General features: G+C 39.5%; 1 protein-coding gene across 1 annotated transcript; it reads left to right on the forward strand.

Annotated features, from left to right (window-relative positions):
* The first annotated feature begins 29,541 nt into the window (after positions 1-29,541).
* Positions 29,542-46,829, forward strand: LOC103737257 (solute carrier family 7 member 13-like). Its single transcript, XM_008837041.1, is given in 5 exon segments — positions 29,542-30,196; positions 42,125-42,181; positions 42,184-42,252; positions 43,888-44,249; positions 46,584-46,829. Coding segments are annotated over 5 exon segments (1,389 nt in total).
* Positions 46,830-55,000: the final 8,171 nt, after the last annotated feature.

A 55,000-nucleotide genomic window follows, 5' to 3' on the forward strand; every position in this document is an offset into this window, starting at 1 on the left:
GGGTATGAAACAGGACTCATAAACCCCTCCTTCAGTCCCCTGGTGGGTGTTTTTGAAGATTCAATGAGATAAAACATGAGTCTAGGCTGAAGAGACGACTCAGAGGTTACAAGCACTGGCTGTTCTTGCAGAGGAACCTGGGTTCAGTTCCCAGCACCCACATGGTGGCTAACAACCAACTGTAACTCCAGTTCCACGGGATCTGACGCCCTCTTCTGTCCTCTTCAAGCACTGCGCTACATAGGTGTACCTACCCAAGTGCAGGTATAACGCTTGAGCACATAAAATAAAAATAAAAAATAATTTAAAAAATTTTTTAATCATATTTGTGTTTTCATAAGTGAATGGGAAATGCTTATTGAAAATACCAATGTCAAAGCCAGGCATGGTGGCTCATGCTTTTAATCCCAGCACTTGGGAGGCAGAGGCAGGCGGATCTCTGTGAGTTCAAGGCCAGCCTGGCCTACATATTGAGTTCCAGGACAGCTGGGGCTACAGGGAGACCCTAGAAAAAAAGAAAGAAAGAAAGAAAGAAAGAAAGAAAAGAAAAAAGAAAATAGAGTCCACAGGCTCTTCAGAACTTGCTCATATGAACTTATATCAATAGTGTCAACATGTACAAGACCCATGCAGACTCAATCAGACAAAAACCCAGAGAACTTGGGAAATGGGCATCAGGCCACAACCTTAGCAGAGGAAACATTGACAGCTTATTACTGCTGAATCTTCTTTAAGAGAGAGAATCTAAATAGGCTGACTAGACTCCAGTGGATGAACTAGTGCTGAGGGGCATCTGGGTACACAAACTTGACTGGATATAGACTTTAACATAAATGACTTAATGCATGAGATCAGGTGAGGGGCATTGATGGGTACGGATGGGACGGGGTGTACAGATGATTTAGTATGAAGCGCATAAAAATTCAATGTAAAAAAAAAACTATGTTTAAAAAAGGATTTTTAGCAGTGACTCCTTTAGGTTTTGCTTTTATTTAAGAATTTTTAAATTACATTAATTTATGCATTGTGTGTGTGTGTGTGTGTGTGTGTGTGTGTGTGTGTGTATACACATGCACATCAACTACTGGGTGGAGGCCAGTGGACACCTTTTGGCTGTCAGCCATTTATCCTTCCAAGCAAAATGCACCATGTACACTGCCCAAAGTTCTGCCCACTGTGAAGACTTTCCTTCACCAATGTCCTCAGGGTTGTCCTAGAAATTGACTGTAATGCTGCAGCTCAGCTATCCACTTCTGGGTGGTGCCCGAATACTGTGCATATCCATCCATAAACCAAGTCCTAGTCTTCTCTTCATTAGTCAACCAATCATAGGGCATACCCCAGGAAGCCATAGGTGCATGCTTGAGAACAAAAGACATTTTAATAGGAGTAGAAACCGTAGGCATTTGGGGAACTTCTTCATGTAACTTCCTTGTATCATCAGGGCCCATGGGAGCCCTGTTCATGTATATACTATTTCCATTTGATAATGGGTTGTTTCTGTGCATGTCCTAATTTATAGTTTAGTGTGTCAGATCACAGTCAGCTCAAGATGGGCAGCTTAGGTCACATGATAACTAGTGGCCCATTTACAAACACTCAGTTTCCACTAAGACCCAATAGCAGACTAAGAACTATCACTCAAAGGGAGACTAGCTGTCTTCAGATGAAGGTAGAGCCTTGCTCCAAAATCCCAACAGCCTCCATTGTGATTCCCTATGTGAGCCCACTAAAGACACCAAATTACATGTCTATCTGCCACTGATACCTCAAGCAACATGGGGTCTTATGGATCATATGACCCAAGTGGCAGAGCAACCTGCACAGTAGCCTTGACGTGTTGAAGGGCCTTTTCCAGTTCCAAGACCCACTCAAAGCCAGCTCCCTTCTGAGTCACTTGATTTATGGTCATAGTAACTCATCTAGGTAAGAAATGTGCTGCCTCCAGAATCCAAAGAGTCCCCCTAAGCACAGTGCTTCTTTCTTGGTGGTGGGAGGGGTCAAGTGCAACAATTTATGCTTCACCTTAGAAGGAATGTCTTTGTATGCTCCACTGCACTGAACTCCTAGAAATTTCACTGAGGCAGAAGATCCTTGATTTTTGGTTGGGCTTATTTCCCATTCTCTTAAGCACATTATGCTTTACCAACAAGTCCAGAGTAGTTGCTACCTCATACCCACTAGATCCAATCAGCTAATGTAATCATTATAGTGAACCAGTGTTAGGTGTTGGGGTGTAGAATACAGGAACAATAGGAGAGGAAGAAGGGTACCATACCTGAGTTCAGACAAGACTGAATTTTTCAAACACAGTGTGTCACAGCAGCCTTTCTGCATGTGGGAAGTGACTGCTGACCCCTGGGGAGGGGTCCTTGGGGCTTATGTAGGCTATAGCTGTGACTGACTGACTGACTACGTACAGACCAGGGACACTCTTGAAAACTTTATGACCCCTTCTTCCTGACACCATTTGCTTAATTTATCCTGAGAGACATAGGGTTTATGATCACTTCTCGGGATCAGGTTGTCTTGGGAAACAGGCTGTCTCAACAAACAGTTTTCCCAGGAGGGAGGGAAGTAACTGATTGATAATGCACACTTTCTGCAACCAGGGCATCCTATCAGATCAGTGTGATATTTTGTAGAACAGACAGATGGTCAAGATACCTTTGACCTAAAGTTATGGCACAAGACTGGAGAATTAACATACCTTTGAGATAGAACAGTAAAAGTATACAGATGGCCTTGCCAATTGAAAGAAAATTACTTTTGGTAGTCCTTATGGAATGATACTGACACTAAAAAGGGAGGTAAACACCTTAACAGGAAAAGTGATGAAGAACAAGCCAGTGGGCAAAAGCTTCACACATTTTATTTTTAATTCCAATAGGACCTCAAGAACCAATCTGTTTAGAATCATATAGCCGTGGACATATATTAGTTTGGAACTGTGTCCTCTCAGCATCTACTTCTTTGTTTACATTGACCAATACAAAATTAGGGGAGGCTAATCTACCTCATAACACCAAATATACATAAGCGGCCCAAGTCCTCCGGGGAGCTTTGAAATTTTTCAACTTCTAAATTGCCTCTCCACTTCTGAAGAGTCTTTCTCTCTGTATGATTGTATATGTGTGTTTGTGTGTGTGTGTGTGTGTGTGTCTGTCTGTCTGTATGTATGTATGTATGTATGTATGTATGTATGTATGTATGTGTTCCTTTACTTTTAATCAATTTTGTTACCTATTGCTTTCAGCTGTATCTGAATTTTTCATGTCTTTTATTTCTTTTATTTGCAGAAAAACAAAAAAATCCTATCAAGAGCCCTAGATGGCAACTTTTGGGGGGCTCTCCAGTAATTTCTTCTGAAGACCACTGACTCTTAAAGGTAAGCACTTGCCAAGACAAACCAGGAAGGAACTTGAGTTCCAAATTAGCCAAATTAGCATGGTTGAACTTCCATGCTAATAATCTAAATTTATTCTGCTCTCTAAGAAAGAAGTTCCCTTTAGACATCAATGCCTCTAACGTCTCTGCTCCTATCTTACCTCATTCCCTGGCTGCCCTGGCCATGAATCCCAGAGAAAAAAATGGGTTTCTCTTACAGCTGCCACAGCAAGATGTAATCTTTTGATACTTAGTGCACTGACAGCTGCTACAGTCAGGGCAGAAAATAAGGGTCAGTCCCAGTGATTACAGGGACACTTCTGTGCAGGGGGATCAGAGCCTGAAAGCCCTCAGTAGGCAACGAAGCCTCCAACTTTTGACCCTTTGTTGCAATCTTTTAAAGGACACAGTTCACATTCAAATGTATCATCGGATGAATATGCAAGAGTTCCTAAAGCAAGTTAAACTATTGGTGACCAAAGAGACTAGAAATGCTACATTGATATAAGGCCTGACTGACATTGCTATGGAAAAAAATTTAAAAGCCTCTCTAAGGCCTTTATGGTTCATGGCCACATGATGGGAAGTAAATAACATAAAAGTAAATGGATGGAACAGGAAAGCATTTTACTGTGGGAACCCAGAACCAGGAAGACAAATGCCACATGCTCTCTCTTATTTGTGGACCTATCCCAAAGCAATAGCCAAAGGTTGGAGGTAGAAAAGGACCATGGAGGAAGCAGGGAGAAACAGCTAAAAAGAGGGAGATATTATAACATAGGCACAATCAAGAGGTCTGGATGAAAGTTCCCAGAAAAACTACATCCTGAAACTGAACCTCCTGCACAGGCTGAAAAACTGATTAGAACGTCAGTGATTGTGTACAGTGTGGAACACTGCAGGTCAGAGCAAGAGCCTAATTATCATTTATATTGTGCCATTTTAGCTCTCTATATAACCACTTCTTGCCCAGCTTTGTTTCTGACTTAACATCCTGTGACAAACAGGTTAAAAAACTTTTGAGAAGGATTAACTTAGTAGACAACCAGCTTCTAGCACCCAAAAGGCTGAGTGTCATGAGGTAGTATCTGATATATCTCTTTTGCTGTAAATTGCTGACACAAGAACCTATGGAAAAGTCTTAAAAACAGGGTATAAGGGAGAATAGCAGGATAATTACAATCAGCAGGGTAAGAGCAGGGAGGAGCCAAGGGAGAAGGTGAGTGCCCCTCCCAATGAAGATGCCTATTCTTCACAGATCTGAGTTGTTGTTTGCTCCAGAACCACACCTAGCCTTAGTGAATAAAACAGCAATCCTTCCCTAAAAAGAGGCATATGCCTCTTTTATCCATGGTCAGAAGGTCTAAAACCCATCTGTTTGAAGTACAATGGTAGCCAGAATGTCTATTTGGTCTTGAAGAAAGTGGTCTAGAAGACCACTGTTAGAGGCTGAAGGAAGACTGAGGAATCAGACAGAAGGGGGTAGTCTGATCATTTGGCAGGCTCATAGAAGAAACGTTGTATGCTGGGCATTTCAGGGGTATTGAAGAAGGACTCAGCAGTTGTTGCTGAAAGCCAACATAGGCATTTTCCCAGAGTGAAAGTGAAACAAGAGGGAACCAGCCCCACCTGAAAGCTGAGGTCATGCTAGTAGAGTTGGAAGGGATGAAACAAAGAACTAGGGTTGCCTGACCGGGTTAGTGGACAGTCAGCAGCCCCACTCTGTGTCTGTGAGCGCTTTCAATAATGGGGGTGGAGATTTGAATAGTGAGTGAACCTGGGGCTATGTTCCCAGGAGATAATTGCCATAGGAAGACAGGGTGAGAGATGCAGAGGGGTGAGGTTCCCTGGGCTATGGGGTCTGTGATGGAGGTTCCAGGGTGGGAATGTGGAGAAAGGTGCCATAGCCTGGCCTGTTAACTCCTGCAATGTCCTTAGAGCTAGGTCTGGAGCATTCAATTGGGGGTGACTGTGGTGCCTCCAACCACCATAATGAATATAGAGTCTGGAGTAGAAGTCTGGCAAATTTGTTTAAGAAAGATAGATTAGCCTCAGGGTCAACTATAAAAGAAACAGGATGACCAGACTGTCCCAGTCATCTGGGGTTGCAGAGACTTGTCCTTCTGAGTTCTTCAACCTGTGTCTCCTCACTTAAGTACATATAAGGGAAAAGCCTTCTGTTGGGGTGAAGAGGACTGAATTGAGGGGCGGGGCATCTCCCCTGAGGGCAGTCCATTTTTCACTGTTCCTATTGACCATAAGAGGGGCCAGGCTCGGTGGGAAGCTGAGGGTTAGGGCCCAGTGCCCATCCCTCCTGCAAGGAGGAATCAGGTAGGAATCAGGTAGGGTTTATACTCTTTTCAGGTGGTTTTTACCCTGGATTGCCTACAGTTGAATGGTGGAGGCTAGCACATAGTATTTAACTTGAAGGTGTCTCTCTCTTTCCTTCTTTGCTTTCTCCTCAGGTTTTAAAGACTTTGAAGATCAGATACAGGAGCTCTTTTGGAATTTGGTGGTTTTCAAAGAGGTGGGGCCTATGGAAACAACAGTAAATGGGCTCAGATGTTAGTTTTAGGTTAAAGTTGTGGACCCAGGTAGGGTACTCCTGAAACTTGGCTGTAGTAGGGCTAGGGGTAGGGGAATACTGTAGATTAGTGAAGTTTAAATCAGGTATGTAATTAACAAGGGCTGAAATTTTCAGATCACTGAATTTACAGAGAATAACAAGGAACTTATGAGTTACTAATAAAAGTCAGGAAAACAAAGTTAATGGGACATGTCAAATGAGGAAGGTTTTCAGTAACCTGCTCTTCTGTGTTCAGGGCTCAGACTACTAAATTGACAGAGAAGAACAAGGAACTAATGAGTTACTAGTTTGGGGACTAATTGTTCCTGCCTAGTTATATGTCTCCATCCCACTTGACAGACTGTGCAAAAAGCAAAGGATAACACAATATAATTGCAGAAGCTAGGAGAAAGGAAACATTAGTTTTAAAGTATTTGAAATTGCCTAATGAAGCTATTCCTGAAGTCATAGTTTCCCCATTTTGTTCACCATGAGCAAATTGGTGCTTGAGGAGTTACTACCACAAATACTTGGCTTTATAATTTTAGATGATTCAATGAAGCATTATGAAAAGCCTTAAGGCCCAATAAATGATTTTGAACTATTTGCCAATCATGTTCAGATAACTTGCATAACAGACTTGTGTAGCATTATAATGACATTATAATCCATGTGACCATCTATATCCTGTACTTGTTTCCCTATCTACAACATGGAATCTCTTAACTGCCAAATCTCCTAAAATTCTATGATCACTGTGAATCTGGGCAGTCCTACTTTCCATAAAGTTCTTTTGGACATGTTGGACAAAGCAAGCTGTTTGAACAGTTTGATGTAACACAGCACAGGTGGCTGCTGTAGCTATGATTCTAGCTACCAAAAAATTACTGCAATAATTCACCATATAAACTTATTGCTGTGATATTTAAGATGCTGAAGAACTTCTTGCATAAGTGCAAAAGTAGGTGTTTCTTGCCAAGGCTCATCCAGATATACAAGTATCCATATAGCTACTGGTCCTTTTATGATTAAGAATTTTGTATCGTCCCCTTCACAATGGAGCAATTAATACATTGTTGTAATTTACAACAATGTTGTAAGTGCTGTGACATAATAATTCTGTTTACTTGGTAATGATAATATTACTGAATAAAGTAACTTAAGGGTTTAATACATATGCTTTTAACCAAAATTTCTGCATAAGAGTAATGTTTAAGAAGCATTATTATTTTTTTCCTTTAAACTGAAAATCTTCATTCCAGATGGAAATATAGCTTTTGAATACTCTTAATTTCCTGAAAGAATCCTGTACTGGATCAAAATCCATGAGTGATTCAAAAAGTTTGAGCACTCCTTCAGCCATATCATGGTATTATTGCTCTGAATGACAGTACAATTTGTATAATTATATTGTGTAGTGGAGATTTCTCATACTAAAATTCTACTTTATCCAATTCTCCATGGGTGCTCCAACCAATAACTTCTTAGTGAGTGTGCTGGATAGCATTAATGTCAACTTGACACACCTGGGTTGAGGGAGCCTCAATTGGAGAATTGCTTCCATTGAACTGGCCTGCGGCCATGTCTGTGGGGTATGTTCTTGATTGTTGTGTGATGTGGGAGGACCCAGCCCACTGTGGGTAGTGTCACCTGTGGGCAGGTGGGCTGGTATTGCATAATAAAGCAGGCTGAGCAGGGCCCAGGGGACCAAGTCAGTAAACAGTGATCCTCTATGGCCTGTGCTCCAACTCTTGCCTCCAAGTTCCTGCTCTGAGTTCTGACCTTGGGCTCCCTGATGAACTGTGACTCAGGAGATGTAAGACAAATAAACCCTTTCCTCCCCACATTTGTAGTGATCAGAGTGTCTTGTCACAGCAAAGGAGAAACAAACTAGGATACAAATTGGTACCAGAGAGTGGGATTTTGCTGTGACTGGCCTAACCTTGGTGTTTTTAGGAAGATTGTGGAAGTATTTAGAATTTTGGGCTGGAAAAACCATTGAGTGCTTAGGGTGTGTTGCTGTGGAACTTGGAACAGTTATGTTGAAAGAGTTGCGGACAATAGAGGCCTGGCTTGTGAAGCTTCAAAGGGAAGCAGAGATTATCAGGCTATTCATGTGAAATTTTGGATTGAGAACATGTGGATTTTGGTCAGCTGGCACTGAAGAATCAGCTGTGATTAAGAAAAGACCAGAACCTGAAGCAAAAACCTTTGCTTTACTGGGAAAATTGGTGCTGGTTAGCTGGGGCTGAAAAATCAGCTGTAAATAATAAGAGACCAGCATCACGGTGGTGAAGTCTTCTGGGAGGTATTTCCTCAGCACACAGAAGCTAGGGTACAGAGGGGATCTGAGCCTACATCTCAAGCTGGAGGCAGAACTTGGTAATGTGTAAGAGTTTCCTGCATGGTTCTGGTATTGAAAATATGAAGGGGTCACAGAGAGCAGCTGAGGCTTGGCACTCTGAGAAGCCAAGAAAGGCCATAAGTGAAAGTGCAACTTCATTTGCAATGAAGACCCCAGAATTGAAGGGGTCATGGAGAGAATCTGACACTTTGCACCCCAAGAGGCAAAAAGAGGCCATTGGTGAAGGTGTAGCATCAGTTTCAGTGGAGATCCCAGGTTTTGGAGATGCCAGGACCATAGGACAACCACCAAGGACAGTAGTAGGTGTGGAATGGAGCTGGCCTGGGTCTGCGTGACAAGCTGTGCATGCTGTGGACAGCAAAGTCAGAGAGGTGGAACCACCAGAACCCTTCGGAGCCCAAAAGATCATGAGTGAAACCCAGATGTCTAGCCTTCAGCTACTTTGCTGGACTTTGGTTTTTTTTTAGGTGTGCCTGATTCTTCCTTTTGAAATAAAACCATACTTGTTTTGTATTTTACAGAATCCCACCCATAGTTAAGAAACTTTTAAAGAGATATGGACTTTTAAGTGTGTGGATTTTTCAAGAACTATGGGCCTTTTAATGTTGTACTGTCTTATGTTGTGATATTAACATCATATCTTGGGGACAAGAATTGGAAAGGTTATGCTTTAATAGTGATGTGTTTGTGTGTCCAGTTGACAGTGGGTCAATTGTGCTGAATAGCTTTAGTGTGAACTTGACACACCTGGGTTGAGAGAGCCTCAATTAGGGAATTGCCTCCATTGAACTGGCCTGTGGCCATGTCTGTGGGGTATTTTTTTGGTTGTTGTGTGATGTTGGAGGGTCCCCAGCCCACTGTGGGTAGTGTCACCTGTGGGCAGGTGGGCCTGTGTCGCATAAGAAAGCAGGCTGAGCAGGGAGCGGGCAGGGGAGCATGTCAGTAAACAGAAATCCTCTACAGCCTGTGCTCCAGTTCCTGCCTCCAAGATCCTGCCCTAAGTTCTAACCTTGGGCTCCCTGATAAACTGTGACCCAGAATATGTAAAACAAATAAACCCTTTCCTCCCCAAGTTGGTAGTGGTCAGAGTGTTTTGTCACAGCAATGGAGAAACAAGCTAGGACAGTGAGCTATATTTTTATTTCTGGCTTGTGAAGTGACACAGTCTGATTATTTTAACAACCCATCAGAGAGGTCCCATTGCCTACAATATCCATAGTGGTTTTATAAGGAATAAGTGGAATTTGTATCAGTTTTAGACTCAGAGTCCCATCTTGTTAAAAAAACTTAGTGTGAGTGTACTATTACTTTTTAGGTCCATAAGCTATCCATGTTTATAAACCAGGCACACATTAAAAAAGGACATGATAATAATACAGTGAAGTAATAAACAAACTGCACATCCAGACCTTTAAATAGCAGAGAACCTGGAAAGTATGATTTAAACACACTGTTGGGGGTGGGATAGATCAAACTAGATGACAGTGTGTGCAAGGGCTGATTGAGGTATGTGGGCCCGAAACTTCATTGTATGTGTCATCCCCATTGAATTACTATTTCCATCATCATAAGAAGGATAGGAACCCCAGAGCTAGACACTAAGCTGAATGTAGATGGAGGCAGAAAGGCTTAAAAGGGGTCAGAAGATGTAGAGTGATAGCTTGGGTTAAAGCCACTTTTTAAGGCAGAGTACAAGGGGAGGCAACCTTTTATAGGGTAGGTGAAGTAGCTTACTGCAAGAGCAGGTGTGTGATTGGGAGGAGAGTGGAGAAGGGAGTGGGGACAAGGGGTGTGCAACCAATGTGGGAGATTTAGAGTTGGGCTATAGAGGGAGGATAGGGTGATGAGCAAGAAAGGAGCAGAAGAGAGAAGAGAGTCAGGAGAGGCTGGGACCAGATAGTGAGAAGTGGGTTCAAAATCAGTTAGCTGTTACAAGTTAAGGGGGGTGGTGGTAAAGTTTCAGGGAGTATACACCAAGAAAAACTGAAGAGGGGAGCAGCCCTTCCAAAGTGAGGGGTGTGACTGAAAAAGAAGGAAAGTGTGGACAAAAGGAAACTCAGATCATTTGCCATTCCTTTGTAAGAAATTATTAAGATCATATGTAACATTGGAACAAATATGCTTAATTGATGCTACCACTTACCATTATCTAACTTGTGTTTTGACCAAATGAATGTGAATAGGAAATAAATTTTATTTTATTTTAAAAGGGAAAGCCAAGGAGGTGTCACCAGGGGCCTTTAAAAAATGGAAACCAGTACTGCAGGGCAAGAAGGCAAGAATGAATGCCAGGGGCCCAGATTTGTGTCAGAGTATCTCTTGAGACAAATCCCATTCCAGGGAGATCTCGGTCATCCACTGTGAGATCCCCCAAAGTGGGATTCTGAGGGATCTAGCCAAGATCCTGGATACTGAATGTTCATTCTAGGGGTGTCACCAAGGGAGACAGTGAGGGCACTTACACTGCAGTTGGGTCAAGGATAGAATGACACCATTGAATGTAATTAACTCATTTGTGGTGATGGTCTTTGTTCTAAAGGTCAGAAAGACAGAAAGTCAGTGAGGCAGGAAGGAAGAAAGTCAGAGAAGCAGGATCAGCAAGAGGAAAAAGAGGGACAGGACTGAATACAGGTTTTCAGGGCCAGTCAATAAGAACCTCCATGAAGTCCAACCTTACCTATGGAGCAACGAGATTGAAAGAACTGTTCTCTTATTGGGCAGATAACCTCCAGGTCACTTCCTGGCTGCTGTTTAGTCAGAGAATGAATGAAACATGATCCAAATCAAGGGAGAGAGAGACAGAGACAGAGACAGAGACAGAGATCAGCCAGAAGCTACCCTTGCTGAGAACTCCCTCCCAGGTTCTGGGTACTTAAATGTTAGAAAATGGGAAATGAGAAAAGAGACAGGAACAGAGAAGGCTGTTCATTTCCCTCCTCTTATTCAATACAATGCTCAAACTCCTAGCAACAGCAGTAAAAGAATGAATAAAAAGGATATAAATATGAAAAGAGGTCAAATTTTGTTTTCAGACAAACAGTGGAATGGAATAGAACGGAATACAGAGGCTTAAATCCATGCAATTACAATCACCTACTTTTTACAAAGATGCCAAAACACCCCTGAGGAAAGACAACATCTTCAATTAATGATGACGGGAACATTTGATGTTCACATGTAAAGGAAAGAAATTAGAAAATGAATTCCAACTGGATCAAAGAACTCAATGTTAAATCTTATACACTGAAATGCCTAGGAGAAAATGTAGAGGACACAAGTAAGGATTTTCTAAATATAACTCCATTCACACAGAAATTAAACCAACAATTGACAAGTGAGACCTCATGAAATTAAATAGCTTTTGCACAGCAAAGGAAGCAGTCAACTGAGGGAAGAGGAACCCACAGAGTAATCTTTACCACTTAGACAGTTAAGTGATAGAGGATTATCATCTAGACTATACAAAGGACTTCACAAAATCAACAAGAATCAAAGAACCCAATCAAAGTTAAGCTGTAGATATGAAAAAGAGTCATCAAAAGAAGAAATGCAAAAGTCTAAGAAATATCTTTTAAGTATTCAATTTCCTGAACAATCAGATGAATGAAAATTAAGACTATTTTGAGATTTTATCCTACCTGTCAGAATAGTTAAAATTAAGTAAACAAATGACAGCTGTTGGTGGAGCCTCTAGGAAACCCCTGTGGGGGCACCTCAAAAAGCTAAAAATAGATCGACCACATGACCACCCTTGGGCTTATAGCCAAAGGACTCTCTATCCTACTAGAGAAATCCCTTCTCATCCATGTTCATTGCTGCTGTATGCAAAGCATTCATCAACTGATTCATGGATGATGAAAATGAGACATATATGCACAGTGGGATTTTATTCAGCTGTAAAGAAAAGTGAACTTTACAGGCAAATTACTGCAGTTAGAAATAATCATTCTGATGTAGCTCAGACCAACAAAGACAAAAGCTGCATGTTCTTTATAATATGTGACATAGTTTTAAATTTGTAGTTTGGTGTGTTTAACTTGGAGTACCTGTAGAAACAAGGAAACTAGATAAGGGCCATAGGGGAATCTTAAGAATACAGTAAAACATAATTGGTATGAAAGGAGAAAGATGAATAGTGAGGGGAATGTTAAGTGGGGACAACATTGTAGAGTAGAGCAGAGGAAGGAGATGGAAGAGGGATAAGTAACATTAAAGATATTGAAAAAGTTATGTTGAAACATACTATATTCTATGTAAAGTTTTATATATATAAAGTTTAATAGGAGTTACAAAGCGTAAAAGGATCATGTTCCTTCCAGAAACCATAGGTTTCCAAAAAATAGTCCAATACCAGGTTTGTAGAATCTCCTTCAAGTGTTAGCAAGGGAAGACCCTGATGCCCTCAACCCTGACAATACAGGGTATTGTTATTGCTTCTTGTTGCCCACCATAATTTGGTGGTAAGACCCTAAATGTGAAGACACCACACACTTCAGTCATAGAACATGAAGAAATCAAGCTGGGACTGTCCTGGAAACTTCTTCCACTGAAGTAATCAACAGTCCTACATAGTTGTGAACCCTGTAACTAGAAATAATTGCCATCCTGGAAAGAAATGCCCATACTGCAATACTGGCATGAATATTATGGGAATAGGTAATAAATGTCTTCATATACTTTTATATAAATTCTTCACAGTAATATATACTAAGATAGTATACTTAGCTTTCAAACACGTTTATCCTTCACAAACTGCCATTGGTGTTAGATAAAAAAAATTTGGCAGTGTCCTCTTGTAGTTTGGGAAAGGAGCTAATGCATAATTACCCTTCAGGAATTTTTTTTTTATTGGAGAAAGAGCCATGATTGGTCCTTGAGGTAGGAGAGCATCAGAAAACACACTAGCCACCTGAGGGAAGCAGGGATTTTGATCCCTTGTCACTCACTTTGGAACACTCTTCTACTCCCTGTCATTAAACCAGGCACAAAGGACTACCGCCCTGTTCAGGACTTGAGGGAGGTGATCAAGAGAGGGGAAACTACTCACCCAACAGTGCCAAACCCTTACACTCTGCATAGCTTGCTAGATCCAGGAAAGACTGTGTACACCGTCTTGGATCTAAAAGATGCATTTTCTTCTCTGCTTTTGGCACCTGTAAGTCAGCTCATATTCCCTTTTGAATGGACAGACCCTGAGGCCAGGTTCAGCAGCCAGCTCACCTGGATAGTTGCCTCAAGGGTTCAAGAAGTCTCCTACTTTATATGATGAGGCCCTTAGCACAGACCTGCTTGAGTAATGCCAAGAGCACTCGAACATCACCCTCTTACACTATATGGACAACCTCCTCATCACTGCCCACACACTCAAAGATACCATCAAGCCACTGAAGACCTTCTTGAGATACTTCAGTGACTGGGCTATTGCATTTCTGCTAAGAAAGCCAAATTTTCTCCAGTCAGGCAACCCATCTAGGCTATTGTCTGGAGGGTGGCAATAGGGCCCTGCCCCTGAGCAGGATTCAAGCTGTTGTTAGCATCCCTGAACCTCAGGATACAAAAAAGAGAAAGAATTGTTGGGAACAGTTGGATATTCCAGACTGTGGATACCCAGTTTTACAGAAATAGCTAAACCCTTATACCAGAGCCTGGGTGGAAATGGCCCCTTAAGTTGCAGAGATAAAGAAAAGGAGGCTTTCCAAAGACTCAAGGAGACACCAATGTCAGCCCCAGAGTTGGGCCTGCCTGATGTCACCAAACCATTCCACCTGTTCGGGGATGGTGGCCATGGAATGGCTAAGGGAGTTCTGACTCAAATTTTGGAACCTTGGAAAAGGCCAGTAGCATACGTGTCTAAATGTTTAGATCCTGTAGTGGCAGGTTGGCCTGTCTGAATCTGGGCCATTGCTGCCACAGCACTTCTGCTGAAGGAGAATGATAAACTGTCTGCTTGTGCTACTGCACACATCCATGGCACTTTGTACCAGGAGCAAGATCTGCTTACCTCAGCAGGGAAGGAAATCAAGAACAAAGAATCAATTTCTGTTCTCCTTACAGCCATTTTGCTCCCAAAGAAACTCACTATTATTCACTGTCCTGGAAACCAAAAAGGAGAATCGAAGGAGGCACAAGATAACGGACTCAGATGCCATGGCAAAGAGGCTAGCAAAAGAGCCAGTGAGGCCACTCCAAGTTCTAGGCCTGCCCTCAATTCTCGCTCTCATGCCTGAACCGGACCTACTGTAACACCCCGAATGCACCAGTGAAGCAGAAAATAGGGCTTGGCAACAAGAAGCCACCAAGACAGAAAACTGGTGGGTCCTCCCAGACGGAAGCCCCAACTTACTCAAAGCTCTGGGGCCATCCCTCCTCTCTCAGCTTCATCAGAGAACTCATCTGGGATCAGCTAAGCTGAAAGAGCTAATTAGAGAGAGATATTTTCTGTCCATTTGGATGAGAAAGTTGAAGACATTACCCTCCAATGTGCCATTTGTGCTCAGGTGAACCCTAAGGAGGGAAGATCTGCAGCTATGGGTATCTGACAGAGATGGCTCAGTCCCAGTGAACACTGGGAGCTAGATTTCACCAAAGTGACTCCAGCAAGGTTTGGCTTGTTGGTTTTCTTTCTTTTTTTTCTTTCCTAAAAATGAATTTTACTTAATTTTGTTAACTGTACATATTAATGAGGTAGAGTGAAAGTCAAACACATGCATACAGCTTGTATTTGTATTACATGGAGACTTCAGTACATTCTGTCTCCTTCTACTCCAAGTTTATGAAGAAAGTAAACAGTTCATATTGACTGCAAATAGGTTGATGGACCTTCTGAGATGCAGCCACTGTTCTCTCAAACATTCTTATAGATTTTTTAAAATTACTATTTTTTTATTTATAGATTTTTTTGTGTGTATTTCATACAGAACATCCCAAACATTCTTATTCATCTTTATACCCGCATCCCAAATGGCACCCTCCCATAGCCTCCCCTGTCCAACTGAAATCCATATACTCTGTCATCCCTGTTACTGTCCACTGTGTTATCAGCACCTCCAGCCATTAGCCAGTGAAAGTCCATCCTCTGAGTCTAGTCAGCCTATCGAGAGTTCCTTGTTTTAGGAAGATCAGCTCTCCCACATCAAGCAGTAATCAGTTGCCAACACTCCTTTAGAAAAGATTGGCGTGTGCTCTTCATTTTTCCAATTCTATGCTTGGTTACTGTCTGGGAGTCCCTTGGGCCGACTCAAAGGAAGTTATCTCCTGTCTGACAATGTTTCTTGTTATGTAGCTTGTAGCTATACAAATGGACTCTTAAAGAATTATACCAATCACTTTAATCTTTGGTTATACTTTCCTTTGGGGTGTTTAAGAACATACAGTTGGCCAAGATTAACCAATTTATTTTTACTCTTAAAGTCATTTGAGGATCTGGTGCTCAGTGGTCACATGGACTTTGGAGGAGTCCCTGGAGCTTTTCTTTTGCCAGTTCCATGCTATGTGAAGATAAGTGAAAGGTCCTGCTTGACCATGGTTGGCTTTACTTAGAAGCACAAAGGAAATGCTTCCTCTGTGTTGACCCTCCTCTTTGTAGTCTAGATGCTGGTTCAAATCCATCTGATGGGGTCTCCACAGGCTCCCTGAAAAGGAGGACAGGTGACTCACCTCAGTTACAGGACATTTTGAGAGATGCTCCATAGTCCCCTGGAACTTAGTCAACCTTGGAAGTCAAAGAGCAAAAATTGGCCTTTAGGTCCCTCTGACCAGATTAGTGTAGGCCTCAAAGTATGGCTGTTAAAGAGCCAAGAAGGTTAGATTCACCAGTCTGCACTAGGTAGCTAAAGCTTGGGCAAAAACCAAACGTTCTCCTATAAACCTTGAGTAGACATATATTATGTTCCTTGGGCTAGATGTATGTATAATTTGTCAGTAGGTTGTTGGACTAATATGGGTCCGTCTGGTTTTTTAAGCTAGCTAGGCATTATTTATCTCTCACGTTATCTAACCACTCCACCATGGTTTCCCCGTTTTTCCCATTTCTTCCATCATACTACCCTTCTCCTATGGTCTCTCCTCCCTTGAGCTCCTTCTTTCCTTTTATCCTCAAGTTTCCTTGTATAAGCCTCCCTCCCCCCCCAATAAAACAACACCATTTGCATCTATATCTCCCTTATTAAAACCTGTTTCCTACTGTTCTTCTATTTCAGATTCTTTCTTGTCCTTTACCTACCTGGTTCCTTTTCATTATCCTGGTTCCTGCAGTTATACCTGAATCCATACTCACTTATAAGGATTTGGTGCTAGTATGAACATATGAGGGAGAACACACATCATTTGTTTTTCTGAGTCTGTGTTATTTCACTTCATATAACTATTTCTACTTCCATCCATTTACTCACAAATTTTACGATTTCATCCTTCTTTACTGCTGAGTAGAGTGCCATCATATAAATGAACAACATTTTCATTAACCACTCATCAGTTGAGGGACATTTAGGTTGTTTCCATCTCTTAGCTATTGTCAAAAGAGCAGCAACAAACACGGATGTACAAGTATCTGTGCAATAGGATGAGTTACTCAGGTATATGCCAAGAAGTGGTATAACTGGGTCAAATGGTTCCAGGTTCACTTGTTGTTTTTTAAGCATTCTCCAAACTGCTTTCCATAGGGGTTGAACAAGTTTGCAATCCCACCAGCAGTGGATGAGTGCTTCCCTTTCCCCACATGCTCTCCAACATTTGCTATCATTTGTTCTCTTGATCTTAGCCAGTCTGCCTGGGATAAGATGAAATCTTAAAGTGGTTTAATTTGCATTTTCCCAATTACTAATGATGTCGAACACATTTTAAGATGCTTCTTAGTCATCTTTATTTCTTCTTTTGAGAACTCTCCATTCAGCTCCTTAGCCCATCTTTTAATTGGGTTACTTCCTTTCTTGAGCCTTTGTTTTTTTTTTGTTTGTTTGTTTTTTGGGTTTTTTTGTTGTTGTTGTTGGGATTTGTTTTGTTTTGTTTTGTTTTGGTCTTTCTGAGACAGGGTCTCCCTGTAGGCCCAGCTGTCCTGGAACTCACTATGTAGACCAGGCTGGCCTTGAACTCACAGAAAGCTGCCTGCCTCTGCCTTCCGAGCACTGGGATTAAAGGCATGCGCCGCCATAACCTGCCAATTCTTTGTTTTTTGAGTTCGTTATATATTCTGTATGTTGAACCTCTGTAAAATGTGTGGCTGGTGAAGATTTTCTTCCAGTCTGGGGGTTTTCTCTTCACTTCCTTGGTTTCTTCTTTTGATGTGCAGAAGTTTTTAGTTTAATGAGGTCCATTTGTTGATTCTTGACCTTGTTTCCTCAGCGATAGATGTCCAGTTTGGAAAATCCTTTCCTACAACTTTATCTTGTAGGTTATTGCCAATGTTTTCTTCTAACAATTTCAGAGTTTCAGGCTTCACATTGAGGTCTTTGATTCATTTGGAGTTGACTTTTGTGCAAGGTGAAACTAGGGATTTAGTTTCATTCTTCTAAAAATGGAGATCCAGTTTTGCCTGCACCATTTGCTGAACATGCTCTTTTGTCCAGTAAATGCTCTTGGCCCTTTGTCAAATATCTGGTGGCTGAAATAGCATGTATGCATAGATAGGACTTCAATTTTGTGTCATTGATCTATGGGTCAATTTTTGTGTCAGTACTATGTTGTTTTTATTATTATAGCTCTATAATACAGTTTAAAATCTGGTATAGTAATCCCCCTAGCATTGCTCTTAGTGTTCAGGGATGCTTTGGCTATCCAAGATCTTTTGTACTTCCATATGAATCTTAGGATTATTTTTTCCAATTCTGTGAAGAATGTCTTGGAAATTTTGATTAGCATTGCATTGAATATATAAATGGCTTTTGGCAGTATGGCCATTTTCACAATATTAATGCTCCAAATCCATGAGCATGGGAGGTCCTTCCATCAGCATCTGTCTTTAAAGATTTAAAATTTTCATTGTAGAGGTCTTTAATGCCTTTGGTCAGGTTTATTCCAAGATATTTTCTTTTCTTTTCTTTTCTTTTTCCAGCTATTGTGAAAGGGAGTGTTTCAATGTATTCTTTCTCTGATTGTTATTGGCATATAGAAAGGCTACAGACTTTTGTAGATTAATTTTGTAATCTGCCACTTTACTGAAAGTGCTATTCATTTCTAGGATTTTTCTGGTGGAATTTTTGGCATCTCTTAGATATAATATCATATTATCTGCAAAAAGGAATAATTTGATATCTGCTTTTCCAATTATAACTCTGTTAATTACCTTCTCTTGTCTTATTGCTCTTGCAAGAGTTTCAAGTACTGTGGTAAAGAGGAGTGGAGATAGTGGACAGCCTTGTCTGGTTCCTGATTTAAATGTGAATGCTTCCAATTTTTCTCCATTTGGAATGATGTTGGTTGTGGGCTAGTTGTATATGGCTTTAATTATGTTGAGGTATGTTCCCTCCAGTCCAATTCCTTCTAGGACTTTGAACATAAACGCATGTTGAATTTTGTCAACAGCCTTCTCTGCATCTATTGAGATGACCATGCAGTTCATGTCTTTTATATGATTTATGACATTTATTGACTTCTGTATATTGAACCATCCCTGTATCTCTGGAATAAAGCCAACTTGATCATGCTGGATGGTCTTTTTGATGTGTGTCTGTGTGCGGTTTGCAAGTATTTTGTATCCATGTTCATTAAGAATATGTGCCTATGGTTTTCTTTTTTGGTAGCATCTGACTCTGCCTTCATAGAAGGAATTTGGAAGTTCTTCATCATTTCTATCTTTTTGAATAAATTAAGTAGTATTGAATATAAATCTTCTTTAAATGTCTGGGTTTTTTAGTTCAAAGGTTTTGTCTTACTGTTTCAATTTCCTTATGTGTTATGGGTCTCTTTATGTGGTTGATTTCTTCTTGGTTTTGTTTTGTTGGTTCCCATACTTTTAGATACCCATCCATTTCTTTAAAGTTTTCAAATTTAGTAGCATATAGGTTTTTAAAGTATTCCCTTATAATGATCTGGATATTTTTGGTGTCTGTTGTGATGTTTCTCCTTTAATTTCTGATTTTGTTGATTTGGATGTGCTCCTTCTTTCTTTTGGTTAACTGGGCTAGGGGTCTGTCAGTCTTCTTTATATTTACAAAACACCAGCTCTCTGCTTTGTTGATTCTTTATATTGTTTTCTTTGTTTCTATTTCATTAATTTCTGCTCTGATTTTCATTACTTTCTTGTCTGCTAGGTTTGGGTTTCATTTTTGTAGCTTTTCAAGTGTCTTCAGTTGCAATGTTAAGTCATTTATTTGTGTTCTTTCTGATTTTTTTAATGTAGACACTTAGATCTATAAACTTCCCTCTAAGGACTGCTTGCAACATGTCCAAGAGATTTTGTTGTGTTGTATTGTCCTTTTCATTTAGTTCCAGGAACACTTTTATTTCTTTTTTAATTTCTTCTTCAACCCATTCATCATTGAGGAGTGGGTTATTTAATGTCCATGTATTCATGTAGTTATTAGGGTTTCTTCTGGTGTTTATTTTGAGCTTTATTACATTGTGGTCTGATAGAATGCATGGAATTATTTCAATCTTTTTGTATTTGTTAAGGCTTGTTTTGTGCCCCCAGTATCTGGTCAATTTTGGAGAAAGTTTCATGGGGCACTGAGTAGAAATTATGTTCTTTGGTGCTTGGATGGAATATTCAATAGGTGCCTGTTAGGTCCATTTTATTTATGATGTTGTTTAATTCAGATGTCTCTCTGTTGATTCTCTATCCTGTTGACCTATCTAATGGAGACAATGGGGTATTGAAGTCCCCTGCTATTAATGAGTTGGGATTAATCTGGGTCTCAAAATCCTGTAGTATTGTTTCTATGAAGTAGGGTGCACCAGAGTTTGGTGAATGTATGTTCATGATTGTAATATCTTCTTGGTCATTTGTTCCTTTGATCATCATGAAGGGGCCCTCTTTATCTCTTCTGATTGTTTTTAGTTTGGAGTCTATCTTGTCAAATTTTAGAACTTCAACTACTGCTTCGTTCTTAGTACAATTTGATTTGAATACTTTTTTCCATCCTTTCACCTTAAGGTAGTGCCTGTCCTTGAAAGTGAGATGAGTTTCATGTAGACAACAGAAAGATGGGTTTTGTTTCTTTTGGTTGAGGGGGTGGTTCTTAATCCATTCAACTAGTCTATATCTTTTGACTTGGGAGTTCAGTCCATTGATATCTAAAGTTATTAATTAAAATGTGTATTGATGCCTTTCATTTTTATTTCTGTTTATATTGTGGTGTAGCTGTGCATTTCCACAGTTATACCTTCATTAAGTTTCTTTCTATAACCCCTTGGGTATAGGCATTCCTTTCTTCAGTGCTTTGTATTGCTTCAAGAACTCCCTGAAGGGCTGGTTTTGTGGATATGAATTCTCTCAGCCTATATATGTCATGGAAGATTTTTCTTTGCCCTGCGACTATAATAGACATTTTGGCTTGGTAGGGTATTCTTGGTTGGCATCTGTGGTCATTTACAACTAGGAATATTTTGGTCCAGGCTCTTCTGGCTTTCACAGTTTGCACTGAAAATCAGCTGTAATTCTGCAGGGTTTTCCTTTATATGTGACTTGTTGTTTTCCTTTTGTAGCTTTCAGGATTCGCTTTGTTCTGTATGTTTAGTGTTTTTACTATATGTGCCGTGGAGAGTTTCTTTTCTGCTCCTTCTATTTGGTGTTCTATGTGCTTCTTGTATTTGTATGGATGTATCTTTCTTTAATTTTGGGAAATTTTCTTCTACAGTCCTGTTGAAGATCTGGTCCATACCATTATCCTGAGATTCTTCTTCCTCCTTTATGCCTATGATGTGTAAGTTTCTTCTTTTAATGGTGTCACACAATTCCTGTATATTTAATTCTTGTGTTTTCTTAAATTTTTCATAATCTTTACTTGACTGGTCTAATTCATCCACTTTGTCTTCCCATCTTGCTATTCTGTTTTTGTTTCATTCATCCTATTGGTGAGGCATTCTTCTGTCATTTCTAACTGGCATATTGAGTGTTTCACTTCCCTCTTCATTTCAGCCTAAGTACTCTTCAATATTTCTAACTCTTTTCTGAATTCATTCAGAAGTTTGTCCCTATCTTCCCTCAGTTCTTTGATTTCTTTCTTTTTGTGTTCTTTAAATTCACTGAATTCTTTTATCATGTTTATAAATGTTCTTTTGAATTCCATGTCCTGAGCTATCTCTAGGGAGTTCTCATTGTACTCCTCTACAGGATTGGTAGTTATTGGTGGGGATATATTATTTGGGTTTTTCATGTTATTATTTTTTCTCTGTGACTTTGACATGTGGATTTCTTTTGTAGCTTCTGATTCTTACGTGAGACTCAAGCCTTCCCTTGTTGAGTTTAGGTCTGCTTCTTTTTGAAAACTTTATGTGCCTTTGTGGTTTATTTGTGGGGCATGAAGAGCTGGTTGGTCTAGGTTTCAGGTTCTCTCCTCTGATTTTATATTAGGGGGTGCAGATGGCTTTTGTCCTGCTGCTCAAGAGTTCCCACAGAGGCCCAAGTCGGATAAGGATCAGATACTCTCAGGCAGGCTTTCTCCTAAGGCCTGGATCACTTCAGGAAAGTTGCTGGCCTCAGCAAGTTGGGGGCTAGGCTAATCTGTGTCCAGGGCCTGTCTCAGGCAAGCAAATGCAGGGATGGGGGATATTGTTTGGTCTGAGTGCAAAGGGTCAGAAAGCAGTGGGGAGTTTGGGCTGAGGGTAACCTGGAGGTCTAGGGTGCCAAGAGAAGAAATGGGCCAGTGCCCAAGCTGGGAGGAGACACAGGGTAGGGGACCCAGGAGGGTGAATGAGACTGAGGGAGTCAAGGAGCAGTGGGCAAAGCAGTCAAACTTACCTAGGAAAGAAGCTGGTTGCAGGAAGCCTGTGGCTGTGCCACCCAGAAATGCAAAGGTAATGTGAGGGAAGGAACAGGCCCTGAGGGCTTCTGGAGACTAGAGGGAGGAATTGCACTGGTCTGGGTGCAAAGGTTCTAGAAGCACTGGAGAGCCTGGGCCAAGAGGGCAGTCCAGAGGTCTGGGGTGCCAAGAGAGGAAAGAGGCCACTGCCCATGCTAGGAAGAGAGATGGGGTAGAGGAGATGGATGGGTGAATGAGGCTGGGAGATTCAAGGCACAGTGGGCACAGCAGCCAAACTTACCCAGGAAAGAAGCTGGCCCCAGGAACTATTTGTTTATCTTTCATAGACACTTCTTCAGGCTGGGTTGAAGCTTTTCCTAGTAGATCTGAGACAGCAAATATAGTCACCAAGAAATTGCTTGTGGAGATTATTCCTCTATTTGGCCTCCCCTCCTCTCAGGGGTCTGACAATGGCTTGGCCCTTATGGCCATAATGTCACAAGTGGAAAAAATTCTGGGGATAAATTGGAAGTTACATTGTGCTTATAGACCCCAAAGTCCAGGGCAGGTAGAGAGGACTAATAGAACAATTAAAGAAACTTTATCTAAATTCTGGGCAGAAACTGGAGAGGGGTGGACTGAGTTGTTCCCTACCATTCTATTTAGGATCAGATGCTCCCTCTGCCTAGACAAATTAACACCATGTGAGATAAGGATTGGCTGCCTGTCTCAGCTAATCCCTGGTAGGGGAAGGTTACATGCTATTGAGATATCTAATTGTTCCTTCCTCAAGGTCCAGAGGGCTCTGCAGAGAGTTTCCCAAGATATCCAGTCTTGGATATCTCACCTCATCCACCCTTTGGCCCACACTGTGTGAATCAGCTCTCAAGTTCCAGCCCAGGGATTTGGTGCAGATCTGATGCCTGCCCAGCTAGACCCTAAAACCTTCCTGGAAAGGACCATATCCTGTAATCCTGACCACACCCACAGCTCTGAAGGTCACAGGAACCACAGGCTGGATTCTTCACTGCCATCTGAAAGCAGATACAACCAGAGAAAATCAAAAGAGATAAATGGAAGATGTCAAGAGATCTACAGCATCCCCTAAAAGTGGGACTTTGGACTCACACTAATACTGGTACTGGGGAGCCTGACAGGTACCTCCCACATGTGGCCAACTAGGAATGTTGAAATTTGGGATTGAGAACTGTCCCGAAATAATGGATATGTGGATAGAGCTCTCCAAATGAGCAAAGGAATTGAAGATACATGTAGCTCATATAAATGCTCACACTAGAAGAGTTGATAATCTGGTAGTTGCTCAGTCCAGGAGGCTGGATGTCTCAACACTCCCAATCTGGTGGTGAAGGCCTAAAGGATTCCTGGAAGTCTGTTAGTCTTTGGTCTCAGTCAACATTGGTATACAATGATGTCAGCTCTAATATCAGGGAGGAATGCCACAGCAACAAGATGAAACTGTGGGTGGGGCGGGGAACTGTCAAGAAGCAAATCTCCCTTCTGTTATGGCCATTGTTTCCAGTAATTTTTAAAATTTTTTTTCCTTACATTTATTTTCATTAAAATTGTTAATGCAATGTGACTGTGTAAGTTCAAGGTTTTGGTAAACAGCTGTCAGCTATTCTAAGGAAGGTACAAACTATGTTGGAGTTGTTCACTGTAGATCTCCTTTACAATACTGGCTCTTGCCATTGCATTTGATTACCCACCAGAACCTGATGATACATCCCTATTACTGAAGACAACACATACCTGAGTCCCAGTCCAAATAAGAACTCAAGCTGATGCTGTCATCAAATCTTCATCTCTGCTTGCTAGATTTTAAAGTACTAGAAGGAGCTGTGAATGTCACTGGCAGAGAAAATTAATCATCAGCCTTGCCCAGCTGTGAACCCTGTGAGCTAAAATGACAATTGACTTAGTAAAATATGCCCACTGGTATGGCATAAATATTATCAGTATAAACAACCACCACTCTTTGGATATTTAGGCCTGTTTCAATATATGGAATCCGAATCTGATACTGGTATCAGGAAAAAGTACCTGTGACTGGACAGGTCACAGCCCAGAGTGTGAACCTATTAGGACATCCTGCTAGGTAGACAATATATTAAACTGACCCATAATAACTTATTGTTATAACCATAGTTTACCTCACAACTCTCATGGAGATCTTCTTACATCAGGTGGCAATAATAATTGGTCGGTGTGCAGCAAATAAGAGATTACACAGTGATCAGCCTTAAATGGAACATCCACATTGTACCTTCTTCTCTGAAAGCTCATGGAAAATAATAGAAGAGTAGGCAGAAAGATTGTAAGAGGCAAGGTTGTAGACCAATATAAGGAAACTGTATTGTGTAAATGCCACAAGGCAGTTGCACATATGAACCCATACCACTTATGAGAGCATATATAATCATAGAAGGGTATTATTAAGGGAGAAATGGGAAAAATGGGGGCACCTTAAATGGGGAAACCATGGTGGAAGGGTTAGACAATGCGAGAGATAAATAATGCCTAGCAAGTTTTTAAAAAACAGAGGGAACCGTATTAGTCCAACTACCTACTGACAAATTATACATACAACTAGATAAAGGAATATACTATATGTCTAGACAAGGTTTATCTGAGAACTTTTGGTCTTTGCCTAAGCTTTATTTACATGGCACATGATAATTAAAAGTACCAGACTGGTGGAACTAACATTTTTGGATGTTTAACAGCCAAACTTTGAGGCCTATACTTATTTGGTCAAAGGGACATAAAGAACAGTTTTTGCTCCTTGCCCTCCTATGTCAACTAAATTCCAGGGGACTATGAGCATTTCTCAAAATGTCCTGTAACAGTGGTGAGTCACCTGTCCTCTTGATCAAGGAGGCCATGGAGACCCCACCAGATGGACTTGAACCAGTGTCCAGTCTACAAAAAGGAGGGTCAACACAGAGGAAGCATTTCCTCCATGCTTCCAAACAAAGTCAGCCACAGTCGAGTAGGACCTTTGACTTATCTTAACATAGACAGAACTGGTAAAAGAAGTCAGGGTCTCCTCCCAAGTCCATGTGATCCCTGAGGAACAGATCTTCAGATGGCTTTAAAAAGAAAAATAAATTTGTTTATCTGGGCCAACTGTAGGCCAGGTGGCCCAAAGGACTCCCAGACAATAACCCAACAAAGAACTGGGAAAATGAACAGCAGACCCAAATCTTATCTAAAGGAATATTGACAACTGATTGCTTCTAGGTGAGGAAGAACGGATCTTCCTAAAACAAGCATGTCTAGATAGACTGACTAGATTCAGTGGGTGGACAAGCACTGGGGAAAGGCTGGGGGTACTGAAAACACAGTGGACAATAACAGGGTTGACAGAGTATATGGGCTTCAGTGAGGGAGGCTATGGGAGGGTGCCATTTTGGAAGTGGGTATATAAATGAGTAAGATTGTTCAGGATGTTCTGTTTGATATACATACCAAAAAAATTCAAGAAATTTGAAAAATGAGTGATATTTGAGGAGGAAGCATAAAATTTGCTTCATGTTAATTAGTAGAGTGATAAACATTATCATTAAAATCTACCTGATGACTTTATATCCACACTCAGGTGCCAAGGATGTGAGTGTAACTAACTGGGACTAGTAATGATCAGATACGTAGAGGTTAGAGATGTATGTGCAAATATCTAAGTAGTAGCATTAAAAATTAGTCTTTCTTTGGGAAACAGTATATTTTCAAATGAAATGGAGATCTTTTTTAAAGGTTATAAGCCCATTCAATTTTATGTCTTACAGGGTTTATACTGAGTTCAATATTGTATAACTGTATTAATTCAACTGTGAACCTAAAAAATTACAGCCACTTTTGAAAGAGATGTACCTTTGCTCTGGAAAATTGTTATTGAATATTTTAAAGCTATAATGAAATGCTGCTTCTAATCATGTAGTTATTAAATAAATTTAAAAAACATTTAAAAAAAAACATAGTATATATAGAACCTGAGCAGATCCAAGCCAGACAGGCTTCCAGCATGGATTGGAGAGGGGGGCAGGAAGCCCTAGCTATAGCTGGAAATTCTATTGGCAATTTATAGTTACTGGGAGAAAGACAGTCAGTTTTCCCTACTTGTGTGACTCATGGTATGTTAATCAGACTCCAAGAGATAGAACCATACCCAAGAGCACTTGGGAAACGGATTAGATAATAGACTTCTAAAATTTTTTAATGATATGCTAATAAAGGACACCAAGCCTGGGAATAGTAAGGTGGGGTTCTACAGGGGTTAAGGGTTCTGAATACCATCAAAATACATTTTAAGAAATTCTTCAGTCAAGAAAAATATTAAATTTAAAATACAGCACGTGAAATTGGGAGGATACAGGTGTATAATTGGAGGAGAGGGAATCAAGTCTATTTAATCAAAACACATTATATGCCTGCATAAAATTCTCAAACATTAAAACAGTAAAATTTTAGCAAAAAAAAAATTTTTACCAGGATTTAAAGTGTATTTTTTGTGCTAGAAGGAAGAGTGATTGGAATGTGAGAAAGGTAGCAGACCTTCCTACCTTTGGGAGTCCTGTTGGAACTGGTTGTTCTCTCAAAAATACCAAACAAATAGTGCCCAGAAGTAAGTTCTGTCCAAAGTTGAAAACAAAATAATGAAAGTTATATCACATTAATTACAAAATGTTGATTCTGGAAGAAATATTTTCCTTCATTTAAAACAGTCTTTACTAATGATGGATTTGAAAGAAACTTTTTTTTTAATGGTTAAAATCATAAATTTTAGATTTCTCTTTTTTGAAGATAACTTTACAGTTAGTTTATATGAAATCAGCAGCAAAAGAAGTTAGTTTTAATTATGCAGCTTCTGTTAACATGGAGTTTTGTTTTGTTTTGTCGTTTTGGGTTTTTTTTTTTTCCTGTTTCACCTCAATTTGGATGAATAGGAGACATTTGTGTGCATGCTGGACATGCCTTGCTGTACACGCATAGCCTGCCAGTGCTGTCTAGGAGGTTCCAGTGTGGGGCCCTCCAAGTCACCTTCAAATTCTTACGCATTCCTAAATCATGTCAAATACTCCAGTCTCATGAGTCCTGGGCCTGTGACAGAATATCCACTGCATTGTAGACTTTTCCTTGCAGATGAATGGATGTACACTTGACCATTGACAATAATTTTAAATATGGGGGTAGAAAACAAGGAAGAATTGGATGGACTCTAAAATAAATGAAAGAGCATTTATCATTTGTACCTTGAATGTAGTATTTGTTTTTATTTCATAGTTCTGCTACAAAACATGACAGTTAAAATGATGTATTTATATATGTGATAATTTAGAAATTCCATTTAATAGTTTTCATATTCTAAAGTGAAATAATACATGTAATAATTTAGGAGTTGAGACATTGTGCTGCTGGAGGTACCAAGTTTGAGTCCTTCAAAAGTGAAAAAAAATACTATTTTTTAAAAAGATCTGATTTTTAGCTCTTGAAAACCATTGTTTCTTATGTTTCCAATGCCAATTAAAATTCTTTTATTTTTAAATTAAAATCACCAATACATTGAGGAATTTCTTAGCAAATGTGGTATTGGGTGTTAACTTTTACAGTTCTGAGGACTGTTGGTATCTGGCAAGTGTTTGAAAGATTAGTGGAAAGCTAAATATCCTAAATTGACATGCATATACTTCTTTTTGATTAAGAAAATAAAATTAGATTTTTCAAAGTAAAAAAAAAACATTGCAAACATATCATGATTTATTTATATATGTTAATATGCAATAAAACAAAGAAATTTTACTCTTATAGAATATGATGAAAGGTAAACATTGCAGGATAGGTTGGAGGGGAAGGAAATAGGAGGGAGGATACAATTACCGCATAAAATATCACAGTAAGATCCATTCATTTGTGCTTCTGGGCTCTATACAATAGTCAATGCATATGTACACACATGCGCACACACACACACACACACATAAATAAATTAAAATTTTTTTAAAGTAAAGCAAAAGTGTAAGGGTTCACTGCTAAAGAATCTTTTTTCAGTTTACATTTTTTATTGAATTTTTGTGCACTTCATATTAAATCATCTTTACACCCTCTGCCTCATCCACACAACCCCAATACAATAGTCAATGCATATGTACACACATGCGCACACACACACACACACACATAAATAAATTAAAATTTTTTTAAAGTAAAGCAAAAGTGTAAGGGTTCACTGCTAAAGAATCTTTTTTCAGTTTACATTTTTTATTGAATTTTTGTGCACTTCATATTAAATCATCTTTACACCCTCTGCCTCATCCACACAACCCCATACCCTTCAGTTCAAGCTCCCTCAGTGCAAGTTCATCCACTGGCTTCTAGTCAGCCTATATAGAGTCTCTCCCTTAAAGAACATCAACTCATTGTCAACCGGCCGTAATCAGCTGCCAATCGTTCCTCTGCTAAAGTTGAGGCTTGCTGTCCATTTCCCCAGTTCTATGCTGGGGTTTTGTCTGATTGAGTCTGCATGGGTTTTGCACATGGTGGCACTACAGCTGTAAATTCATATGAGCAAATTCTGAAGAGCCTGTAAGACTGTGTTTCCTCATGATCATGCACCAACCGGCTCTTACAACCTTTCTGCTCCCTCTTCTGCAATGGTCCCTGAGCTGTGGGCAGGTGAGGTTAAATATAGGAGTCCTACCCAGACACAGGCCCTCAGCAGTCTCTTATTCTCTACACTTTGGCCAGTTATGCCTTTTTGTGTATGTAGTACTCTGTTGCATGAAGAAACTTGCTGGAGAGAGTTGAGAGATGCATTAACACCATCTACCCGTGTTCCACAAATTTCATGATGTACATTAAAAAAGAAAGAAATTCAGCACAAATCCTGCCTAGCATATTCAATTGCAGCCCACTACATATGCACTCCTTTTATTCTTTATAAATTCTTACTTTCACTTGTTAATTCCTCAAGTTTTACACGTTTTGGGGGGTGTGAGGTGAAAGGTTTCTGAGTGGTTCACGGTGCTGGTACTTGAATAAATCTGATGTCCTTCCCACTAACTCTCCTCAGCCATGTTGACTTTGGAACAAAAACAGAGGTGCTTTGTCCAGAAAGCATGCTACCCTCCAGAAGAAGCCTCTCCATCCAGAACAGTTAAAACATTCATTTAAAATCATGAGTGACTAATTTAACTAATTGCAAGTGTGATTTAAAAATAATTAATAGGATGCAACAGAGAGTGTATTTTCTTCCCATGGGTCAGGCTGTGGGTTGAGTCTCCAACATTACAAAATTAAAGAAATAGGAAGACATGCAACTCTTGAGGGGAATAGGTTTTTTCCATGAAAGCATGCTCTTACTTAGTGCCACAGTGGGAGCAGGGATCTTTGTGTCCCCTAAAGCAGTTTTACAATACTCAGCACTGAACATCCCTATCTCCCCGAGTATTTGGGCAGCTTGTGCCCTGCTGAGCATGATGAATGCTCTCTGTCTTGCTACCTTCCCTGTGAGTGCAGCATCTTATTATTTTGTGAAGAGATCTCTTGGATCCTGTACTGGTTTCCTTAAACTTTGGATAAGTATATTTTCTTATGCCATAGGACTTGGTACTCAAAGCTTATTAATAGCTGGTTATCTAATTGAACCTTTCTATGCTGGGTGCCCAGCTCCAGAGCTACCAAAGAAATGTCTGGCTTTAGCTACTTTGTGGTCATTGGGAATTGTGAGTGCTCAAGGAGTGACCACAGTTTCTTGGTTCAACACTATCTGCAGCTTGATGAAGATGGCTGCTCTTTGTTTCAGTTCTGTAACTGGTATGGTGCTGTTAGTGATTGGGAAAAGGGAGAATGTGGCCAGGTTTGAGAATGCTTTGGATGCTGAACTTCCCGATGCCTCACAGCTTGCAGAAGCGCTTCTCCAAGGGTCTTATGCATATGCCGGATCATCACTCCTGTTAAACATAGCAGGCAATGTATGCATAAAAATGTTTGGCAGCATGCATAAAGGATTGTATGAAATTTTTGTGGAAGATGACTGTGACCGATTCATATTTTGTACTTAATCTCTGTATTATATGCTTATCATTAAAATTCCATGTATAATCATTCATGTAGACTGCACATATATTTTCTTCAGATCATGTCTCATATAAATATTGAGAATACAAATTTTCAAAATGAATTAGCATTTTCTGCACTCTGATTTCATTGCATTTGGTTCCAACATTTTGATATATTTTCAATGAATTAATTGCATAACAAATACAAAAATAGACTCATTTTTTGAGTCATCATAGATGTAAGAGTTTTATGTCATTTCCACTACTCATAAAATTAGAAAATATTAAAGACATTTCCTTTTTATGATTCATTTTAGCACTTCCTTGCCTGTTTGGGATCTTTTCATTCGTTACTCAGTTTGTTGGTTCTTATTCTCTAAGGTCCTCCAGTGCAGTTTAAATACATGTCTTTATCTTGCTATGCTTACATTAAATTTTTTTCACAATTTTATCTTTTACTTTGATATTCCCCTGGGTTGATACTGTTTCAATATTTTCAAGGTATTTATTGCTTCTGTCATCCATTCTTAGACACTAGACCGCTGTGATGCACTCTCAAAAATTTCAGTATAAGGAGATTGATCAAAAATTCACTTTTTTCCTAAAATTAAATGTTTTAAACTAATTAACTCTTAAGTCTGAAGCATTTTAAAATGCTGGGTTTCCATTGTTTGTAAGTGATTTCCTTTATGTGCCAATAACCGATCACATTAGGGGAATAACTATTTTCTAGAGTTCCTCTTTTCTTATCTATCAATTCTGCTTCCTCTGTTTGTCATGGAGTCTTCAGTATGCTCCTACGGTTCCATCAATTATATTTCATTAAACACACATGCTGAGTGCCTGTTATGCACCAACCTCTGACCTGGCATTGTTCTGGAGATTGGAGGCACAAAACTGAACAAGCCCATCTTTATGGACCTTACACTGTACTATATAGCTGTGATTCTTTACTCTTTTTCTAATCATACAGAATAAAAATCCTTGGAAGATCACCTGCATTGTGCTTGAGAATTGGGTTTTCATATATTTTCCTCTTCCCTGCTTGTTCATTGTAGCTTCTGCACCCTTTCAGGAAAACCGATCTGAAAACACTCTAAGCTACAGATTTTGTTTCTGTTCAATTTTAATATTAATTATATTTATTTATTTAATTTATTTATTTACAAGTATATGAGTGTTATGCCTACATGTATGTATGTGCATCCCTGTGTGCAATGCCCATAAAGGCCAGAGGAGGGTGTTGGATCCCCCTGGAACTGGAGTTACATACAGTTATAAATGCACAACCAATTTGAATAGTGTTCACTAAAGATGAAGATGTCCGCTACAGTTGAAGTGGTTTACTCTTTAGGTTTATTTTTTATATTCTTTTATTTTATTTATTTATTTATTTATTCACTATTGTATGACTGTTATGCCTGCATCTATGTATGTGCACCCATGTGTTCAATGCCCATAGAGGCCAGAGGAGTGTGTTGGATCCCCCTGGAACTGGAGTTACAGTTATAAGCTGCCATGTGAGTTCTGGAAACCAAACTGGGGCCCTGTGAAAGAGCAGTCAGTGCTCTTAACTGCTGAGCCATTTCTCCAGTCCTCTCTTCAAGTATGACTGTTATGCCTGCATCTATGTATGTGCACCCATGTGTTCAATGCCCATAGAGGCCAGAGGAGTGTGTTGGATCCCCCTGGAACTGGAGTTACAGTTATAAGCTGCCATGTGAGTTCTGGAAACCAAACTGGGGCCCTGTGAAAGAGCAGTCAGTGCTCTTAACTGCTGAGCCATTTCTCCAGTCCTCTCTTCAAATTTTAATCTATTTATCAATATTCACATATTTACCTATGGGTTCTCTTATTTTTAAGAGTAAATCAGTATATTTTATACTATATGACTTTCAGGAATCTGAAATTGATTGAGTGTATGCATAATCTTTAACTATCCATAAAAGCCACATTCTTTTCCAAGTTTTGTGACATTTTGCACTTAAGGCAGATATTGAAATAGCACACAAATATATGTGGAGAGAGAGAAAAAGAGAGAGAGAGAGAACTGAAACTTTTCTTTCTTAACACTGTTAAAAATAAGGTTTTTAAAATCTTATGTACATATTTCTTATAGATGCATAAATCTTATTTTACTCTGCTTTTGTTGTAATTTATCAGAAACATTTTTGCTGTCCATTATTTGGTTTATAAATGTATGTGAGCTCTTAATAAAGAGAAGTTGCATATATTTACTTATAAGATTTATTAAGAATCAGGGTTCTGCTTTTTTTCTTAATCCTAGCAACACACTCCTAACACAATAAAATAATAGTTTTAATAATTAATAGTAACAATAGCATTTTTCTCATAATATTTTCATGCTCTCACTACTTTACAGTTATTCTTCTTCAGGTCCTCTCTATGTGCTTCTTTCTTTATGATGGTCTGAAACACAGCCTGCCCTGAATGGTGCTCTGCACTTTTGTTAGAGCCAGAAGTACTTACATTTTCTGTAAGAGAATGTAATGTTTAAAAGTATGCTCTGTGTGGAAGTTCTTGCTAAAGAGAATTCTCTCTCTCAACTTTGCCTCTGACAATTTTTGATTGATCATGTGTCAACAAAATAGATGGAATACATTTAGACTGTTATGTTGAAGGGACAACATAAAATTCCAAGCACCGCTTGCCAACTGTAGATTCATAATTGTTATTGGGTCTCTGAGAATCACTGAGCCCATCTCAATAGTAGGTAGCCAATATTCAGAGGAGTTTTTAGGGACAGAGCTGTCATTGCCCAGTTTTTCTCATGCATCACTGGCAGGAATGAATGCTTCTGTTTCCATGATATGTTTAGGGAAGACTTCAACAAATTTACATTATATTTATTTCAGTGCAGAATTATAGAAAATGGCAACCCTTGGGGAAAAAATTGTACAAGAGAAAAAGCACAATCAGCCCAAGAAAAGAAAGAACAAAGATATTAGACTAATACTTTCTCTGCCTTTTTTTGCTTGTTTTTTTATTATTGATTTTTTTTGTGTTTTGTATGTATTTCATACAGAACATCTCAAACAATCTTAATCATCTTTATACCTGCATTTCCAATGGCACTTCCCATAGTTTCTCACCCTGCCCCCGACTGGAGCCTATATACTCTGTCATCCCTGCTACTGCCCACTATGTTGTCAGTGCCCCCAGGCTTTCCCCAGTGCAAGTCCATCCACTGAATCTAGTCAGCCTATCTAGAGTCCCTTGTTTCCGATCAGCTTTTCTTCATCTAGCAGCAGTCAGTTGCCAACATTCCTTTAGATAAGATTGGGGTCTGCTGTTCATTATCCCAGTTCTGTGCTGTGGTTACAGTCTGCCTCAGTTTGCATAGGACTTATGTATGCTGACACCTATGCCACAGAATCATATGAGCAGGTTCCCAGCAGTATGTAGGACTCTGTTTCCTTATGGTCATGCATCTCCTTCCTGGGTCTTACAATCTTTCTGCCCCTCTTCTGTGATTGCTCCTGAGCCTTGGGTAGATGAAGGTTAATAAAGGGGTCCTGTCCAAGTCCATTTTAGCAGACTCTTGATATCTACACTTTGCCCATTTGTGACCTTTTGTGTTTCTCGCCCTCCACTGCATAAGGGAACTTCATTATTGAGAATTGATTCATTGCTGTCCTCTTCTTATCCCTGGTCTATGTTTCATGAGCCTTATGTGTAGAGGTTGCATTGCAGATGTGTCCTTTAGGCCTGGGCAATTCATAGACACTGTCCATGTATAACCAGTTGTGGCACTTGGTATTAGTCTCTGACTACTGCAAAATGAGCTTCTTTGTTGAATGATGACTAGGATACTTGTCTATAAATATAAGGATATACATTTTACATATAGTAAGATATCACATTAGTCTAGTGATGTGAGAGTTTTGGGGTTTTTCTCTAAGACCTATCACCACTACCACTTTGACTAAGGCCATGTGTATTAAGTTATGTTGTAGTACCACACTTGAGTTTCCTCCCTTTGAGTGGTCTTAGTCAAATTAGATACCTGTTGATTGTCCCGAAGTAGGACAATCAGGAAACCAGGATGCCATGCCCTAGGGTGAGGTGAGCCTAAAACTTATAGGTCCAGGCTGCATTCTCTGCTAAAGGGAGGGGCACTGAAAACAGTGGCACTGATAATCCCTGTCCCGCAGAACACTGTAAGACTAGCAGGAGGAAGCAGCCCAGTCATAAAAGTGCAGGCTCCCTGCTCTGTGGGAAAGCCTCTTGGTCAACAACCCTTAGCTCATCTCCTTGTCCTGAACAAATAACTCAGCTATCCCTGACTAAGAGATTAGGCCAGGTTAAAGGTTTACTCCTGAGCTAAAAGCTAAAAGTTCACCATGCTTTTACCTTTAAGAAAGAAAACATTGTGGCCAATAAATTACTGGATGGACGTTGATAACCTTGAGATCTATACTTCTAGTGCCAACTAACAGACTAAATGTCCTGTTTCTTTGTACCCTAAATCTTTGTGTGTGACTGCCATATCCCACGTGACTGCTAGTTCCTTGGGATGTATAAAAACCATCTGAATTCTAAAATAAATCATCCTGTTGTGAAGACACAGGTCCCAGAGTTTGTGACTCTGTCGCTGATCAGACCCTCTGGCGGAAGCCAGCAGGTCCCCCGCTAAGCAAAGCAAACCTGAGTTCCAACAATGGTGTATGCTGTGATGGCCACTGGTGTAGTTATTTGGTCTTGAACCTGGTGTTGGATCATCCATTGATGTTTTCCCTTCACAGTTTCATGGCATTCTCCAAAGCTATGAGAGCTAACCTTCAGGGGAAGTGGCTGCCAGGTCAGTTGCAGCTCTATTGCTCCAAATCCAGTGTCTGACATATGCTCTGTCTGCAGCAGTAGGGTCTTACCTTCAAGTTCTGGGAGGCCATCAAGGGCTGTGTCAAGAGCCTGAGTAATTTTGGGAGTCTTGGGAACACCCTGGCCAATAACTCAGAGGAAGATATCTCCTGTCTGGCACTGTTTATTGTTATGTAGCCTTTAGCTAAACACATGGATTCATGTACAGATAATGTGTGTATAATTTGTCAGTAGGTTGTTGGACTAAGATGGTTCCCCTCCCTCCCTACTTCCATTTAAATAACCCCATTTTTATACATATCTCCCTTAGTTACACCTATTTCCTACTGGTCTGCTCTCTAAGGTTCTTTCTTTTCCTTTACCTCCCTGGTTCCTTTTCATTATCCTGGTTTCTGTAGTTATGTCTGGATACATGCTCACTTACAAGAATTTGGTCCTAGGATCCACATATGAGGGAGAACATACATCATTTGTTTTTCTGAGTGTGTGTTACTTCACTTAGAATAACAGTTTCTAGTTCCATCCTTTTACCTGCAAATACCATGATTTCATTTTCTTTACTGCTGAGTAGAACTCCATTGTGTAAATGATATACCACATTTTCATTACCCATCTCTTGTCTATTGTGAATACACAAGTATGAATGTACAAACATGAATGTACAAGTGTTTCTTCAATAGGATGAGTTCTATGTGCGTATGTCAAGGAGTGGTATAACTGGGTGAAATGGTAGGTTCCTTTTTAGTCTTTTAAGTGTTTTCCACATGGCTTTCCATAGGGGTTGTACAAGTTTGCAATCCCACCAGCAGTGGATGAGGTTTTCCCTTTCCCAACATCCTCTCCAACATTTGGTATCATTTGTTCTCCTGATCTTAGCCAGTCTGACTGGGTTAAGATGAAACCTTAAAGTTGTGTTAATTTGCATTTCCCTAATAAATAATGATGTTGACCACCTTTTAAGATGCTTTTTGGCCATCTTTTATTTCTTCTTTTGAGAACTCTCTGTTCAGATACTTAGCCCATCTTTCAGTTGGGTTACTTGCTTTCTCGTTGTTGTTTTTTTTTTTCTCTATTTTTTGAGTTCATTATATATTCTGGATGTTAAACCTCTGTCAAATGTGCTGCTGGTGAATATTTTCTCCCACTCTATTTGTTTTCTCTTCACTTCCCTGGTTGCTTCTTTTGATGCACAGAAGATTTTTAATTTAATGAAGTCCCATTTGTTAATTCTAGATGTTATTCACTGAGCAATTGATGTCTGCTTTAGAAAAACCTACACCTATATTTTGTAGGTTATTGTCAACATTTTCCTTCTAAGAGTTTCAGAGTATCAGGTTTCACATTGAGGTCTTTGACCCATTTGGAGTTGGCTTTTGTGCAAGGTGAAAGAAAAGGGCCTAGTTTCATTCTTCTACATGTGGAGATCCAGTTTTGCCAGCACCATTTGCTGAACATGCTGTCTTTCCTCCAGTGAATGTTCTTGGCCCCTTTGTCAAATCTTAGGTGGATGAATTTGCATGTATTCATATTTGGGTCTTCAATTTTGTTCCATTGATCTATTGGTCCATTTTTGTGCCAGTACCATGTTGTTTTTATAACTATAGTTCTATAATATAGTTTAAAATTTGGTATAGTAATACCACCAGCATTGCGCTTAGGGCTCTGGGTTGCTTTGTATATGGAGGTCTTTTGTGCATCCATATGAATCTTAGGATAGTTTTTTCCAATTCTATGAAAAATGTCATGGGGATTTTGATTGGCATTGCATTGAATCTATAAATGGCTTTTGGTAGGATGGTCATTTTCACAATATTAATTCTTCCAATCCACAGTATGGGAGGTCTTTCCATCTTCTGGTGTCTTCCTCAATCTCTTTCTTTAAAGATTTAAATTTTTCATTGTAGGGGCCTTTAATGTCTTTGGTCAGGTTTATTCCAAGTTTTTTTTATTTTGTTTTGTTTTGTTTTGTTTTTGTTTCTGTTTTTGAGGTTATTGTGAAAGGGAGTGTGTGCTAGATACCTTTAGTGTCCAACTTGACACACCTGGGTTGAAGGACCCTCAACTGAGGAATTTCTTTCATTGGACTGGCCTGTGCCTATGTCCATGGGGCATCTTCTTGATTGTTGAGTAATATGGGATGGCCCAGCCTACTGTGGGTGGTGCCACCCCTGGGCAGGTGGGCCTGTGGGCCTAAGAAAGCAGGCTGAGAAGGGACCAGGGGACCAAGCCAATAACCAGTTTCCTCCATAGCCTGTGCTCCAGCTCCTGCCTCTAGGTTCTTGCCTGAATTCCTACCTTGGGCTCCCTGATGAACTGTGACAGGAGATATAAGCTAAATAAACCCTTTCCTCCACAAGTTGTTATTAGTCAGACTGTTTTGTTACAGAAATGGAGAGACAAACTAGGACAGTAATTGGTACCAGAGAGTGGGCTGTTGACCGTGAAGAACCTGACCATTTGGTGTTTTGGAGGAAGGTGGAAGACTTTGGAAGTTTGGGCTAGAAAAGTGGTTGATTGCTGTAAGCAGAGCTTAACAGGTCACTCTAGTAGGGAAGAAAGCAGTGCTGAAAACAATGTAGTTCCAGAGGGAAATAAGGAGGTAAACAGCACTTGGGATATTTTGGCAAAGAGTCTGGCTGGAGTCTGCCCTAGACCAAAAAGCTGGCCTAAGACTAAGTTGAAAAGTAATGGACTAATTTCTTGGGTGGAAGAAATTTCAAGACAGCCTAATGTAGAAATGATGGTGTGGCTATTAATGGTGAATACTATGCAGATCTACAGTGAAAGAGAGAAAATTGGGGAAGAAAGAAATACAATTTGGATTGAAAAAGAGCACTAGGAAGACAAGTGTTGGAGCCCTGGCATGTGATGGAGAGGATCCCATTGATAAGGAGATTAAAGTGATTAAGGAGGGGCCTAGAAATTCAAACTTAAACAATGGAGAGGGTGCCTCCAGGGCAAGACCACATCCAGTTAAGCCTCCAACTTGTGAAAGGAAAATGCTGCAGGGACCACTGAAGAGAAAAGCTTCTAAAATGGATAAAGCAGGCTGGTGTCCATCCCAAACTTGCCATCAAAGTTGGCATTATCATTCACCTGGTGCTGGCTTTAGAGGCATGAAAGATGCAAGAGTGAAGGGGTCATCAGTTCTTCCTCCAAGGTTTCAGAGAGCCGCTGAGGCTGGGCAGCATGAAGAAGGGGTGCCCCTGCCTAGAGAAGGCCCTGATAGGCCATTGCATGAAGCTATGAAGGTGAAGCTTGGTTGACAATGGAGACCCCAAGAAGTTTGTGATGCCAGAGCTGTGAGGTATCTGCAAAGAAGACCTGTATACAGGGAGTAGTACTAGCACAAGAGAGAGATGTGTGTTGCATGCAGCAAAGCTAGAGAGGCTAAGCCATCTAAGCCCTTTGGAAGTAAACTCCCAGAAGTTGGACGTGGAACTACTGGATTTGGTGTTTGCTCTGCTGGTTTTTGGTCTTGTTTGGTACTGTATTTCCTTACTATCCCTCCATTCCTCCCTTTTAGAATGGTAATGTGTATTCAGTTCCACTATATGTTGGCAGTATGTAATTTGTCTTTTAATTTTATAGAGGCTTACAGATATTTACCTGAGTCTTAGAACAGACTTTGATCTGTGGACTTTTGAATAGTATTGAGACTGATGACTAGTTTAAAGTTGAACTAAATGCATTTTGCATTTTATATGGTCATGAGCCTATGGGGGCCGGGGGTGGAATGTGATGGTTTGAATGAAAATGTCCCCCATAGGCTCCAAGGATTTGGACATTTTGTCCCCAGATGATGGTGCTGTTTTGGGAGGTTTTAGGAGGTGTGGCTATCCTGCAGGAAGCACGTCACTGGGGGTGGGCTTAGAGAGTTCTTAAGCCTTGCCAAACCTCTGGTCACTCTTTTGTTTCCTCGTCCTGTGCTCTTTTTAGTCAGGAGGTTTTGTATTACTGTTTCAATTTCCTTATGTGTTATGGGTCAGTATATGCTGTTGATTCTTCTTGGTGTAGTTTTGGTGATTCCCATGATTTAAATACCCATCCATTTCTTTTAGGTTTTCAGATTTAATAGCATATAGTTTTTAAAATATCCCCTTGTCATGTTCTTGATCTATTTGGTGTCTGTTGTAATGTTTCCCCTTTCATCTCTGATTTTGTTGATTTGGAAGTGCTTGCTTTCTTTCTTTCTTTCTTTCTTTCTTTCTTTCTTTCTTTCAACTGGGCTAGCAGTCTGTCAATCTTGTTTATCTTTCTGAAGAACCAGCTCTTGTATTTGTTGATTCTTTGTCTTGTTTTCTTTGTTTCTATTTCATTAATTTCTGATATTATTTTTCTTCTGCCCTGATTTTTGATATTTCTTCTTGTTTGCTGGGTTTGGGTTTCATTCGTTGTAGCTTTTTAAGTGTCTTAAGTTACAATGTTAAGTCATTTATTTGTGTCCTTTCTGGTTTTTTAATGTAGGCACTTAGAGCTATAAACTTCCCTCTTAGGAGGTTTGGTTGTGATGTATTATCCCTTTCATTTAGTTCCAGGAATACTTTTATTTCTTTCTTAATTTCTCCTTTGATCCCTTCATCATTCAGGAGTGTTTTGTTTAATTTCCATTTGCTCATGTAGTTACTAGGGTTTCTTCCAGTTTGATTTTAAGGTTTACTGCATTGTGATTTGATAGAATGCATGGAATTATTTCAATCTTTTTGTATTTGTTGAGGCATGTTTTGTGCCCCATAATATGGTCGATTTTTGAGAAACTTCCATGGGGTGCTGAATAGAAAATATATTTGGTGCTTGGGTGGACTATTCAGTAGATGTCTGTTAGGTCCATTTTATATATGTATTGTTTAATTCTGTTGTCTCTGTTAATTCTCTGTCCTATTGACCTATCTAATGGAGACAATGGGATAATGAAGTCCCCTTTATTAATGAGTTGGGGTTAATCTGGGCCTGTTTTTATGAAGCTGGGTGCACCAGAGTTTGGTGAATATATAATTGTGATTGTAATATCTTCTTGGTCAGTTGTTCCTTGGATCAGAATAAAGGGGCCCTCTTTATCTCTTCTGATTAGTTTTAATTTGAAGTCTATTTTGTTAGATATTAAAATTGCAACTCCTGCTTTTTTTTTAGTACCATTCGCTTGCAATATTTTTTCCATCCTTTCACCTTAAGGTAGTGCCTGACCTTGAAAGTGAGATGGCTTTCTTGCAGACAACAAAAAGATGGGTACTGTTTTTTAATCCATTCAACTAGTCTATGTCTTTTGCCTGGGGAGTTCAGTTCATTGATATTTAAATTTATTAATGAAAGATGTGTTGTTTCATGTTGTTTTGATTTCTGTTTGCAGTCTTGGTATAACTGTGCACTTCCACAGTTACACCTTCATTAAGTTTCTTTCTGTTACTGGAGGGGTATAGTCGTTCCTTTCTTCCATGCTTTGTACTACTTCAAATCTCTCTGAAGTGCTGGTTTTGTGAACATGAATTCTTTGAGCCTATTTATGGAAGATTTTTCTTTCTCCTTTGACTACAATAGACTTTTTGGCTGGGTAAAGTAATCTAGCTTGGAATCTGTGGCTCATTTAGAACTAGGAATACTTTGGTCCAGGCTCTACTGGCTTTCATCGTTTGCACTGAAAAGTCAGTTGTAATTCTGATGGGTTTTCCTTTGTATGTGACTTGTTGTTTCTCAATTGCCACTTTCAGTATTCTCTCTTTGGTCTGTATGTTTAGTGTTTTTACTATGATGTGCCGTGGAGAGTTTCTTTTCTAGTGTTGTCTATTTGGTGTTCTATGTGCTTCTTGTATTTGTATGGGCATGTCTTTGTTTAATTTTGGGAAATTTTTCTCTATAATCCTGTTGAAGACCTGGTCCATACCATTATCCTGAGATTCTTCTCCTTCCTCTATGCCTATTGTGTGTAAGTTTGGTCTTTTTATGGTGTCACAAAATTCTTGCATATTCCATTCTTGTGTTTTCTTAAATTTTTCATAATCTTTGCTTGAGTGGTCTAATTTGTCAACTTTATTTTCCCAGTTTGATACTCTGTTTTCCATTTCATTCATCCTATTGGTGAGGATTTCTCCTGTCACTTCTAATTGGCTTATTGAGTGTTCCCTTCCTTCTTCATTTTGGCCTGCTTATTCTTCAATATTTCTAACTCTTCTGAATTCATTCAGAAGTTTATCTCTATCTTATTTCAGTTCTTTGATTTCTTTATTTTTGTGTTCTTTAAATTCATTCAAATCTTTTATCATGTTCATAATTGTTCTTTTGAGTTCTATGTCCTGTGTTATCACTAGAGTGTTCTCATTTTACTCCTCTACAGGACTATTAGTACTTGATGAGGGTATATTATCGAGTTTTTCATGTTATTATTTTTTTTACTGTGACTTTGACATGTGGATTTCCTTTGTAGTTTCTGATTCCTGTGTGAGACTCAAGCCTTCCTTTCTTGAGTTTAGGTCTGCTTCTGTTTGCAAACTCTATGTGCCTTTGAGGTTTACTTGTTGGGCATAAAAAGCTGGTTGGTCTAAGCTTCCTCTAAGGTCTGGGTGCCTCTGGTCAGCAGGCACAATACAATTTAGGAGGTTTGCTAGGTAGAGGTAGGAATTGGGACTCAGGCAGTCACGAAAGGATGCTGGCCTCAGGAATTCCAGGTAGGTTATGAGGTAGGAAAGCCAGGATGAAGGCTGGTCTCAGGTGTGCAAAGGCGAGGTGGAAGAGGGTACAGGCTTTAAGGGCTCCAGGGAACTAGACTGAGGAATTGGGTTGGTGTGGATGCAAAGGATCAGGAAGCATTGGGGATTCTGTGCCAAGAGGGTAGTCCAGATGTCTGGACTGCCAAGAGAACTGGGTCAGTGCCACACTAGGAGAAGAGATGGGATGTGGGAGCTGCAGGATTGAATGAGGTTGTCTCTCCACCTTTTTATTACAGAGAATTCTTTAAGTTTTACAATGATGTGTTCTTTGACTACCACATTTTTTTTTGTAGGAGAAATAAAAAATCCTGCTAAGACAATCCCCAACTCAGTTTTCTGGCCTGTCCATTGTGACTGCTATACTTATTGACGAACCTATTGTACCTGGCAGTTTTGATACCCCTGGAAGTCATTTCTTCAGGTATGTCTGGGTATAATCAAGGGGGAAATAATCTCTTCTTCCTACTCAGAATGAACTCTGCATTCTCCTGCACATAGACACATTTAGCTATAAAGAATTTTCATTTCCAGGACAGACTTTCTTCCTTCTTCTTTCCCCACCATGCCACCTAGATGACCTTAGCCCCTATTACAAGCCTACTTGTTGCCTGTAGCAGGATTGAGTCTAAGTGCCAACCCCCCGTGAGCCCAAATGCCTTGCAAATTACAAGTCTATCTCATCCTGAAGAACTTCAAATGTGGGATAATAGCTTAAAATGGAATAGAATGACTACACTCTAAATCTGATATCAGTAATCCCTCTGACTGATAAGCTCTTTATGATTTAGGTCAGAGATAATATAAAGAAACAGAGTTTCATAATATTTTCAATGTTGTAAGTATACAGAAGAAAATTCTGCGTGTCTACTTGTGATGGAAAGCAGGGAGGAGATAACCTATTAATTCATCAAATGGTCATGCAAAAGTACTATCCTAACAGAACACAAATATATCACTTATTTTTAACTACAATTTATAATGAATATTTTATGTAAATAATTTGGATTAATTCATAGCATATTAAAAAATCTTATGTTCCTAAAATGAGACATACTATTTCACAATAGATGATATACCTCCATTGAAAACTCTTCCATTATTCTCTTATTTAATACTTATTTTAGTGATTGTTTCACTTACTGATTGGTTATTGACAAACCTCCAGAAATTTCCTGGAATAATTCAACCATGTGCTTAATTCACATGCCTTCAAGTTGGCAGTTTAGGATGCATCCAACTAAACATTGCTGATATCTGTGGGGTCATTCATGACTGCAGGCTAATGCAGCTTGGAAGACAGCTGTCCTCAGTTTGCCTACGGACCTGAGGGTCTCAACTAGGGGTTTGCCAAACCAGTCCCAAAATAGCAATATATGTGTGATGATTTGTTCAGGGAAATGTTCATGTTAGGAAAACAGGAAGGAGGTCAGATATGAATGAGAGCTGTGGAGCATGATGCCAGTCAGAACTTAAGCAAAGAGGAAGGGAAGGAGAGTAAGGAACTGCGCTTTAATACTCATGAAGTAGGATGAAAAAAGTGACAAAGCTGCAGAAGCCCTTTGGCCAAATACAACTAGCCATGATATAAATGAAGTTTCATGTGACTAGCACACGAGGTTATTGGATGAGAGCAACCTGAGCGAATACAATTTTGGCATAACTGTCACAACTTAACTTCATAGTTCAGTAGCACAGCCCTAGACTGTGCCCTGTTAACACAGCCCTAGAATCAGTATGGCCAATCCTGAGTTGTTTTCTGGTAAACTAGATGACATTGTCAATATATCAGGTCTACAGTCTACTAATCAAGAGAGCAAGAACTCCAAAATATGTTGGGAAGATCAGAATCACAGCTGGAAAGCAAACATTTCTGATGCATTTCATTGGTCCAAACAATGCTCAAGAACATGAATCTTCAAGTGAGGAAAGGGACTGTGCCTGTGGAGGCTGCCTTTCACTCATATTACTTCTGGAGGAAGGAATAGGAATCTGTTGCTTTAGTTGCAGTTGAGTGAAATTGACTTTGACATTTAGAATTTCTGTTTAATTTTTGAAGATTCTGTTGCTGCCACATGGATGGAGAGAGCATACCCTTCCATGCAATGGGTCATATCTTTGGGGATCTCAGATCCACTATTGAATAACACTACCTGTGGAATACTTGTACTATCAAGGATGGTCTACTGTGCAAGCCAAGAAGAACAGCTGTCATTCATCTACTCTATGCTTAACAACCACCACTGTCCAGTTGTCGCTGTTACCCAAATTATCATCTTATCTTCAGTTGCAGTAATACCTTCAGATTTAATCCACTTAATTAAATATTTGATGCTATCATCCAATATTCTAAGTGTGCTAAATTTGATAGCTTTACTTAAACAGAGGTACCAGGAGCCCCATCTACCCAGACCTTATAAAGTAAGTCAAAGTACTAATACTAAATTTTATTTACTGTAAATGAATAGTATAACTCCAGCAGTGTGGTACTTCTAAAAATTTAAGCCCAAAATTGAGAACATATAAAACATCTCCCAACTACCAAGTTTGTGATATGGGACTTTTTGGCTTCTTTCTTCTTATGTAAAAGCTCAACACAAATTCTTTCCAGAAAGATATATATCATTTTCTTCATCATTCATAAACTATGCAATAATTAGAAGGGAATAGAATATTGACCTCACTCAAAAGTATTTGCTTAGCTATTAACCCAATGCCTTATCTTATTTCTTATGTTCTTGGTATTTATTTTCTATAAGATACTAAAAAAAGCATCAGCTGGAGGATTATAATCATTTTGAATTTGAATTTAACTAACAAAATATAATCACTACTCCTAAAACATTACTGTATGCATTTTTTTTGCTGGGGATTAAACAGAGCAACAAGGGATATGCTTTACCACTGTGCCATATGCACAGACACTAAGAAATATTTTTATCCTTTAAAATAAACTAGGAAGATACAGTTCCAAGACCAGGCACAGAGGCTGTTGAGCAGAACACACCTAGATGTCAACTTACATTTACTCCTAAGATCAATGCACAGGTGTGAGTTAAACTCTGCAAGCAATCAAATATAACAACTGAATTCAGCACTTATCTGAAAAGACATTGCTGAAAATAGAGGTTCAAGTAAATTAGAAGAAAGCATGCACAGAGGCAGCCCAAAGAGCTGCAGGTGTCTTTTATAACCCTTCACAGTCAAGCCAATTGAAGGGCTAATACTGAGCACACAACAAAAAGGGAACAGGATCGTCTTTTATTTGCTGCCATGATGGATATTTTGTTTTGTAAGGAATTCATTTTGAAGATCTTTTAGATGTTTGGGCCTCTCAAACAACTGATTTGATTGTGCCTTGTAGTAGCTGATTTTAGAATTTAGAGGGTTTTGTGGCATGTATTTATGTGCATCAAATTTATTCCAAATCTCTTTTTTTTTCATTTATTCCTTTCTCTTTCTTATTTTCATTTATTTTACCTTTGGAAAATACAAGCCTCAACCTGGTATGATATGAATCTTATGAGGTCTCATAGTCTTTGTTTTATGCCTTAGTTATGTTATACTGATTTGCAATGTGGTCCATGTCAGACACTTCATCATAAAGATGATGCAAAAAGCAAACCAAGAATCCTATGCATTCTATCAGTCACTATAATATGCATTTGAGTTTTCTTATTTAAGTTTAGGCTCCAATGATTCATTCAATCTCCATTGGACTATGAATATTAATTATTATGGGTTTCTTCAATATATTGATGCACTGATCCTATTTTTAAGAACACTAACCAATACCATCTTCTACATTCTTCTTCCCTGAAATGACTTCCTTTTTAACCAGTGGCCATATTGAAATTAGTGAATGGAGATCTTTGATTTGAGTCCTTCTTTCATTCAGCAAATATATGATGAGTGCCTCTCCATTTCAGGTATTCATCTAGGCAGCTTAGAGAAATGAGATTCAATCTACATCACAATTTTACTCATCTCATACAACATTAAGAACTTAAATACACATATACTGTGAAGCACAGTGTCCTGAAGTTTAATGAATGTGGTTTTCATAATGAGATTAGAGATCAGTATTATAACAGATACTGCTATGCAAACAAAGAATCTGAATGTGAGAATCATTAAGTAATCCAACATATAAAACCAGACAAGGAATATGCAGGACAGTAAGCTGCACATGTGAGCTGTTTTATGAATAACGCTGGAAGGAATGGGCGGCTAAGAGCATAGTGCCTATTACAAACCAGAATTCTAGGACTGGGAAGTGCTTCTTCTCTTTCCTTTTCATTTGATAATGATGGTCTAGAATAAAATAGTTCAGGCTTCTTTGAACATGTGTCATGAACAAATCGCTATAACAGCTGGGTTTTCTAATTCCCGAAGTGAAAAAAGTTTCACCAGCATTACAAAAATTACTTTGTTCAATTTTGTTTATGACACTTCTTATGACTTTCAGTGTGTCCTTTACTTCTATGTCTACAAAAGAGCACTGATTTGACTTCTGATGGTCATTCAGATAAATAGAAGAGAAACTCGTAATATTTATAGAGTAAGTAATTTCAGTTCCTTTGACAATTGGAGTGTCTGCAGTGAACTTACTTTATATAATGGACAGCTGAGAGACCTCTAATTATATCTGAGAACATGTTTGCAGTCTTTGTTTGGGAAACATTTGTAAGTGCTCTGTTGTCATAGAAAAGTCTGAGAACAAATTTTCACTAATCCCACTCTTTTCACTTTCAGGTATGGCTGCCATTTGTGTTTGGATCCACAGCTTCCTCTTTGTTTCTGCTTGTCATGCCAATGTTTAACACACCCACAACGGAGCTTACCTATCAGGTCATCTTTCTTCTCAGTGGACTTCTGTGTTACTGGCGTCATATTCACCTTTGTCAGCATTCTGGATTTTTTGATAAAATCACTTGTTATTTACAATTGCTATTAAATGTTTCCGCACCAGCACATCAAGATGTATGCTCTTCTGCATGAGAAAAAATAAAAGATCATAATGAAAAATTTCTAAATATATTAATCCTTAATATGCAAACATTCTTGTGAATTCATTAATTTTTTGTTATAGTTTATTACAGAAATTCCCCATATCCTACACACCCCCAACTATGTAGCACAGAATACTCTCTGCGCTATAGAGATTTTATAAATAGCAATAAGTGAGGAGCTCAAAGATATCACAAAATTAAATTATGTAAAAATATTAATTTCTATAAGTTAATGACATCATATGCTGGAGTTCCACAGTGCCCCCTACAAATATGTATGAGGATTACACCGTTATCAAAAATTTTTAATGGTTAAGGAGTTAGAAATATTATGAATGCTGACTTGATCATTACACACTATAATGTAATAGAAAATTTTCTATGTAGTTAACATATTTAACAATTTTTTAATTGCTGTGTAGATCCTGTTCTCCTTCTAGCTGTGGGCACATGCCTTCTTCTGCTCTTAGCACCCCAGACCTCTGTACTACCCTCTTGGGCCAGATACACCCACTGCCTCCTGATCCTGACCCAGACCAACCCAATTCTTCAGTCTAGGGTCCTAGAGACTCCCAGCCTGACCCTACTCCTAACTTGATTTGCACACCTGAGACCAGCCTCCTTCCTTGGTTATCCCTACCCTCAACCTGCCTGTGATTCCTGAGACCAGCCTCCTTCCCTGGTAAGTTTGACAACAGTGCCTTGACTCCTACAACCTGATTCAATCTCCCATCCCCTACATCCTGTTCTCCTTCTAGCCTTGGGCACAGTTGCCCTTCTGGTTTTGGCACCCCAGTTCTGTGGACTACCCTCTTTGCCCAGATCCACACGGTGTACTGATCCTTTGCATCCAGATCAACCCAATTCTTCAGTCTAGTTTCCTAGAACCTTCATAGCCTGTCCTCACACTCAACTTCCCTTTGCACACCTGAAACAAGCCTTCTAGCATGGATGTCCCCAACCCTAACTGTCTAGGGTTCATGAGAACAGCCTCCTTCCCCGATTGCCTGAGAGTGCCTGAATCCTACCTCCACCAAGCAAGTCTCCAGAATCGTACTGTGCCTGCTGACTAGAGGAACCCAGACCTTAGGAGGTAGTCTGAATGTATCTGATCTTCATTCAACTTGGGCCTCTGTGGAAACTCCTGAGCAGCTGAACTAAAGTCATCAGACTCCCCAACATAAAATCAAAAAAGAGAACCTGAAGCCTAGACCAATCAGCTTTTCATGCCCAATAAGAAAATAACAAAGGCACATCACTGTGACTTTGACATTTGAAATTCTTTTGTAGTTTCTGATTATTGTGTGAGAATTAAGCCTTCCTTTGTTGAGTTTAGATCTGCTTCTGTTTGTAAACTTTATGTTCCTTTCTGGTTTACTTGTTTTACATGAAAGGTTTGAATCCAGGTTGGGGGTGGGACAGCCAGGGGTGAAGGCTGGTCTCAGATATGCAAAGGTAAGATGGGGGAGGGACCAGGCTTTGAGGGCTCCAGTGGAGGACACTGAGGAATTGGTTTGGTCTGGGTGCAATGGATCAGGAAGCAGTGGGGATTCTGGGCCAAGAGGGTAATCCAGAGGTATGGGGTCCCAAAAGAAAATTGGGCCAGTGCCCACACTAGGAGGAGAGATGGGGTGGGAGAGGTATGAGGGTGAATGAGGTTGTGGCAGAGTTGTTAATTTTTTTATTAGCCATATTATCTTGGTTATTTACTTTGTGGGCTTTTTTCTCTTTTTTTATTTTGTTTCTTTTTTTTTTAATATCTGGGTATCAAGATGGACTTGTGTATTGGTGTTTCTTGGTATGGATAAGTGATCTTATCCTTGTTTAATTTTTTTTGTTATATCCACTACTTTTCAGGTTATAGCCCAACTAAGTAGTACTTGGTGCTCAGTTTTGGGCCCACTTTATATTTATGTACAATTGGCATGAAAGAAGTGGTCTTAGCCCAGCCACAGATAGATACAACTTTTCTATAAGATTCCAGGATTAACTGCACAGTGTCCTGGATTGGCAGGGTGGGATAGAGCCTTCTAAGTGAACAGGTTGGTTGATAGGTTAGGGTAGGGTTTGCAGGTTTGGGGTGTGTAGAGTTCAGATGGTGAGGCACTCGGAGGTCTTTGGGGTAATGTTCAGGACCACAAGTCTGGGGCATGTAAGGATTCTGAAATCCAGGCTGGGTTGAGAGCTGAGATGGCACAGAGTGACTAACCCTACCAAGACTGGAGGGGTGCACAGATCTGGAATGGGATAGGATTTCCTTGACTCAGGGAAGTCTTGAAACCAAGATGGAATGACACTAGGGAGTCTCAGAGAAGTAGCACCTGACATATCTCAGGTGGGATTTACAAGACAACATGTCTTGTAAATCCAAACTGGCCTAAGACCTGAGATGGTGGGGAGTAACTCTCAATGCCAAGACTGGAGGGGTGAACAGATCTGAGGTGGGATAGGATCCTCTTAACCTGGGGAGATTTGAGAGCTAAGATGGTGGGGCTGCTAGAGATTCTCAGGGATTAAACTCAGGCTCACATTCTGGGACAGGGAAGGATCCCAGAGACCCAGGCTGGACTGAGAAGTGAGATAGTAGGTAGTGACTCACCCTGCCAAGACCAGGGGGGTGCACAGGTCCATGATGGGACACGATCCCCCTCACCCCAGGTAATCCTGTGTCTAAAATGGCAGGGCACTAAATTACTGGAATGGAGCACCAGACCACAAATCTGGGGAGGGGAAGGATCCCAGAGACCCAGGCTGGGCTGAGAGCTGAGATGGCTTTTAAATTTCTTGTTTGAGGAATAATTACCCATATTTATGGGATATAGAGTGGCATCTCAACAGACACACATACACAAACACACACACACACACACACACACACACACACACACACACCAGTAATATTTACTTATCAGAATAGAGAAATTCACATTTTCTCAATATTTTCAATTATAGATATTTGCTTTATATATTAAATTGGTTTACATATTACAGAAATAATGTGCTTGGCATATATTTACTAGATGCTGTATAGTTTGATTCAATGCTGTTTATTGCCGTGCTTTCAACCACTCCCTCAAACATACATATGCCCGTATTCTCAAAAATTGCAATAGGTCACAAATCATTACTTGTTAAACCACAGGATAAAATCTTAATCATTCAGAATAATGGATATCGTCAATATTTCTAAATTCTAATAGTATATATGGGGCTGGCCAATTTTTAAAATATGTTTATTTTTATTTTATGTTTGCACCATGTGCAAGCAGGAGGCTGTAAGAAGTCAGAAAAGAGTGTCAGATCCCCCTAGAATTGGACTTACAGACAGTTGGGAGCCATCATGTTGGTGCTGGGAGCTGAGCCTGGGTCCTTTGCAAGAGCAGTAAGCACTCTTAACTTCTGAACCATCTCCTCAGTACCATGGCCAACATTTTCCTCTCAAGGACCAGTAAGTAGATTTGCTCAGCTTTGAAGTTTGTATGGTCTCTGACATAATTGTTCAATTCTCTCAACATAGAATGAGTGAAGCCAGAGATAATTACTATCATGGCTCCTTGGCTACACTGTGCTGAGTTCTTTGCTTGCAAGACACATTGCACAAATTTCTCTTTTAGTTTAAATATGCTAAATATTACTTGAAGCAATTCTACCTGAAAGTAATATAGTTTGATGTTCTTTGGTGGCTAAAATAAGTTTGTAAATATACTAAATAGCTCTCCAGTCCTATGGAGGCAATTCCCCAATTGAGGCTCCCTCAACCCAGGTGTGTCAAGTTGACACTAAAGCTATCCAGCACAACTGGCCCCTTGTCAACTTGACACAAAGACATCATCATTATTAAACCATAACCTTTCCAGTTCTTGTCCACAAGACACAATGTTAACATTAATATCACAAAATAAGAGAGTACAATATTAAAAGCCCTCACAGTCCTTAAAAAATCCAAACGCTTAAATGTTCACAGTTTCTTAAAAGTCTCTTAACTGGGGCTTCCTGTAAAATCCAAAACAGATACTGTCTTACTTCAAAGGGAAGAATCGGGCACATCTAAGCAAAACCAAAGTCCAGCAAAGTAGCTGAAGGCTGGAAATCTAGGATTCACTCATGATCATCTGGGCTCCAAAGGGTTGTGGCAGCTCCACCTTTCTGACTCTGCCTTCCATAGCACACAAAGCTCATCTCACAGACCCAGGCGGGCTCCATTCCATACCTGCTGAAACCTCCACCTCCACTGAGGCTGCAGTTTCGCCAATGGTCTCTTCTGGCCTCTTGGGGTGGAAAGCCTCAGATTCTCTCCATGACCCCTCCAATCCTGAAGCAGCTGAGGCTACACTTTCACCAATGGCTTTTCCTGGCCTCTCAGGGTGCCAAGCCTCAGCTGCTCTCTACAACTCCTTCATGCTTTCAATACCAGAAAAATGCAGGAAAACTCTTACACATTACCGAGTCCTGCATCCAGCTTGAGATGGAGGCTACAGTCCCCTCTGTACCATAGCTTCTGTGTGCTGATCCTGAGGAAATACCTCCCAGAAGATGTCACCACAGTGATGCTGGTCTCTTGTTACTTACTGCTGATTTTTCAACCCTAGCCAACCAGCCTCAATTGTCCAAGTAAAGCAAAGGTTTTACTTCAGGTTCTCGTCTTTGTTTATTTTTCACTAATTTTTAGTTGATATATCTGGTGATGTGTTTCTTACTCGAATTTTCACACATGTATCATTATACTTTGTTCTTATTATATTCTGGTGGCTCCTCCCGTCTAACATTCCCCTCTTGTTGGTCTCTTTCCTCTCCCCTAATTGTTGTCACTTATGCTTTTATGACATAAATATTTGGTTATCTTCTTAAACTCCTGCCTTGTAGGCCTTACAATCCCTTCTGATAAGCTAGATTTCTTTCTACTTTCAACATTTGTTTACTTTGAGGATTTGATATTATCATGCCATGTTCATAGGTTTTAGTGTTTTTCAGCTTTTGTTTATGAGTGATCTGATATTATTCTGATGTGTTTTCCTTTGTAGTTTGGCATTTTGATAATTCAGCATTTCCATGTATATGACAGAGAAGACATTTGTTTTCTTGTGCAGATCTCTATCTCCACTCTTGCTCCTCCTCTCTCCATTCATTCTCAGGATTATCTTTCTGGTGCTTTTTTTTTTTTTTCCTTACAACTTACATGCTTATAACTCCTACAAATACTTCAGTGGAAGGCCTTCACTCTAACACTACATTGTGATACAGAACTCTAATTATAAAGTAGAGCATGGTGCATTTAAATGACTGCCCTCTAGAAGTCAGAGTCAAAACAAGCTTCATCTAGATATGGACCTCTACTTGTAGAAAGCCATTTAAGGGGATTGATGCTGCAACATACTGGAGAAGTAGGTTCATTTCACTTCAGTTCTCTGTGTCAGTGGTTACATGTTAGGTTTTCCTCTTTAGGAGGTACCACCACAACTGCTTGTTCCATTGTTGTCCCAGGACCGTGTTTCTATGTCTCTTTGGGAGCTATTGTGCCTAAATGATCCTCATGTCGAATGGACAGGTTGAGCTTCTGCCTTTAAGAACTGCTTCTTGATTTTATATTCCATAATATGCAGAACTCAGAGTTTTCTTCATTATGTGTGTTTTCTATTTGGCTATTTTGCTATTTTCTGATAGCAAATAGGTCTTTAAACATAGGTCTGAACATTGTTTCTTTTAACACCCACTTCTACTAAGTCTTTACACTTTGCTACAAAAGCACGACTCCTTCAGTGACTTTACACTGTCAATGGAAAACCAAATATTTCATTTCATTTCAAAATTGCCAACGTCTCCACTGTAAAAACTCATTATACCAAATTACTCCTTTATGTTGCTTACTGTGATAAATGCTCAGGAAAGATAAAGAAAATCAGTATACAGTAAGCTTAGAGTCACTGTGCCAGTACCTAAACAAAATGACCAAATTGATCTGTTTATCAGATTTTTCATCTTCAAAATGATATTTGAGATCGTTCTGATGTTAGAAGTCTTTATAGGGCTGGAGAGATGGCTCAGCAGTTATGAGCACTGACTGCTCTTGCAGAGAACCCGGGTTCAATTCCCAGCACCCACATGGCGGCTACAAACTGTCCTTAACTCCAGTTCCAGGGGAATCCAAAACCTTCTTCTGACCTCCACGGCATTGCACGACATGGGTGCACTTACATACATACAGGCAATACACTCATACACAAAAAATAAAAATAATAAATAAAATATTTTTAAAAATCTTTATGACAGTGACATTCATTAGAGCATCCTCAACAAGATGGGATTTCCTAATTAACTTTGATTTGTGGGTATATATTTCACTTTTCATTCTTCAATGCTGATAATAATGATCCTCAATAGATACATATATCCTTAATTCTTTGAATTACCTGCATAAGTGTATGAAAGGTAGGAGGGCATACAACGTGTTCAAGACATAATTCACCGATGTTAACATAAGATGCACTCAGAGGCCCATTACAGGGGAGAAGACTGTGTAATATGGTATAAACTAGAATTTCTCAAATTATTTTCAATAGTTCAGTATGCATAAGAATCCCAAGATAATGGATATAAATACATACTTTTTTGGTTAAGTGGAGGCTGAATGACTCAAAATCCCTAGGAGAAAATCCATGAATAGATTTTACTGACAATACTCAAGTACTTCTTACAATCACTGTCATAAAATATGGAGTTTTCATCATGTTATCTCTGCTACCAGGATGTATCTTAAATGATTATATTTATAGAAATATAGAGAAGGAAAGTAAAGATTGTAGGTTCACTCTGGTTTTTTATCAATATGACACTCATACAATACAATGAAATGTAACTGAAAATCAGAAAGAGAAATGATAGAAACAAAGAAATTTGGATAAGGAATAAAATTGTTTCATAAAACATATGACAGAAAACTCTGTGTGAATTCTGAAAGTATAAGAAAGTGAGTTCATTGGGAGATGCCCACTTATTCATCAGAAAATCATTCCACAGTGAGTTCCTTCCAGGACAAAATATGTCAAATATGGGATTAATGAGAGTCTTTACTCTGTTCACCTGACCTTTTGCCTGGACATAGTGGTAATTCTGCCTAGGGGAAGGAATACTTTTGAAAATATCTTCTAGGCATCACAGTCCATCTGCTTTCACTTCTGTCAAGTGAAACAGTCTCTTCTGGGTTTGATAGACAGTTGTACTTTCAACATTAGCTCTCAACAGCTGTGCTTGCCTACTTGCACAAAATCAATCTAGTAGGTATTCTAGCATGGATTGGGGTGTGGTGGGCACTCACACAGCCCTTCCTCTAGCTGAGAAACTCCAGGCATTTGGCAGCCAGGAGAGAAAAAGTCAGTTTTTCTCAGTGGCAGGGCCCTTCGTACACTGCCCAGGTACAGTAGACATCCCTACGCCCACATGCATCTGGGAAACACCAATTAATGTTTTTATCTGTATTTATGTGTGTAAGGAGGACATGAAGTTGGGAGCCAGATGTGGAAAGAGAGTCCCTGAAGGAGTTGGAGGGGGAAAGTGAGGAGTGGATATAATAAAAGTAAAACGTACTCATGTATGAAGGAAAAGAATAAAATTTTTAAAATCGTCCATGTGTTGAGAACATAGCTCTATCGTAAAACCCTTGCCTATTCCATGTGAGGGTCTGAACTCAATTCATAGCATCAGGAACAAAATTATATTTCTCCAAAGACCTTCTAGGAGAAGGTCAGTAGTGATTTTGTCTTGTTAGTTAAAGTCATGATCAAAATACAAACACTCTAGGTTATGTTTTAATTAAAATCTTGTAGTAAATAAAATATTTATTAAGGAAATAAGCAATAAGTGAAAGCTACATCACCCATTGTGAACTGTGACATGAGCAGGTTGATGTGAGAATGGAAACTATTGTCTTCTTAGTACAATTCTTTGGTTCCTGAAAGGTGTTTATAACATTTTTCTTCCCTATGATGAATCACTTTTCACCCTTATCAAAATAAATAGGAAGCTCCACTGGTCCATATTATCAAATTTGGAAATGAAGAAATAGATAAGCATTTCATACATTGGGCTTGCAATTTCTTAGAAGAATTCCACAGAGAATGAATAAATTTTAAGCACATGAGCAGGTTAGAAATTTAATGTTAATAT

This window comes from Nannospalax galili, unplaced genomic scaffold (assembly GCF_000622305.1).
Source record: "Nannospalax galili isolate Female #2095 unplaced genomic scaffold, S.galili_v1.0 scaffold370, whole genome shotgun sequence".
Taxonomy (NCBI): Eukaryota; Metazoa; Chordata; class Mammalia; order Rodentia; family Spalacidae; genus Nannospalax; species Nannospalax galili.